Source organism: Phyllostomus hastatus, unplaced genomic scaffold, assembly GCF_019186645.2.
Source record: "Phyllostomus hastatus isolate PE091 unplaced genomic scaffold, TTU_PhHast_1.1 phas_scaffold_1674, whole genome shotgun sequence".
NCBI classification, from domain to species: Eukaryota; Metazoa; Chordata; class Mammalia; order Chiroptera; family Phyllostomidae; genus Phyllostomus; species Phyllostomus hastatus.
This window is the reverse complement of record NW_025334011.1, coordinates 30,901,485-30,973,573: the sequence shown is the minus strand read 5'-3', so window position 1 is coordinate 30,973,573 and position 72,089 is coordinate 30,901,485. Positions and strand designations below refer to the sequence as shown.

Genomic DNA, 72,089 nt, shown 5'->3' with positions numbered 1-72,089 from the left:
CCCAGTGTAAAGAAAGACATGAATTTGGCAAAGATGAACACAGTGTGCCTTGGGAGGGAGAGCAAGGGAGCATTCTAAACTGATCTTATTGATGGGGTATGAAGATGGCGACAGAGTAGGTGGAAGTTACACTCACCCCCTCCCAGGACCAAACTGGAATTACCACTAAAATATAGAACAATCAATCTGAATAACCAACTGAAGACCAGCTGAACAGAGATGTTGTAACCAAAGATTTACAGAAGAATTCACATCAAGACTGGTAGGAAGGACAGAGATGCAAAAATGGTTGGCTCCAACTTCACAGGTGGCAGCTGAGAATCTGGAGGGATATCTCAGCTGCAAATGTTATTTCCAAGGAGCATGGGGTCTCAACCCCATGCCAGAGCTGGATAGGTGCCCATATAACAACTGGCTGTGAAAATCACCAGGGATTCGCTGTCAGGAGAGACAAGAATCAATTAGAGACACAGTTGCCCTCTTAAAGGGCCAGTGCACAAAATGTCATTTAAAGCCACTCGCCCTTGACTCTGGCAGAGGAAGGGTAGAGTGCACTAGAGTCTTGTGAGGAGAGATTGGGATTTGTAGCCCTGGGGATAGAGCTGAAGGGACAGTAGCCAAATCCTTGTCCTGAATTCCTCTCCCACACCACAGATACCATCTTTCTTGGGTGGAGCACTCCCCTCCTTACAGCATCAGCCTGGAGGAATGCAATAGCCCTACCTGTAGCTCACAGCCTGAAAAGAAGTCAGCTGCCTGGGCTGGGGTATAGAGGTTGGGCAGAATCAGGGGGAGTCTGTAACTGAGTTGTGTGGCTCTGGGGTGGGGGCCATTCTATGCACTTTTCTGTGAGCCTGGGGATCCTCTAGTCCCCCTCCCCAACACCTGGTGGCCCCACCTTGCTGAGTTTGGGCTCCCCAGGTCTGGGCAGAATCTGGGACAGGCTGAATTGTGTGGTTCTGGGAAGGGGGCCTCTCCCCACACTGTTCCCAAGCCTCACAGGCACCTACCTGTCGTGAAAGATCCATTAGCCCCACACTCTCAACTCCTGGCAGCCCTTTCCTGCTGAGCTCAGGGTCCAAGTAGAATCTAGGACAGACTAAGTTGTGTGGCTCTAGGATGGGGCCATTTTTCCCTTGCATACGTGACTGAAGAATCATTCCTTTACCCAGCCAAATCTTGGTCTGTTTTGGCCTGGTAAACTGTGCTGGCCTCACCCTGATGACTCCCTGACAACCCCATACCACCACAAAGGTCTGCCGTCACCCAGTGGGTGGAAGATGGACTTGATATACTCTGGGGCTTTTGTTGAGTGGCCGAAGATCCACTACTTACACCAAGTTTGAACCTGTATTAATCTGGTGAATATCATTCACCCCTATCTGGTAACTCACTGAGAACCTATCTTGTGCAAATTGAGTACTGCCAGAAGCTATTTCAGTGACTGAGATTAACAGGCAGCTGGCAGGCAGAGGTAGGTGGAGGTGGATCTCAGAGTGCTTTGGGCCTTTGGCCAACTTGCTCCTGGGCTTAGTGCTGATGGAAGTTGTCCTTGGTACATAGCTTGGTTCTTCCCCCACACATCCAGGCCTGAAAGAGGAAGCTACAAAATGTGGATCGCTTTGCTGCTCAGAGACAGACACAGGTGGCATCTGATAATAACCTACACCAGAGTCCCTCCCGAGAGGCCCCAGAACCAACACACCAGTTGCCGGCATCAGACAATATCAGTGAAGGATCCAATTAGCTTCACAAGCAGCATATCCAGAAAAAGATCTTGGCAGGCGTCAGACACTGCTGAAACAAATTCTGCTTCATGTGGCAAGCTGCATAGCAGCTTGTATACTGTGGTCAGGATCAATCCTCAAATCCAGCTTCAAGGTCGCCCCCATGCACAAACAGACCAATAACAATCAAGACTCAATCACAACAAAAGAGCTCACATAACCCACACAAGAGACATTCCTGGAGCACCTACCTCAGCTGATCAAGGAGACTATGCCACTGGATCCATAGGACACCTGCCAAGACTGGGAGACATAGCAGATCTACAAAATACATGGAAACAAGCACAAAGAGGCAGCCAAAATGGGGAGATAAAGAAACATTCCCCAAATGAAAGAACAGGAGAAATCTCCAGAAAAAAAATTGCTAAATGAAATAGAGTCAAGCAATTTAACAGACATAAAGTTCAAAAAAATGGTTATAAGTATGCATCAGGAACTTAGTGAGAACTTCAGCAGCATGAAAAGAGACATAGAAACCATAAAAAAGAATAAGTCAAAAGTGAAGAATACACTAGAAGGAATAAAGGTAGGTTAGATGAAGCAGAGGATCTAAACAGTGATTTGGAAGACAAGGTAGCAGAAAACACCCAATCAGAGAAGCAAAAAGAAAAAAGAATTTAAAAAAATAAGGATGATTTAAGGAACCTTTGGGAAAACATGAAGCATAACATCTGTATCATTGGGTTTTGGGAACCATCATGCCTGGTTTCAGAAGCTATAACCCTGCCAACAGATGAAAAGGCCCCATGGCTAGGAGACCTTGGGACCATAAGCCACTATGGAGACAAAACTTATCTTCCTAGCAGAGGATCAGCCTCTGCCTCCTTTAGTTCACCCCGTTTGGCCCCTGGAGAATGGCTGGATAGATAACAATGGGTAAGATTCTTCAAGGAAGTAACAACCTAAGACAGGCCCAGTCTCAAAGGGGCCATAGGGAAGGTCTTAGAGGGTTATGGAGGAGGGACAAAAGACCCTCACCCCTTTGCTTTATCATAGCCTGAATCCTCATTCTATTTGTAAAAAGTCTCCTAATCTCTTAGTTGCCTTGCTTCCCCCACCACATTCAGGCCTGAAACAGTGCCAAAGGGGAGTGCGGCTCTGTGCTGGAACCAGCAGTTCCCAGAGTGGGTGGGGGACAGTGGGGGGAGGTGATCAGGCCTGAGAAAAGAAAGCATTAAATCCTGTGAAACCTGGTGTGCTAAGAATGTCCTCAATTTAAATGTTAAGGGTCCAAGCACAAAATAAGTTTGTTTCCCCAGGTTTTATGGCCAACTGGTGTCACCCTGTCTACCAGACCCTGACTCAAAAGGATCCCCATGATCCCAGATATGTTATCTGTGAATCATATCTCCTTTCTTTGATATGCATCTCTATGCAAGATAAACTCGATAAAAGCCCTTTGAGAGAGGAGCTTGAGACCTTTCTCCTTTGAGAGATTGGTCAGCCTTTTCTCCCCAAGCAGATCATGTCTTGGTAGACTTATTCTCATCCATAGCAGCTGAGAGAGCTCTGCTGGATGAAGCCCCCCCACAATAGGGGTACCAGAAAGAGAAGAAAGAAAGGGCTTGAAAACTTATTTGAAGAAATTATGACCGAAAACTTCCCTAACCTGGTGAACAAAAGAGACACACAAGTCCAGGAAGCACAGAAAGTCCCAAATACAATGAATGCAAAGAGACCCACTCCAAGATACATCATAATTAAAATGCCAAAGGTTAAAGATAAAGAATATTAAAAACAGCCAGAGAAAAAAGTAGTTACCTACAGGGGAGCTCCCCTAAGACTGTCAGTTGATTTCTCAAAAGAAACTTTTCAAGCTAGAAGGGACTGACAAGAAATATTCAAAGTCATTAAAAGCAGGGACCTACAGCCAAGATTGCTCTACCCAGCAAAGCTATCATTTAGAATCGAAGGGCAGATAAAGAGTTTCCCAAATAAGAAAAATCTAAAGGAGTTCATCATCACCAAACTATTATATGAAATGTTAAAGGGACTTACATAAGAAAAACTAGAAGATCAAAACTATCAACAATAAAATGGCAATAAATACATATCTATCAACAATTGAATCTGTAAAACAAACTACAGTGATCCCTTACCTATTGTGAGAGTTACATTCCAGAGACCCCTGCGATAGGTGAAAATCTGCAAAGTAGCGGTGTTATATTTATTTTATTATTAATATATATTTTAAGGCTTTATAAACCCTTCCCACACTCCTATAAACCTTTTCCACTCTCTTATTAACCTTTCCCATACTCTTATAAACACTTCATATGCTCTTAAACACTTTCTACACTCTTAAACCTACATAATTTTAACAACATATAAAATTCTATATGGGTACTCACCAGTGAAGTATACTACAACTTGAATGATGAAGATCATGAATTATGTAGCTGTGTAGTACTGATGGCGATGAAGGTGATGACGATGAGATGAATGTACTGCACAGCCAAGAAGAGCATTACAGCTCTTCTGAAGGCACCACTTCATCAGGCGCTTCATCAGGTGGTGCAGCATCTTCACCCTGGGCTGTAACTTCTAATTCTGCTAAAGGAGTGGGCATAACTGATCTCTTCATCTGAGTGATGAACATAGTTATGGGGAGTTGCTGGTGCTGCTTTTTATCTGCAGAGGCAGCTTCTCCATGCAGAGAAACGCTCTTGAGTCCAAAGCATCTCTGAAATTTGTCAAACCAGCCCTTGGGGGCACTGAATGGGGTAGGTCTGGTTGTAGAAGCACTCAGTGGTCCTGCTTCTGCATTGTCATCCTCGTCTTCATCTTTATGACCATTGTGAATGTCCGTGCTTTCCGCAAAACTATCATAAAGTTTCTTGGCCTTCATCTGGATGGTGTTGGTATCCAGCGAGATATTCTTCTTCCTGCAGTCATTTATCCACAGGGCCAATGCAGACTCCATCCTCACAATGGCCTTCTTGCGGGAAGTGACCACCCTCTTTGCAGTCTTGTTAAAAGTCATTGTTGCCATAGACCTAATGTAGTGAACAGTAGATTCATTGATCCCATAACGGTGGCCTACAGCCGCATAGCTTTTGCCTTCCTTTAACATGTCAAGAAGTTCCACCTTTTCTTTGATGGTAAGCATATTCCTCTGGCGCTTGGGTTCATTGCTAGAAGCCTTAGAAGGTGCAGAACATTTGGGTGGCATAGTAAGGCTTGAAATAAATTCAAACTTTTACAAAAATTTCACAAAAACACAACACTGCAGAGCAACACTATGCGCAGCGATCAGACGTCGATGTGAAGTGGACAAGGAGAGATGCTGAATGTATGGGCACAGTGTGGGAGAGCAAACATACCAATCCTAAGGTCACTGAGCCAATCACTGCCCAGGATACAGAACACAGTGCTGGGGTTGGTCGCCCTCCATTCCATCAGCCAATAGTGTGCCGTGTACAATCTCACGTTGGCAAACTTACACAAGCAGTCGTGTCGTACTGCACTTCCATTGTGTACAGTATGGTAGTCATCTGCTGATGAAATACATACTGTATTTTATTTTATTTTGATTTAATATTCTTTTAATATGTTTGAAAACATTTTTATATTTTTTATATTGTTTTAAATTTTTAGGCAAAAATAATTAAAATTATAAATATTATATAAATACCTATATACCGCAAAATCCTGTGATATAGCAAAAACTCCGCGATACGGAATTATATATATATATATATATATATATATATATATATATATATATATATATATATTTTAAAAACCCGTGATACAGTGAAGCCGCAATAAGTGAACTGCAACATAGCAAGGGACGACTGTAAGCAAACAAGAACAGAGAGAATCATGGATACATAGAGTATTTGAATGGTTGCCAGATGGGAGTGGGGTATGGAAGAATGGGTGAAGAGGTGAGGGGATTAAGAAATACAAATGGTAATTACAGAATAGCCATGGGGATGTAAAGTACAGTATAGGAAATAGAGTAACCAAAGAACTGATATGCATGACCCATGGACGTGAACATTGGTGTGGGGATTGCCTGAGGGAGTGGACGGTGCTGGGTGAAGGGGAGCAAAGGGGGGAAATTGGGACAATTGTAATAGTATAATCAACAAAATATAATAAAAAATTTTTTAAAAGAGAATATACCTAGTATGATTTCAGTCCTTTGAAATTTATTGAGATTTGTTATATGATCAGTAGTGTTTTATCTTGATGAAAGTTTTGATTCACTTGTAAAAAAATAATTTCTACAGCTGATGGGTCCTTACAAACCTATGTTGAGTACAATGTTTCATAAATGTAAGTGAGCCTCTAAAAGAATTTGAAGAACTACGACTCTCCTCACTTATTTTAAGTTGATAATTACAGCTTTGTTATAAGTTTAAATAATTACAAATAATCTTAGGCATGTTTGAGGCACTAATGTTTTTAAGTTGCTATATTTTTCTTTTAAGTGTCTCCATGGAATCCAAATGTAGTAGTGATTTTATAGTGACCTTTATTCATTTTTTTAAAAAATACACAAACAGGCTCTTCTTTAATGGTTGGAAATTTGACTTTTTCTCTTTCGTTTAACTTTTACTTGTAATCAACTGGAATGAAATACCGAGTGCCAAGGCCTTAGGGCCTTTCCATTCCAGTTCCTCACAAGATATTTTTCTAATGGAACATATTTTTAAGCTTGTAAGTCTTTCATTTATCACCCTGTCATAATTTTTCTGCCAGCTTATATTTTTTCTGAAACAATAATCCCTAATGTTAAATTTTTTCCTTCTACATTGATGTGTCACTACAACTAATATCAGTGCATAACTGGGCAAACAACATAATTACCTATTAAATGATAACAAGCCATTATAGATGTTAAGTAGTCATTAAACATCTCTTCATGAAATGAGCAGTTTTTTGCAAATTAGTTTATATATGTGAATAACATTATTGTGAGAGACAAGATTTTGCAACAATATTCTTATTTTTCATATCTATAAATAGATGAGGTGATGATGCTTTTTCTCATAAATAAATGAAGCAAAAAAATTTTATTACAGCAGTGCCACACAGTTCTTTGAAAGTTTTCTGAGTTATGTGACAAAAGACATACAACAATCTATCATCAGATATTATTTGTAAGGACCTATCATCCAGCAGGTCTATTAGATCTTCTTCCAATTTTGATGAAAGCTAAGAATTGAAAACCAACAGAGTTGGAAAAGGATTTGTTACCTATCATAAAAGTTATTTGCTTTCCCAGCTTCTGAAAAATAGAATAAGAAGAATTTTATCAAGACTTCTAAAATTATTTATTAATGTACATTTGGTAATAAAATATTTTAACAAAAAATTTCATCAGAAGATGCCTTACATGTGTTTTTTATCAAATGCTGGGGCTGCATATTTTGCTCATTGCTTTAGGAGGAAGCTGCCATTGAGCCAGATTGCAAGACACATCATATGGTCCCATCCTACCATCAAAGCGATCCACCAGGCTCTCTGTCATTAGAAGTCTGACTTTAGTTTTCAGATGAAATAACATGCTAATACATTTCCTGGGACAACCCTCTCAGTTGTGAATTCTGATTCTAAGATAAATATGATTCTTAGTCTAAGATAAAAATGAGTTTGTCTCAGAATACAAATATAATTTTATTTTCTTTATCACTTATCACAATCATAATAGTAGAAAATAGTTTCTATAGCTGATTGACTTGTCTAAACACTGATTTCTTAAGTGACATTTATTAATCTCAATATTATGCTATGAAATATGTAGTTCAGAGAATACCTTCTTATGTTCTTACTTTTGCCTTTGGTGGAAATTCTTGCCCAGAATACATTTTTTTTAATTACTGACTTTTCATAAAAAATGAGTTTGTCTCTGTGATGAAATCAAACCCATTGCCTACAGCTTTTCTCTTTGGTATTCTCTTTACCTTATTCTCACCAGATTTTCCTCAGAAGCACGCATCCATGGAGTTTTTCACTCCCTGGGTCATTGAATCACAGTAAGGTTCAGAAAGGTTGTGGAAGAAGGTGCTGGATTTTTTTGTTAAACTCCCTGTGCCCCCCCGCATTGAGAAGGACCTCAGGCAAGCCCATCTGGAGTTCTCTGGTCTCAAGGTAGAAAGAGAGGAGAGATCCAAGGCAGACAGATGTAGAGATAAGGGGCATGAAGAGAAACCAGCAAAGGAGATTAAGAAAGAGCTGCTGGTGGTTTAGAACATTCAAAAGAAGATGAGCTCTGACAGATATGGCTCAGTTAGTTGAGCATCCAACTGCAAAGCAAAGGGTCACAGGTTCGATTTCTGGTCAGGCATGTGTCAGATTGCGGGTTTGGTCCCCAGTTAGAGCACCTATGAGAAGCAACCAATAGGTGTTTCTCTCACACAGATAGATGTTTGTCTCACACATCGTTGTTTCTGTCTCTCTCTCCCCGCTCCCTTCTCTCTAAAAATAAATAAAATCTTTTTTAAAAAAGGAGGTGAGTTGATGGCAGAAGGAGGCACATACACGTGGGCCCTCATGCTCAGTGGAATCTCTAAGGGTTTGGAAAGCCCTTCTTTTGTAGAATTCTAAAGTGGCTTTGCTGAGGCTTTGCATAGTCCTGGCAGCTGCCACCCCCTTCTTTGCCAACAGGGACAAGATTTGTCCAGTTCTCTGTCAGCTGTAGGCTTCCCAGAGTCCTGGACTCCATGTGCATCATCTCAATTAGTCCACCAATCAAGTACAGTCATACCTCAGGACTCGCTGGCTTCAGAACTCATCAAACCCTGTACTCGCTGAATTTTGATGAGAAAAAAACAGTCTCAGCACTCAGCACTTGCTCGGGACTCATTGCCCTTGCTAGAACTTGTACGAGGCATGATGCCCACACAAAAAAATGCTTCATCACTTGTTTGGTATTCATCAGTTTTGGCACTCATCATGAGTTCTGGAACAAATTAAGGATAAGTATCCAAGTACACTGTAAATCCCCTTTCTAAAAGTTGACTTACAAACTTTAGGGATGAGAGGAAGCCTGCTGGAGGGGAGGAGATCCTGGGAAAAGATTCTTAGTTTTCAAAGAGACATAAGGAAAGGATTCTGAGTCCTCAAAAAGACACACACACACACACACACACACACACACACACACATACACACACACACTCAGAAGAATTATTTTCTGCCTCTGGATGTTGCTGTGTGAGGATGTAGTATTGAGGCCACTGCAGCCATTTTGTGATCAGGAGGAGAGTGAGTAACATGATGAAGATGGAATAGGAAACAGGTGGAAACAACCTAAGTCTTTGATGACACTGATCATAGTGTGCCTCTCTTGTGGGTTTCCAGTTATATGAGGTAATCCATTTTGTTTATTAGTTAAATCTCCAGAATTGATTTTTTTCTGTTACTTGCCATCAAACGCATCTTGAGTGACTTGCCCCTGAATATTGAATAAATTCCAAATTACCTTGCATGGCATAAAAAGATTTTCATTATCTGTCCCCGTTTGCGTCTCCAGCCTCATCTCCCTCTGTCTTCCCTGCTGTGTTTTCCCATATCACACCCTGTCATGCCACGTGGATTCTCCCTTTCTTCACATTCTCTTCCTGGTGAACAACCTTGTCCTTCTTGCCCACCTGGCAATGTCTTTCTAATTCTTCAAGATTATTCTCAAGCACTTCTCTCTCTTCACCACCTGTTTCCTATCTCTCCTCATAGGAGAGACCTTCTCTTCCTTGTGTCCCCTCCCCCTTTTCTCTCATTTACCTTCAATTTCCTTGTGTTTTTCTTTCATTTTAGGACCTTCTTCACCCCATGCATTTAGATTTTCACATGATTTCCCTCCCTCCACACTCCTTTCTTGAGTAGACTCTGAGCTTCTTGAGAGCAAAGAGCACTTCTTATTCAGTTCTGTTGCTCCCAGGGGTCACGGCCGTGCCTGGTCATGGTCACCCAATAAATATTGTACTTGTTGAAGGAAATTTATGTGGAGAACTTGAATGAAAGGAGGAGAAGCAGGAACAGTGAGCAGGTGAATCTGTGGGAATGAGACCCAGAGTGCTGGTGTATGTTGTTAGTGTGTGTGGACATGCACGCATGTCGACCGGTGTCTGGGTTTCTCTGTTGAGGAAATTTATGACAGGGTGTCTGTGTGAACAGGATGGGTGTTAACAAGTGGGGACTGTGGGCATTGTAGGCGGGGTGAAGTCTTCTGTGCAGGAATGTAGGAAAGGGAGTTTGGGTGATTGGGGGAGCCTATGAGACTGGAGCAAAATTCTGAGACCTGGATGAAAAATATGAAAGAAACATATGAAAAAATCTGAAGTTTTCAGATTACTCAAAATTTTGGTCAGCCTAAGATTTTTTTTCTAAAACTGTCTTTGCCATCAATTAAGTCCTAGTTTCCAACGTTCTAATTATTTTCATTGCCACTTACCCTGCCCAAGTTTTTCTTCATCCCTTTCAAGTAACCTGAAGTTAATGAGAAAAGTGTCTTAATGAGAAAAGAACAGACATCACCTATTATATGTATACCCCGGGTGTTGGTTTGCTTCTTTTTAATTATTAGGAGTGAATGAGAACAATCTGAGGGCCTCCAGACCACTGGATAATGGAAGAAATATGGGTGTTTTTTGCTTCTGACATTTTTGTTTTGAAGGAAGATGCCTGATTCTATCAGAGCAACAAGGGAAAAATACAAAATTATAGGCCCATGGGTCACCCTAACTGAGGCTGGTCTGAGGCATCCTTCTGCCTTGCGAGGTTCTAGCAATATGCTAGGCATAGTTGTTACTGGTCTGGGAGTGGTTTTCTTTCTTTTTATTGGTAACATAGGGCTCATTTTAAAGATCTTCTTTACCAAGTGAAGTCTGAATAGGCTTGTCAACAAATGATAAGAACAGAAAAGAAATAAACCCAACACTCTTATTTAACCCTTAAGGCCACCTCCATGAGACTCCATCTTATAAATGAAGAAACTGAGGTGGAGAGATGTTAAGTGACCTGCACAATGAGCAAATAATGGAGCTGAGATTTCACCTCCAGCCTGTATTCTTAAGGGAGTCCCTGAGGAGAGCTGGGAACAGTTTTGTTTTTGTTTCTTTGGCTCTGTCCTTGTTCTTGAGAATGCCCACAGAACAGGAAAGGCAGGTTTAAGACCAAGAGGAGATTGTTTAAGGAATGCGGTGAGGAGAAGCTGTCTCCCCAGAGCCCCTGGAGGCAGTGTTGCATTGTATGCAGGAAGGGGGGCTGCCTTGAGCAGCTGTGGAGTTAATGCAGGGGCCCACCCAAAGGTGGGCGGGCTCCTTCTGGGTGCCCCTTTCTAATTCTTTCGAAGTGGGGAGTAGCCTTTTTCATCAGATTGCCAAAGTTGAGCGTATACTTCTTAACCTCTTAGAAAGTTTGGATGTGTTTCCTTTATCAAAGATTTTAAAAATTTTCGTCTTTTAATTTTGGTAAAATATGCATAACATAAAAGTTACCATCTTAACCATTTTTAAGTTTACAGTTCAGTGGCATTAAGTACCTTCACATTGTGCAATCATTACCCACAATCCATCTCCAGAACACTTCATCTTCTCAAATGCTGTACCCATTACACACAGAGGGGTTACCCCCTCCCCTTGCTTCCTGAAAACCTTGGCACCCACCATTCTGCTTTCTGTCCCTATAAATGTGAATACTTTGGGGACCTCATATAGGTGGAATCATACATGTCCTTTTACAACTGGCATATTAGCATTATATCCTCACAGTTTATCTGTGCTGTTGCAGGAGCTGGTATTTTCTTCCTTGTTAAGGCTAAGTAATATTCCATTGTATGTAGAAATCACATTTTGTCTGTCTACTCATCCCTTGATGAACTCTGGGGTTGCTTTCACCTTTCCACCACTGTGAGTAAGGCTGCTATGGACATAGTGTACAGATATCTCTTCGGGATTCTGTTTTCAATTCTTTTAGGTAACTACCGAGAAGTAGGATTGCATCAGTTTATTTTTAATAGAGATTTGTTGCCTAATGTAGACTGCCCTGTACTGTTTGATCAGCTCTGTTCCCTGCCCTTGCCTCACCTAACACACACTTGCTATCCTCTGACCTTTATCCCCCACACCCTGACATGCACACTTGATTAGGGCTAGTTGCTACTGCTAGCATTATTTAAAAGAAAAACTTCTAATGTTAAAAAATAATAATCAGATCAGCCCTGGCTGTATAGCTCAGTTGGTTAGAGTGTCATCCCAATACCCCAAGGTTGTGGATTCAATCCTTGGTCAGGGCATATACAATAGCCAACCAATGAATGAATAAATAAATTGGATAACAAATCGGTGTCTCTCTCTCTTCACCCCTCCCTTTCTCTCTCTCAAAAAAAATTCAATAAAGAAAGAAAAAACAGGGGGATGGTAGGGGATGGAGGGATTGAGCAAAAAGGAAAAAGAACCCATGGACATGGACAACAGTTGGTGATTGTGGAGGGGAGGTGGGTATAAGGGGACTAAATGGTAATATGAAAAAAAATTAATAAACCAAGGAAATTTCATTTGGTCTTACTTTGGTAAGGTTTTTTTTTTAGTATGCAGTTTTATGAGATGGATTTTTTATCCATTGAAATATTATTCTTTCCGTTTTAACATTAATAAGGTAAAATATAAAAATAAAGAAAAGAGTGCAAGCACTTTGAGCTTTAATAATAATAGTCAGATCAGGGCAGGACACCTGATCTAAAACGACCCACTGAGCCCTTCCCTAGGAATCTAGAATCTAAGCCAATGGGGTTCCACAGTCTGACTGCTCTGTGGGAAAGGGGGATATGAATTCAGAATGATTGGCAGAAGCCAACCCCCACCATTATTTGGGAGTCAGGGGAAGCTGAGCTGTGGGGAGAGAGAATGGAGCAGCTGCACAGAGAGGAGCAGGCTTCGGAGCTGGAGTCCCAGCTTCCCTGCAGCCCTGTGTCCCAGGCTAGCTGGCCTGCAGCCTGACTCTCTTAGATGTCATGGACTGGCCAGGATCCTTGTGGCAAAAATCCCATCGTGCTCAAGCTGGTTCCTATACCCAGGACCCTAGCCAGTGCACAGGTGCACTCAGCTCAAACAGGCAGGCCCACCTTAAACCAACTTTTTACTTAATGCCTTGTCTCTAGTAGACAGTATTACAATCTACTAGCTTCATTAGGACCAAAACATACGAACAAACAAACAAAATTTTAAAACTCTTTGCTTAGCCTAATGAGCCACATTGTGTTTTTACTAACAAGGGTGATTTGCAAGAACTTTTCAAAATTGATTTTTAAATACAGTAATATGTATGTATTACATATGTATATTCTTTATGGGAATGAAAAGATCATAGATGTTTTAAGGTAAAGTATTGTTGCCAACAAGTATTGTTGGGGGTGGGGCGTTATTCTCCTTTCCTTTCCTGATTAGAGATCAGTAAATTGTTGATGCGTGTTTCAGCCCCAGAGCCTAGGTCTGAGTTTCTTGTGATCAGAAAGAATGCTCTAGGCATCTGTATTTGCTTCACACCCAGCATATGCATAGCAGATAAAATGTCCTCAGTGTTGATAACTGGATGAAGGAATGAATGAATGAATGAAGTCAGAAGGCTGGACTACATGATCCATAGGACCCTCTCCAGCTCTTATGTTCTGTGTATTCTATGATTCTGTAACCTGTCCATTTGGTGACAGTTGTTTATCAGCAGACTGCTAGACATAGTTTCTGTATATGTAGTAGAATCCCTTTATAACGCTGGTTTCCATAAAAAATACCAATGACTCTATTACAGATTACTGTTAATGTCTGCCATTGTTACAGTTCAAGAAATGTAAGTTGAATTGTAGTAGAGCAGTCTAGGGTCTTGAGCCCAAGGTCTGACAAATTGCAGTAATCTTAAAAACCAGCTCTTTCTGGATCCATGGGCAAGAAGCCAAAGGAATACTGCACAGTGCTCCACAGGTGCTGTTCACACTGGCGTTCCTTATACACATTTTATTTTCCATTATTCCATAATCCAATTTCCTTAGACCCTGTCAGTGATCTTGTCCTCCCCAGTTTCCAGCTGGAACTGAGCTTAAGCTGGGTGTCCTTATAGGAGAAACCAACAAAAAGTCAGTGAAACAAGGATTAGAAATACTTGTAGTTGGCAGAATGACAAGAAAGGAACTCTATTTCTTTCTTAATAAACTAGAATTTCAAAAAAGACTGTTTCCTTGCTGCCCTCATCTCGTACAGAAGGACAATGCTCTGTTACAATAAATCCTTCCAGCTCTTGCTCATTCAAGATCCAAACAAAAAGTATCAAAAATTTCCCTGTACCTTGAAAGAGGTTAGGTTTCTTCCAGCTGCCCTACCTAATAAGAACTAGCAGGTGTTACTCTTGTCTTCATTCTTTAGGAAGACTTGGACACTTCCGTCTATTTTTACAGTGAGGGTTGTAGCGTGGAGAAGTCATGGAAAAATCCTGTGTCAGGGTATGAGTATCCACCCTCATTTTTACTCCATGATGTACTTCTTATGCCCTTCGCTAAATGTGCCGTGTTATACCTTGTTCTGTATTTGAAAAGAAGTCTCTCATGACATGAAATAAGTAGATTGTGTGTTTTCCAGAAGAGGGATACAAAATTCAACACACCCTGAGTTTCAAAACCTTCATTTCTGCTTGGGTAAAGAGCTAGTTGAATGAAAGAAACAGATCTAACACACTTAAATTATACAGCAATCACATTTATTTGGTTGTAAACCTAACTTTATTTTTTCCTTAAAATGGTAATATTTCACTTTTACTGATTTTATATTCATCAAAGCAATACCGCTGCACAGCAAAATTACCCGCATGCAATTAAGTACCTGATACATGCATTTTGATTTTGTTAACAAGTGATAGGAAAGATTATATCATCTCATTAAAAAATATTTTCCTTAGACACCTTGTTTAATTTTGATTTCCTTTAAAAGAGTCATAGCAAAGGGTTGTTTCAAAGGTTGGTTCTTTCTCCTTTTACAAGCCGTGCTCGCAATCTCCAAACATCCTGGAAATAATGCCAAACAAAATGAGTTTATGGAACTCTTCAATTTGTCTCTTCAATATAGAGAAAGTAAATTTCTAGCATCTACAATAGTTAAATAGAGGGGAAAAAGCCTCCACAGTAAAGTTGTATCAGTTAGAAAATAAACCATATTCTGAGACTCCAATTAATTCACTGGCCAGCACCTAATGTCATGTTAAACTATCTAAGACACGCAGCCCCAGACCGTCAGCCCTGCTGTACTGGGTACTCTGGTTGACTGCAGGTACCCTAACGGGCCGAGCAGTGGGCTTGGTCACAGCACAGTGCACCTCCACCTTTCTGTCTTCCTTTTGGTTATCTGCCCGACTCATTCTGAGTGATCTACTCCTGATTAGATCCTAATCATGAAAATGATGCTATAGGTTAATGTTTGTTTGTTCTTTTTTTAAATTTTTAAAAAAATTTTAATTGTTGTTCATGTACAGTTTTCTGTTTTTTACTACCATCCCAGCCCTCCTCACCTCCCTCCCATTTCCACCCCCCTAGTTTTTGTCCATGTGTCCTTTATACTTGTTCCTGTAAACCCCTGCCCTTTTCCCCTGAAATTCCCTCCCCTCTCCCCTCTGGTCACTGTCAGCCTGTTCTCTATTTCAGTGTCTTTGGTTATATTTTGCTTGTTTGTTTGTTTTGTGGTTTAGGTTCCTGTTAAAGGTGAGATCATATGGTATTTGTCTTTCACTGACTGGCTTATTTCACTTAGCATAATGCTTTCCAGCTCCATCCATGCTGTTGCAAAGGGTAGGAGCTCCTTCTTTCTTTCTGCTGCATAGAATTCCATTGTGTAAATATACCATAGTTTTTTGATCCATTCATTTACTGATGGGCACATAATTCAGACTTTATAATTTATTTCTTATTCCGTGTTGTTGTTGTTTTTGAAGCAACCAGCAAGATATGGTGGGAAGAACGATTTTGGAATTGGACCTGACTCTGAAGTCTAGCTCTGTCACATAACAGGCCAACCTCTTGGACTCTATTTTCTCATTAAGAGGGTGGAGCCACAGCCCTGGCCGAGTGGCTCAGTGGGTTGGAGCATCGTCCTGTACACCAGTCAGGGAGTGGATGGAAGGCAACCAATTGATGTTTCTCTCTCACATCAATGTTTCTCTCTCTCCCTTCCTCTCTCTCTCCAAAATCAATAAACATATCCTTAGGTGAAGACTGAAAAAAAAAGAAGCATGTAGCTATAATGACTACTCCACTGGATTTTGGTGAAGAAATAGGTAGGGGAATATGAACGTGCTTTTGTTTGTACCTTACAAAGAGCTATAGAGCAGAAGTTTGTATTGTTATTCTAACTAAAGCTGATAAACTATAACTAAGAGAATAATTAAAATAAATACAGGAGGTAATTCACTTAGTACAATATTGACAAACCTCAAACTTAACGTGTAGTTTTTTTTCTGTCATGGTGTTGAATGGAAGCCCCAGTTGCCAAACTATGTTGCCTTTGTAAGGCATTTAAGTACTGGACAAAGGGAGAGGACAGTACTTCCTAGGATCTGCAAATGTGAAATCAGAGCATTTTCAGACATGGGGTACATTCACAGATTCTAAGGGGAGAAAGAGGTAAAGGGTGAAGTAAGATTCTTGAGATGGGAAGGTATTCAGAAAATCATTCCCAACACTGGTAGCCTGTCACTGGTGTGCAGTGCTCTTCGCAGTACTGGAGGGCCCCGTTATTGCTGCATGCAGTCTGTGTGGGGCTCATGTCACCCCCACAGGAAATGCATGCATTTGTGATTATCAAATGTAAATTTTAAAAATAGGACCGGCTCCTTGTTCAGGTGCTAAAATGTACATCATTTACAAAACAAATATGTTTATGTGTTTGCCCTGATAATTTTTTTATTGATCCTCAACAGTATTGAATGTTCACTAATTAAAAACAAATAATTTACAAGTGATGTGTAAGAATTAGGAAAGCATATAAAATATTGTCTCACACCTCTTATTGACAGACATTAGTGATCTTCAATCTCCGCTACATGCAAGATGCACCTCTCATCAAATTCAGGTGCAAAGTGACTCAAAGTTGCCTGAGAATTGCTTCCTGAGAGTCTAATTGGAATCCCAAGGTATAAATATTCTATTCTGTACAAATAAAGGGGGAGTACAATTGATAGTCCAAACCTTTAAATTTCTTCATGTGCATTTAGAAGGTAGCCTTTTGTCCTTCATTTCCTGTCCTTTAAAACTGTTTTCTATTTTCTTCCCTACCTGTCCTTCCTAGAACGAGGTAGGCTGTGTATCCTGAGACAGCCCAAAGACACAGGAAGCCAGCGCATTCTCAACCCCCCACACCAGGGAAGCGAGTAGAAACTGAAATCCATGGTCATGCCTAGTGGGTCTCAGCCACATTTCTGCAATGAACTCTCAACCCAAGCACTTTATACTTTCAAATTAAATCATATATGAGAATAATTAAGCATCTGAAGAAAAAAAACCACAGATCTTCACCTTGTCATTTCATACACGTACCTGCAAAGAGGCATCTTCAATTCCATACCATTTTTTTGCAAGTGCCACAATTTCCTTCTCAATGTTTTCTTGACTAGTGCCCTTCACGTCGATGTAGTGGCTGTCACCACTGGCAAAATGGCAGGAAATTGCCTGGGCAAAGTGAACCAATTAATATTAGGGGGAAAAATCCCATTAACACCAGCAACCAAGCAAGGTTTCATTTAGAAAGTCAGTTATTTCACTCAGCTTCTGATTCCTAGATTGAAAGCTGTTCCAACAAGTCTTAAATCAGTCTCTTTGTGGCTCAGTGGCTTCCTCTCCCCTTCCCCGACTTCCAGCTAAAAGCTACTCGAGAAATTACAAGAGGTTTTTCACTAGCTGTGATATTTATTTTCAAAAAAGGTATATATGGGGCAGAGTACATAATTACATAAGTAAGAGGTCTTTAATTTTTTAACATTTGATTTTTCTAAGGAACGGAGAGCCCCAAGTGCTAAAAAGAGATGTATTCCAGGCCTTAGTCACAGAAGTTACTCAATCAAATTTGTTATTTCAATGGCCAGAGATTATGAAAAAAATTTTTTTTGAAGGAAAATAATACATACATACATACATACTCCTCTTGAAACAAAAGAACATTTAAAGTCTGGGGGCGTTCCCACCCGATTCCCATCTTGTTTCCTTATGAAGGCAAGGCAGAAGTTACTTGGCTCTTCCCATTGTTGAAAAAGTTATAAATAAATCTACTGCAAAGCAGTAGTTAAAACTACCTTCCCAGTCACAGGTTAGTTACTGAAGGTGAGCATACCTGTCAGAAAGATGTCTTTCTTTGCCCAAACCATCACATTTTTAGGCAGTGGGGCCACAGACTCCATTTCCCACGTGAGCCCAGTGCCAGGCTGAGCTGCGTGGAGCCCGAGGCAAAAGGGGGAAATGTGAATCCTTCATATATGCACTTATATGTTTTTTTAATGATTAATGTTTTTCCAAACATGAAAGTAGTTCAAAAATATTGAAAAATTCAAAAGTCAGTATATTAAAATTCTCCTTATTTGTATCATGGTGCCTATACCCTCCTTTGCACAATGCTGAGGGTTGTGCTGGTGAAGAGCTTGACCTTGTTTTTATTTAAAACGTTGGCATGGTGCTTATCACAAATTGTTTTGCAGTAATTTTGATTTTTAAAAATATTATTGTGAAGAATATTATTCAAGTCGATTTTTGAGTTTTTTTTAGTCATCCCCCCCAAACCTTAAATTTTGCCCCTGAAGAGAGCACCTTCTCACCTCACCCCCATCCTGGCCCTGTTGAGCCTGGTGGAAACGTGAATGAAGGAGAGATGCAATCTGGTAACTCAACCTTGGCCCCAGGGAGACAGAAGACATTGCTGTACCAAATGAACAGCCTCACTCAGTCCCAAAGAAACCCTCAGTATTTAGTATTGACAGTCATGTTATCATGGGAAAAACTTAAGTCCATAGTACTACCAGATGTGCTGAATTTTAGGTAAACAAGAAATCTGGGAATATATGAGAAACTTGTCAATTTTTAATGTGAGCAATAAAATCATATCATTTAAAATACTCTAAGACTGAAGAGTGGAAAACATGGCTGTCTGCTATACCTGATTTCTGGGCAGCCAATTCAGAACATTTCTTTCAGATCAATAATATTTTTCTTAATAGTGATGATATAAACTATCCTTTTACATGGTTCCTATGAGCTACAGGCATTCCAAATTTTATTATTTTAGTTTGTCACCCATGGTTTTTGCCTCCGAAGCACAGGCTATCAGCTACCGAGGAAACTCTTACTCTGAAGGAAATCATGAATGATCAGGGCTCGATATCAACAGAGTTGGGATCCTGAGGCCACCTGGCTTCTTACTGATATGAGAAAAAAGGCCTGAGGTAGGCAAGTATATTTCCTAGTAAGTAAACTGGACTAGTGTCTAGTTTAAAGTGACAAATCTTAAATTTCAATACATTTTGACATTTTTGTGTTTAACCATTTATCTTTGGAAATGTGGTGATGTTAACACATACCTTCCGGAATCCTTGAGTTTTGTTCCGACCAGATCCATGGATGAGCAAAGGATGAAAGAAAACAGTGTCTCCCCTCTCCATCACAAGGTGCACACGGGCATTGTTTTTGTCATAGTCCTGGACCCCATGGAACATGATGTTAACTCCCCCCTGGAATACATAAGAGAAGTAAAGTCTGTACTTGAGGAGGCCAGTAATTACAAACTTTATGGCTTACCAGGAAAAGCAAAGATCCTCTAAGTTCTTGCAAGAGAAGATAAATAAAGTTGATCCTTTAAATAATGTAAGTATACAAAATCTTCTCAAACATCTGGTTTTTAAAAAAGGCACAGTTGTTTTTTTTTTACCAAATGAAAACTGAATAATAAATGGAGCTCTAGATCAGCTTTGCACTTTTCATTTAACACATTACTCCTTTCCAGCCCAAATCTATAATCATTCTTTCCCAGCATGATACTCTCCTCACCTGGAATTTTGCATAAATCACTCTTCTATTACTCAGGAGTATCTCTGAGAAGCTATTGTCCCACACAAAGGGAAGAGAAAGTGCTTAATTTTTCTGAACTCAGAAACCATTCATGTCATGTCCAGAGTAAAAAAAGAAGGATAGTAAATTAAAACATTGTTTATAACTTTCCAAAGTTAGTTATTGTTTTAGGTAATGGTTACATGTTTATTAAAAACTACAGCGAAAAGTGATTTAAAGTTTACAAGCTTTTATGAGGGGGTCAGGGGGATGGGTGGTTCTAGAGTAGAGGCAGGGCAGCATCCTGCTCACCTTTCTAAGACTATCCCAAACTCCTTTTGAGGTTAACTGCTTCCCTACTGGACTGTGTTAGGAGTTTGACCCCGTGCACTTCTCTTCTGGCCATGGTGGATGTGTAACCCAAGCTGACCCAATCTGACCTCCTATTGCAGCCACTCAGATTCAAATCTGAGCAGAGGATGGAAGAAACCAGACATAGTCAGGGTTCAACCGCCCACGCCAGATGTCACACCCCAACTCTTCCCACCGAGCAAACGTCCAGAGCTAGTCAGCCTTCCACAGGTTCAGCATGACCCTGCAGCTTTCCAAAACACTCCCTTTTGTTTGCATCAAACCTTTCCTAAACTTTACCTTAACTGACAAATCTCATAATTTCAGATTTTATATCAGGATCCAGAGTCAAATTTTTAACTTAGCACTAATCATCAGCGCATGAATTCTGAGATAGAAGTCCTTAAAGCCATATTCTCGTTACTTCCTACAGAATCACAGTCACTCTTCCTGCCTTAAAAACAGGTGCTTTTTCCATTCTGACCATCATTACAGGGCTTCGAGATGTTATCGCCTTATACCTAAAACTCTAGTTTCCCGGCCCCTGGATTCCTACACCTCCAACATATACTGCGACACACCCCAAGATCATTGTTCTTGAAGAGCCGGTTTAATCTCATCACTCCGGAGCTTAAAAGTGTTTAACAGTCCTACAGCATCAACAGTTGAATCAGTAAACTGTGGAATGGCCATGCAATAGAATACCACTCTGTCCTCCCCAGAGCCTCTGCTGGTCTCTCCAGCTGGGAGGCGATGACTTCTCGCTCTTTTTTACTCCGAGAGTCATCAATCAGTGTGTAAGACCTATTGGGCACTTGTCATATGCACCTGGTTTTGTAGTGTTTATGTCTTACCTTTGCATTAGGCTCTCTAATCTCAGATCTTAAAGCACCTACCTAAGTTCCCCATGTTGACTGGCTTTCAGACCCTTGTTGAAAGTGCAAGAAAGAGTATTTTATCTTGACATCCTTGAATTGTCCCTGATCCTAATTCCAAATCCTAGACCAATGTTTTGCTATGAAAGGAAATGTTATATTGTTGGTAAAGCTCTTTATGTATACTGATGGGAAATCGACGCAAAAGATTCTGATCAAGACTCAGCTGCTGCACAGACCTACCTCCCACTGGGGATAATCGTGTGGCTTCAGGGTACCTTTGTGCGTGCCTGGGAGCACCACCAGGCAGCCATTGTTCCGGTCAATGTGCTCCATGGCCGTCCAAGCACAAACAATCGAATTGATGGGCCGGAAGGGGAAATAGTGCAGATCTTGGTGGAGGGGGTGGCGGGATGTCTTCTTGCCTGAAATGGAACCTGCTGTTAAAAGACACTCAAGCCTCAGAACTCTTCTCCTTTGCCTGAAAAAACAGAAAAATGACCTATCCCTGCAAAAACCAAACAAATGACATATTATTCTAGAAAATCAACCTCAAGAGATAAGCACCAAATTGGAATATGAAATCAACACAGGGCCTCCAGATTCTATACTTTTTTCTGGGTTTCTAGTAGCCAAGTACTCACAGTGTGTGTGTAAAAAATAGTGTTATTTTTTAGCAAGTCGTACATATGTCATGATGTCTATTGTGCTTTATTCCTTTCTAACTCTGTTTAGACATAGAGCCTAGTAGTAATAAAAATAAAATAAAAACTAAAAGTTTCATTAATTACACTGAAGAGAGTGGTCAACTTTGAGGTCCACTGATAGTCTGCTAAGTGGCTAGTGTAAAAAAATTAACTAATTAACTAACTAAATGAATAAAAAGGCCTCTGAGAGGTGTCCCCACCAAACTAAATAGAAGCATTCAGTGTATAATCACTGTGTAGAATCAGAGATACCATGATCCACATTCACATATTTCTCCAGTTTTGCTCCTGAATTTGATTTCCCAGGCCACCTGATCTGTCCAGGCAAGACATCCAGAGAGAGAGAGGGAGACTTGGTGATGTTAAACTACAGGCCCATCCATAAACCTCTCTTGGCCATTGGGAGGAAGAAAAAGTAGAAAAGATTAAAGGATCACTAATGGCCAATTTACTACTGCTGGTATAGCAGAATTTCTCAGCGTGGCCTTCTGCATGAGAGTCTCTGGGGATAGTTAATAAAATGGAGATTCCTGGGTTCTAGCTTTCAAATCAGTTTCTTGGGAAGTAAGGTTTTAGAAGTTATCTATCAGCAAGCACAAGAAATTTTACAAACAACTGTAGTATATGATTTATAAAAATAGTTTTTTGCTGTACTTGAACAATGATTAAAATAAAAAAATAGTTTTTTGTTTGTAATAATAATGTCTTCAGATCAGGAAGGCAGAATCCACACTATTATGGGTGAGAATGGTCAACAAAGCATAGAGGTGCTGAATAACAGGTGCATATGTGATATAAACAGTTGTTTATTGCCCTGCATTTTTAAGAATCTAGTCATCTGAAAAGCCAGCAATAACCCTAGAGTTAATAATCTGAAATCACTATTATACTTCAATGTTGTTGTGATGTAAGATATTTTGAGTTAAAGCACTGTAAAAAACAAAATTCAAATGAGTAAAATTAAAGATCTAATTGGCTTTATTATATAATTTATGAATCAGGCAGCATCCAATCTAGCAGATAGAAAGGAGTTTTGAGGAGCTGTACAAAATGAAAGGCTTTGGTAAGCAGAAGGTGGAAGGCCAAGGAAGCTACTAGCAAAGAGTGGACTGTTTCAGGCAAGGTCCCCTTCTGTTAGGGGCGGGCAGGGGCCTATCAGGCAGATTGCCTCCCTAGTCCTGACTAGGAAACTCCAGACTGACTGGCTAAGATTTTGCTCTTCAGGAAATGAAAGCTACAATCAGGTTAGGCAATTAGGCTAGTTTGCTGATGTGGGCTTAGCACAAGTGACTCCGCTTTGGGCCCATTGCCTCTTTTTTAATGATATTCATATTTCTTTATGAAAAGTTTAGCACTTATACACATGGCTGTAGTTAGAACATCAACCTTATATATTTTAAGTAAACATTTTTCCTTCTCCTTAACAAATGAGAGCCCTTTACCAGAATCTGGAGGTTTGTTTATCAGCATGGTATGCATGGCCACAATATTGGGTCCAGTGAAGCACTCCACATATTTCAGAATCTAAGGAAAGGGGGAAAAAGCGTATGAGAATTCAAACACACAGGCAAGTGGCATAAAGTAGTACAAGTGTCTTTTTGAAAACCAAGATAACAATAGTTTGAAAAAAAGCAGTTGGTATTCACCACATTGCACACAAAGCATGAAAAAGTTAGCACTTGGAAATTGCTGGAAATTTATAACACTCTAAATTGACAGGCTTTTTGGAGCCTGTTGGAAACCTAATCACTTTTTATACAAGAGAGATAGAAGTTCCTATGAGGGATCAACTGGGAAGGACAGGTATATCCTTCTGTCAGTCAAAGCTGACAATAGTTGCCCTAGTTGCCCAGTGAGAGGCCAGCTTCCTCTACTTTCATGGAGACTGTTAACAGGAAGGGACTGTGAAGAGGATGCAGCACACTTGTAGCTGCCATGAGGGGCCCAGAGGAAAGAAGAACAGCAGCCCATGGAGTTTATGTTATAGTCTGATGGGAAGAATGATGTTAAACAAATAATGACATGGGCGATTGTGATTTTGATACATGCTATAAGGAATAAGCTGCAATGAGAGCATGAGACAGGGAGGGCTGAATTAGTCATGGGCTCCAGCAGCCAGGGTGCTGCCCCCAGCACCTAACCCTCCTTGGGTGGGGCAAAAAGCAGAAAAGACTCAACACGGAATGCCTACTACCTGCCAGGAGCTTTATACAGAGGCCAATTAAGCCTCACAGTAATCCCTGGAAATTAATGTCCCCATTAATTAATAAGCCTTTTAAAATGAACATCCCACACAAATAAGATTGAAGCTATTAAGTTGACTGAGTTAGCAAAGCTGGTTACATGAAAAAGTTAATATTCAAATTCCAATTCTGCCTGATTCCAAAAAATGAAACACATTTTACTGCTTTCTCGCTATTTGGTCTCTTGTGTATAAGGAATATTGGTAATACATGTATGAGACACTTGAAATGTTACAAAAATCCTAGGGGTCAGTCCCAATATTTGTTTTTTTAATAAAGGCTGCCATTTGTTGTTTGCTTTTTCACTCAGGCCAATATTTTCTAACCTCAGTCAATGAAGAGCTGTCCTCACCATTTCTGCCATACTTTGCAGACTCTCCCACGATAGTTAGCTAATAATTTCTTTTTTTTAGTTTCTCTTTTTTTTTAAGATTTTATTTATTTATTTTTAGAGAGGGAAGGGAGGGAGAGAGAGAGAGAGAGAGAGAGAGAGAGAGAGAGAGAGAGAGAGAGAGAGAGAGAGAGAGAGAGGGAGGGAGAAACATCAGTCTGCGGTTGCTGGGGGTTCTGGCCTGCAACCCAGGAATGTACCCTGCCTGGGAATCGAACCTGGGACACTTTGGTTCCCAGCCCGCGCTCAATCCACTGAGCTATGCCAGCCAGGGCTCAGCTAATAATTTCTTTAACTCCTTTTACATGGTCTCATTCTGATTAATAACATTCTTGAAATCATGGGTTAGATGTGCTGGTTATTTTTCAACACACATTCAAATAGATAGCTATGAAACATTGCATACCTCCTAAAAATCATTACATGAACTACCAGATACATGGTTTGCACTTTAGAGACACAGAAAACCTGAAAATCCTGGTAATGCTTCCTTTACCACAAGTTGTCTCTAATCTTGAGCTTTTCATCCTTGACCTACCACACAGCTTCCATGTCCATAATGCAACTTAAGGTTGAGGTACATGGATGGTCCAGAAAGGTCACTTCCCCTCAGGTCACCAAAGCAAGGGGCTGAGCATCACAAATTCTCTAACAGTGTTTTGGTTATAATTTCTAATAAGTACTATATGTAATGTCTCCTTTAAAACCAATCTAAATGAATGCTTCATGAACAGTGGTACAATGCATGTGTGCAATGGAATAATGTGCAGCAGTTTTAAAAGTGTGAGTAGATCCATAGGTACCTAAAGAATAGTAATTTTTAAAAACTAGTTTAAATTTAAAAACAAACTCATGGCTCTGCTGACCAGATTCATAAAACAAACAAAAAAAATTAAATGTATTTGCAGTGAATAGCCTCAATATTCTCACCCCTTTGTTACGCCTATACTGAGTATAAGAAAGACTCTCTCTTTAACACAGAATTCCTGCCCTTCTCAACCAAAGATAATTAGCAAACTCAGAGTGGGGTTTCTTGAACTGGACACTACTGACATTTGAGACTGAATAATCATTTTTTGGGGGGAGGGAGCTATTCTGTGCATTATAGGATCCCTAGGCCCCATTAGCAACATCCCTGGCTTCTACACTTTAGGAGCCAGTAACACACCATCCCTCCTTGTCCATGTATGCCAAGCAAGCATATCTCAAGACACTGCAAATACCATCTCCCACTGAGAACCACTGCTCTAGGCCACAGCAGAAACATGCTAGGTAAAGTAAAAAGGACAGACTTCAGAGGCAAGCATGCAAATGGGCTATTAGCTTAGAGGCAAAAAATGCAAGGTCTTGAACCTCAGGGAGAGTGCAGTATCTGAACAGTTCCTCATCTTCTTGGAAATCTTGGACCTTGGTAACCACTTTTTCACTTAAGGCATATTCTGATTTCGCAATGGTCACATCTTTCATTATGTTTAATCCAAGTGGTTTTACCTCCTGTTTGCAGATTCTTTCAAACTCATTCCTAGAAAATTAAATTGGCAAATGATGTCACTACTGCTGTCTCCAAGCACTTGCCTGGCCCCATTCTGGGAAAGATTTACAGATTTTGGGAAGGGGGATCTCTGCACTATGATGATCTCCAGCCCCAGGTTGATAATTCTGATGGAAAGGAGGAGAACATGGCCAACTCAGAAGTCCCTGCCTTCTAACTATGAGCAGACCATTTGGGGAAATGTATGTGATTTGGTTATATCTAAAGAATAATAGCAAATATTCCTGTAGCACTTACCCTCTGCCAGGCCTTGTTCAAAATCTTCTCTCAATATGTTTACCTTATTTAGCCCTAATGACAACTCTAGGACATAAGTACCATTATTACCCCCACTTAACAGGTGTGGGAGCACACACACGTAAAGGTTAAGTAAATTGTCTCAGGACACACAATGTTAAGTGGTGGGGCTAAGATTAAAGCCAGCCAGTTGGGCTTTGGAGTCCAGGTTCCTGACCACTTTCTAAGGAACCAAATTGCTAAATAATCTCTGAACGTGCACAGCTTATCTTACTATATTCCCATCACAGACATGACATGTATTTCTGTAAAACAACAAATAGTTACTATACCTAAAGCGTTCAATATCAGCATCAGATACCAAATTTTTAATGACAAGAAACCCATTTTCTTCGTAAAACTTTCTCTGTTCTAGGCTTAGAACATTATTATCCAGAGTATACCTAAAGGAGAAAATAAATCTTAAATAAGTCCAATTTAAAAATCACATCCTAACAACATGTATTAAGAACCCAAGAAATGGTGATATTCCTCCACTCAGCATTTCTATTTCAAAAACTTTAAGGAAATAATCTGAAAGAAAAATTTAAAGCTTTAAATCCAAAGCATTAACTACTGGCTCCAAGAAATGGAAGAATAACTAACTATATCATCTCCACTCAATGGAATATGACTTAGGAATTAAAAATGAACAGCATATAATAAAAGGACAATGCTTATTATGATAAAATATGACAATTTATAAAACTAAGACACTATTTAAAAAAACTTCAAAGAAGTTCAAAAAAATTTTAACAGTGACTGCTTTTATGTAATGAAATTATGTATGAATTTTTTAAAAGTATTCTATTTCTCTGATTTTTTAAAAAAGATTTTATTATTTTATTTTATTTTTAGAGAGTGGGGATGAGAGGGAGAAAGAGGAGAGAAACATCAATGTTTAAGAGATACATAGATCAGTTGCCTCTCACATGCCGCCTACTGGGGACTTGGCCCAGGCATATGCCCTGACTGGGGGGAATCCCACCAATGACCTTTGGATTTACAGGCTGGCACTCAATCCACTAAGCCACACCAGCCAAGGCTATTTCTCTGATTTAATTTTTTGTGTGTGTAATGAATAAGTATGGTTTTGCAGATCAGCAACAAATTCAGTAGATTTTATATTTTTAATTGTCTAGTTCACACATTCTCCAAAGAAATCAAAGTAACAAAATCCAAATAAGTGTACAGCACACACACAAACTCAAATCACCCAGTCCATTCCTCTAGCTGGAATTGTGGCTGTGTATGAATAGTGCATAGAGCTCAAATGACTTTCTCTTCAAAGGTAATTTAAGATAAATCAAAGATGCCAGCTAATATATCCTATGACCATATGACAGGTAAATTATATGAGATATACCATGCCTGAATTTTAAAAACCAGAATGCACCTTTTCTGATACTTTTCCTCCTTTCTCAATTTTAAAATACAAATAGAAAATTAAAGTCAGAATCTTCAAAATTTTCCACAATTGTTCTAATTACAACAAGTCCTGGAAACGGAGGTCTTGCATAATAAATTCTTACCAGACAATGTAATATATTGTGTTTTATATCCTAGTTACCACTAGAAATAAACTTTACATACATTGTATGGTAAAAAATTAAAATTAGATCTACTTACTGGAATTGTTGAGGATGGAAACTGGTAAGAGGAAGAGCCCCTGAAGTAGGGTGAGCTACCTAGGATGTGAGTTAAGGGAAATAAAAATGTATAAATCAGCCTTTTCTAGAAACAACAGTCTGCCCAGGATTGGCTGACATAGGGAAGACTGGTCCTAATGGATATCAAGCAAGCTGGTTACACACAAAACCTATGACATTTATACACTGCTGCTTACATCACTTCATTTCATTGCCACAGGCACCTGAGGTGGTGGCTGGAAGCCCAAGAGCTTTGTTATGGGTCCTGCCACTCAGAGCAGGAACCAGGTTTGGAGGGCTCAGCAACTGATCCAAGGTCACCCCACAGAAGATGGCTGAACCAAGATTTGACCCACACTCTTTACTTCAGAGCTTCCATCTATTTTATTCCACATGACTATTCCTTCCATCAAGCTGCTGAACAAATAAAAATGGAAAGTTTCCATTTTAGAAGTAAGGAGAAACATGTGCTATTCAAAAGAGGTATTTAACTTAGTTGGAGTCCGGTCGGAAATATTAGAAACAGTTTGGCTGGTTATTTAAAAATAATCTATACAATAAATAATGATGCCAAGAAAAATATGATTTACACAGCTGAATATAAGTTTAAGTATCTTAAAGAACTAGTAGTTCTTTCTAATTTTCTTTTTTGTCCAGTAACCACAGATTATTGACTTAGCATCTATTTTTCTTCCTTTTCACTTTTCATCATACCTTTAGTTTAGAGTTATTTTCAGAATGTCATTACTCATAGACATGTTATTTTTAAGTAACATCTTTATGTAACTGAGAACAATGTTATAAACCACAAGAAAGGAGGGCCAGGAGTCAGAATTACTAACTACTGTCTGTTTTCCATGTGGCAGAGAAGTTAAAGACCTTTGTCAACTGTTCTCAGAAAAATGTGGTTGCCAGGTCAGTTCGAAAGTCAGCATTCCAGTGAAGAAGAGAAGAAGAGGAGGAGAAAAAAAGGAAGAGGAAGAAGGAGAAGGGAAAGGAGAAGAAGAAATACAGATGCAAACACTAAACTCTGACCTTGACACTATTATAACAAGAACCAGCAGGATCGGAATATCAAATTTTAAAAGTAGTTAACAGATTGGACGAGGAACCTTAATTCCAGTTCCAGTTATATCTAGTCCCGATATAGTGGTGATTCTCTCAATTGAGACTGTCAGAAATAGAAAGTGAACCCATTCCCGAATAACTTGATTCCCTAGGTCTGACGTGAGCTTGAAAATCTGCCTTTCTAACAACCTTCCACGTGATGTTGATGGTCCAGGGAACACACTTAAGACAACCATTACTTTAATTAAATAACCTTGGTCCAGAGTTTTAATCTCTCCTAGCGTCAATTTTCTCACCTGTAAAATGAGATTATGTAATCCCCTGGGTTCCTTTCATTAGCCTATGGACGGGACTTCAAATGTACAATGGTTCTGATATATTGCTTCTTGGAACTCAGCTGGGAGAGCAATAGTGAAAGTAAAAGAAACATCTAGTATAATCAAACATCTTATGAGATGGTAGGATCTTATATATAGGCAGACAGGCTAATCAGGTCGTTTAATGAGCAATTCCATTTTTGTAGGGAGCTTTCAAAAGTGGCCCTGAAGGAAAACACTTCATCTGAGCAGCAAGAACAATTCTACACAGCAATTTGATTGACGACATGTCATATGCTGTAGTGACATCTTTCTGGACCCTCACTACAGCGCACCTGTTGCCTCTGGATTAACTTGTGATGTCGAATCGAGAGGTGGACCCAGGGTACCAAGTCCTTTCCGGAAGACAGTGTAAACTTGTAGGGGTCGTAACCTTGGGTTCATCAGAGAAGAGCTAAAGGTCCAGGCCGGAGGGCGGGCTCTCTGCAAAGGACCAGCAGGACTCCCTGCTGAGGCCTTACTGCCCGCCAATCTGCCTTGGTTTCTCATGGGACAACTTCGCTGTGACGTTTCTAGGTTTCCAGGCAGGCGTGGAGGTCACGCACCGCCCAGTTCAAGAAACGACCAGGCCTCTGAGAGCAGGGCCCCTTGGTGACAAGCAGGGAAACCGGTGCGTAAAAGGGCTGGGTGCTGGAATGACGCCACATTGTCCACTGCCGCTAGTATCAGCGACTGGGGATGCGCCCTCCCCCTTGTCCACTCGCGCCAGGCAGCCCAAAGGGCTGTGACTCTGGCGGAGATCAGGGCGTAGAGGAAGGGGAAGAACGGGTGCGGGGGCCAAGGGATCGCCCAGGAGGCCACCACCCTTCCAGCCCGAGCCCCGCGCAGTCCAAAGGATACAACAGCCCCGACTGAGGGGCGGCCGAGGTGGCCGAGCATTATTCGCAGGCGAGAGGCAGCGCGAGACCCGTCCATGGTGACCACAGGAATACCAGACCGAGGGCCTCCTGCTCCACTTGACTTCTGTGGGTGGCCCCACGGTGGCCCCGCCCCTGGCCAGCCGGTTCTCCCACCCGCGAGCGGGCGTGGCCCAGAGTATCGCAGAGACGCCCATTCGCCTGGGGCGCAGGCGTGCCGGCTGGGCTGCTTCGCAGTGGCGACTGACTTCCCAGCCTTGGAGGGCTCAGTGACTGGGTTAAGGTAGCCCAGTAAGAAATTGAACCAGAACGTGACCCACAGTGTTAACAGCATAGTTTCAGATATTTTATTCCACATGACTGTTCCTTCCACAAAGCTGCTGAAAGAATGAAATTTAAATGTTCAGCTCGACAAATAACATATGCTCTTAAAAGAGGCATTTAATTTAGGGAGTCCAGTCTGAAATATTAAACGTAGTTTGACTGGCCCTTAAAAAAGAAGCGTATGAAATAAATGACTCACTGAAATGTCTGATCCACACAATCTAGTATAATTTTAAATTTCTTAAAGAACTAGATTTTTTGTTTAATTCCATGATTTGGAGATTAAGTACAAATACACCAGTGGAACCTTGATCACTAGCATCAAGGCCATGAACACCTACCTACGTGAGAGGAAACCTCTCCAAGTTTCCTCTCACATGCTTTATCATTATTTTTTTGTGTTTATGGTAAGAACACATGAAATCTATTCTCTTAGCAAGTTTTCTGTATACAGTGCAGCATTGTTAGCTATAAGCACTAGGCTGTATTATATACATCTCCAGAACTATTTATCTTGCATCACTGAAACTTTGTACCCTTGGACAAACACCCCCATTACCGGCTCTCACAGCCCCTGGCAACCACCATGCCACTCTCCACTTCAGTGAGTTTGACTCTCAGATTCCACATACATAAGTGTTACCGGTGTCGTATTTACCTTTTGGTGACAAGTTTTTCTCACTCAGCATAAAGCCCTCAAGATCTGTTCATGTTGTCCCAATTGCAGGATTTCCCTTTTTATTGAAGCTGAATAATATTCCATTGCGTGTGTATATACCACATCTTTTTTACCCATTCACCTGTAGACATTTAGGTTATTTCCATATTTGGCTATTGTAATAATGTAATGGATGTGGGAGTGCAGATGTCTCTTTGAGATCTTGATTTCAATTTCATTGGATAAATACCCAGAAGTGGGATCTTGGATCATACGGTGGTTCTCTTTTTAATTTTTTGAGGAATCTTCATACTGTTTTCCATAGTAGCTGTAAGAACTAGAAATTCTTTTCTGTAAGATGTTTTCCTTCAGTGTCTACAGATGATGGAGTCAGTTTCTCATTGTTTCTTTTTCCTCTCATTTTTTTCATTGCTTCTTTAGCTTAAAGAGTTACTTCCAGAATGTAATAAACATGTAATCATTTCTTAAATAATGACTTTATACAATGTGATGAAACTGCCATAGTCAAGGAGAGAAACAACCCAGGAGTATGAATTGTTAACTACTGCCCATTTTCTCCAAGGCAGAAAGGAGAGAGTCAGCATCAGGCAAGACCTGCCCTTTGGCCTTCACCCCTGGGTTCTTTATTCTTTTTCCTATCATTCCTCCTTACCCAGACTGCCAGATTCCTTTAGGTTAACAGAAATGCCATGGGCCTTCTGTCATTAGTTCTTAACATCAACTCCCCAAACTGATCATCCTATGGCTGAACCTGACCCTTAACTTGCCGACTGGATAAGGAAAATCACTTAGGTTTATCGTAGTTTAAAATGAAGTATCTGGCCTTTGGCAGGTACAGGAAATAGAATCTGCATCTTTCTGCTTCTGAGAAAAATCCTAAAGGTTCTAGGAATAGACCAATAGGTGTCTCTTTACTGCCCTCACCTGATGAAAAGTGGGGACTGCTAGAAGGAGAAAAATAAAGCTAAAACTGTACAATCAGTTCACACCTACGTGAATTATTTAAAGACGTGGAATTTTAGTCTCATGAGGCCTGAAAGTTTTGGCCTTCTGGACCTATGAGAAATACAGGTGAGATGAAGCTATCTACACCTGTAATTTTAATACTCCTCTAAAATACCCTCATTTTACAAATGTGTAAAAAATCTCTGCCCTCCCAACCATTAGGCATTTATACAAAGGATATGTTTCAGTTTATGATTATTAAAAGAGATGAAGGAAATTCTTGAATACTTCTAATTGTTATCTGCCTTTTTTAATTAGAGGGATGTTGAATCTAAGATTTTTCATTTAAAACTGCATGGGAATTAAAATGGTAATTTCTCTTTAGGTAAAGAGGTAATCTGATGGAGTTTGCTAATTTTTTTTTAAATAGTAATTTGGGTTATTTGGAAATTCCTCTAGTAGGCATCCTTAGTAATTATGTTAAAAGAAAAATATTTTTAGAACTATTGGAAACAAAACATTAATGTAACATTATCACAAGAATGATCATTTCTATCTCCTTCTGAGTTTGGTATTTATTCATTTCTCATTAAACTTGTAATTTTGAGTATTAGTTTAAATTTACCTCCTGCCAGCCCTGGCTGGCATAGCTCAGTGGATTGAGCGTGGGCTGGGAACCAAAGTGTCCCAGGTTCGATTCCCAGCCAGGGTACATTCCTGGGTTGCAGGCCATAACCCCCAGCAACCGCACATTGATCTCTCTCTCTCTCTCTCCCACTCCCTCCCTTCCCTCCCTAAAAATAAATAAATAAAATATTAAAAAAATAAATAAATAAATTTACCTCCTGCCTTTAAGTAATTTGTTTAATTTACCTAAATATTGAAAGCAACCTTGAAGACAAATGTTCAAACACAATTTTAAAAGTCATTTAAGAAATAGTTTCCCTCAAATGTATAAGAAGTAAAAAAAATAACTTTTTAAATAATAGCCATATTTGAGCAGCTAAAAAGGAGTATGACCTAAGGAAACCTCGGATGAAATTGTTCAAATCTTGTTCACACTTAAGAAAAGGTCATCATATACATGAGAACTTGTAATCAATTCCAGATTCAAAAATGCCATTCCCCACTCTCTTACATCCTGCTTCCCCCAAACGCCATTCATTCCTTCTTGAGGAAGAGATATGACTGTACGTTAGGTAATTGGTAGCAGGTTTTAAAGATCTTTTAATCTGGCTGGTGTAGCTCAGTGGATTGAGTGTGGGCTGCCAATCAAAGGGTTACCAGTTCAATTCCCAGTCAGGGCACATGCTTGGGTTGCAGGCCAGGTCCCCAGTAGGGGCCACGTGAGAGGCAACCACACACTGATATTTCTTTCCTTCTTTTTCTCCCTCCCTTCCCCTCTCCCTAAAAAAGTTAATTATTTTTAAAAAGCTCATTTAATTCATTCATGCACCAAAAGGAAGTAAGCCCTCTTGCCATCTTTCCGCAACCCTGTTCACTGTTCACTCAGAACTCCTAGGAGAGCCAGCCCTCCCCTTGTGCATTAACTCCCATCCCCTTCCTGGACTGCTCTAGAAACTTGTTCCAGCGAGTATTCTCTCTGTGTCTGTTGGTTATTCCCGTAAGCTCCCGCCCCCAATCAGCATACAATCATGCTGTTATTTCTCCTATCTTATAAAAACCACCTTTTGATTCCACATTTTCTAGTTATCATTCACACATTTCTCCTTCCTTTTGTGATAAAACTTGAATAAAATTGTATAAATCCACTGTCTCCATTTTTCTCCTCTCTTTTTCTTGGTGAGTCGATATTTATCTTCATCACTTCACTGAAATTTCTGTCATCCACTTCACCAGTGATCACCATGTTGAGCATCCAGTGGCCAATTCTCATTTTGAAAATTACTGGACTCAGTGAAACACTGAAGGGACTTCACTACCTGCTCCATATCAGCCTCATTTGATGGCTCTTCCTCATTCAGTAGGCCCCTAATTCAGTCCAATGATATCTCTTTCTACAAACGCTATTAATACTTTCCTCAGTAATTTCCTCCGGTCTCATGACTGTAAATTCCTTCTGTAAACTAATGATCCCCAAATCTATATCTACCCGGTACTATGCAATAAATTCCAGACTGTGGGCATCCAGCAGTCTGCTATACAATGTTACTAACAAACACCTCCAAACAGAGGTTCTGATCTTCCCCCTCTAAAGATCATGCTGTCCCCTAAAAAAAAGGTATGTCCACTTCCTAACTGCTGGAAAAGGGGAATGTGACCTTGTTTGGAAAAAGGGTCTTGGCAGAAATAATTAAGTTAAGGATCTCTAGAGGAGCTCATCCTGGGTTACCTGGGTGAGACCTGAGTGAAAACTCTTCCCATGTGACTTTGACACATCACTAACCCTACTCCCGTCCTGCTGAGGACCACCCATCTCTGGCATTTCGTAGTAAAGGAACAAGAAAAAATTATGGGCACACACACACACATGTGCTGCACTCACTGCCATTTCTTTAGATCTGAATTAGAATGTCAGAATCTGTCCCATTAAGATCATGGTCTCAAATGAAAGTAATTTAAGAAAAACAGTATATAAGGACACAGATATAATTAAGCTGCATGTTGTAGCTATAAGACAAACTTTCTATAAATCATTTCCAAGCAAAGAAATGTAAGCTTATTTTCTCCAAGCCCATATCTGATGTCGGCCATAATTAAAACAAGTGTGAAGAATTGAGATGATGTATAGTACAATGAGATTTTTAATCTCTCAGCCTGAACTAGAAACTGAAAGATAGATATGAATCTAAGAGAGGACAGATGGATAAAATTATCATTTATGGAATTGTCTGGATTGAGAAATGTCAAGAGGACTCAGGTAATTATCTAGCACAACATAGAGTTAACCAACAAATCTTAGACACTTCGTGAAGACCTAATTTGTGCAGGACTGTGTATAAAGACTAAGGAAAAATAGAAAGGGGTGTAGGCAACTGTTCATTGTAGCAGAGGGTTCACACCTAGTTGGAGAGAAAGGAAGTAAATACCTGGCAAGAGCTTAACAATCTGTACAAGGAATTTCTCCATAGGCAGTTTCTGTGGCCAGAGGAGAGAGAGAGAGGCAGAACCAGGGGCTCCGCTGGGGGAAGAAGCATTTCTGTTCCAAAGTAATATGCCTGAGAATGAAGGAAGATAGGAAACTACCCATCTCCCAGGAAAAATTTGTGCTTCTGTGGCCCTTCATATATATTTTATTTTGCCATCAATAATATTAATACATATTTAAATATATATAACAAATAAATATATTTAAATAATTTGATGTTTTGCGATCGATTATAATACAAATTTACTTATGCTCCTATTCCCCAGGAAAATACCATTGTTAAATTTTCATGTATTTTCTCCATTCATACATAGTTGGGATACACACACACACACATATTGTTTACAAAATTGATAACTTTTTTCACCCTGGTATTATAGCATAAGCATTTTGCCATCAGTAAATATTCTCCAAAAGTGTTATTTCCTGGGATGTAGAGTTGCAGATTATTGTTTTTTTCTCCCCAGCTTTATTGAGGTATAATTGACAAGATTATATATATACATAATATATTCTTTTTTTATTGTCGTTCAAGTACAGTTGCCTCCATTTTCCCACCTCCACTTTCTCCTGCCCCACCCACCCCACCTCCCACCCTCAATCCTTCCACCCTTTGGCTTTGTCCATGGCTCCTTTATACATGTCCCTGGATGACCTTCTTTCCCCCATTATCTCCCTCTTTCTCCCCCTTCCCCTCTGGTTACTGTCAGTTTCTTCTTTATTTCAATGTCTCGGGTTATATTTTGCTTACTTACTTGTTTTGTTAATTGGTTCCGCTTATAGGTGAGATCATATGGTATTTGTATTTTAGCACCTGGCTTATTACACTTAGCATAATGCTCTTCAGATCCATCCATGCTGTCACAAAGGGCTGGAGCTCCTTCTTTCTTTCTGCTGCATAGTATTCCATTGTGTAAATGTACCACAGTTTTTTGGAAATATTGAACTTCCAATACTATGTTGAATAGAAGTGGTGACACCCTTGTCTTGTTCCTGATCTTAGTGGGAAAGCTTTTAGTTTTGCCCACTGAGTATGATGTTGATTGTAGGTTTTCCATATGTGGTCTTTATTATGTTGAGTAATGCTCCCTCTGTTCCCACTTTACTGAGTGTTTTAACCATAAATGGGTGCTGTACCTTATCAAATGCTTTTTCTGCATCTGTTGATATGATCATGTGATTTTTGTCTTTCCTTTTATGTGATGTATTATGTTTATTGATTTGAGAATATTGTACCATTTTTGCATCCCTGGGATGAATCCCACTTGATCATGGTATATGGTCTTTTTACCATGGTATTGCTGGATACAGTTTGCCAATATTTTGTTGAGGATTTTAGCATCTATGTTCATCACTGATATTGTAGTTTTCTTTCTTTGTTGTGTTTTTGTCTAGTTTGGGGATTAGGATGATGCTGGCTTCATAAAAAGAGTTTGGGAGGCTTCCCTCCTCTTGGATTTTTTAGAGTAGTCTGAGAAGGATAGGAAGTTAGCTCTTCCTTAAATGTTTTGTAAAATTTTCCTGTGAAACTGTCCAGTCCAGGGCTTTTGTGTGACAGGAGCTTTTTGATTACTGCTTTGAGTTCATTAGCTGTTATTGGTCTGTTTAGGCTTTCTGCTTCTTCTTCATTTAGTTTTGGAAGATCATATTTTTCTAGAAATTTGTCCATTTCATCCAGGTTTTCAAATTTCTTGGCATGTAGTTGTTTGAAATAAATGTCTTACAATCCTTTGTATTTCTGTGGTATTAGTTGTAATTTCTCCTCTTTCATTTCTAATTTTATTTAGGTCCTCTCCCTTTAATTCTTGAGGAGTCTGCTTAAAGGCTTGTTGATTTTATCTTTTCAAAGAACCAGCTCCTGGATTTACTGATCCTTTGAATTGTTTTTTGAGTCTCTATGTTATTTAATTTTGCTCTGATCTTTTTTTCATTACTTTATTGTTGTTCAATTACAGTTGTCTACATTTTCTCCCCACCCCTCCCATAATTTTGCTCTGATCTTGATTACCTCCTTCCTTCAACTAGCTCTGGGCATTTTTTGTTGTCCCTCCAGTCCTTGTAGTGTTGGGTAAGGTTGTTTACTTGAAATGTTTCTGTCTTTTTTAGGTAGGCCTGCATTGCTATGAACTTCCCTCTCAGGACTGCCTTCACTGTGTCCCACAGGTTATGGACTATTGTATGTTCATTTTCATTTGTTTCCAGAAACTTTCTGATTTCTTCCTTGATCTCATTATTAACCCATTCACTGTTTAATAACATGCTATTCAGTCTCCATGAGTTTGAGTATTTTTGAATTTTTTCTTTGAGGTTGGTTTCTAGCTTCAAGCCCTTGTGGTCTGAGAAAATGCTTGATATGATTTCACTTGTCTTGAATTTGTTGAGGTTTGTTTTGTGTCCTTTCCTGTGGTCTATCTCTGGAAATGTCCCATATGCATTTGAAAAGAATGTGTATTTTGCTTCTTTGGGATGAAAGGTTCTATGTAAATCAGTTAAGTCCACTTGATATAATGTGTCATTCAGTGCCACAATATCCTTATTGATATTTTGTTGGAAGATCTATCCATTGTTGACAGTGGAGTGTTAAAATCCCCTACTATAATTGTGTTGCTGTTTATATCTTTTTTGAAGTCCTCCAAGATTTTTCTTTTTTCTTTTTTTTTTCTTTTAATCATTGTTCAAGTACAGTTTTCTCCCTTTGATTCCCAATCCAGCCCCTCTCCCAAACCTCCCAAAGATTTTTCTTATATATTTGGGTGTCTCTATGTCAGGTGCATACAAACTATATATATATTTAAAGTATACAAGGGAATAATTTGATATACATATACATTGCAAAATGATGATCACAATCAAGTTGACTAAGAAATCATTACCTCTCCTGTTATGTGTGTGTAGTGAGAATGCTTAAGATCTACTCTCTTAGCAAATTTCAGGTACATGTTATTAACTACAGCCACCATGCTGTACCTTAGATCTTCAGAATTTACTCATCTTTTACATGAAAGTTTATACCCTTTGACCAACATTTCTGCCCATTTCCCCCCAGCTCTTGTTAACTATCCCTCTACTCTCTAGAGTTACAATTTTTAAAAATTGTATTGTTTTTCAACCATTTAACAGTAATCATGAGCATTGATAAGAAAATGCTAGGCTATCCATTTTAAAGTCCTTGTCAATTAAATAGGTTTAAAGGAAAACACCCCATATTGGTGTTTTAACTTGCCTCTCTAGTGAGGTTGAACAAGTCTTTATATATACATATTTCTGGGAATTGTCCATTGATTTCTGTATAAGGGTAGGTTAAGCTATACTGTGGTAACAAGTAAATCCTAAAATCTTAATGGCTCAAGAAAATAAAAGTTTAATTCTTTTTAAAAATATATTTTATTGATTATGCTATTACAGTTGTCCCATTTCCCCCCTTTATTTTCCTTCACCCTGCACATCCTCTCCCATCCACATTTCCCCCCTTTAGTTCATGTCCATGTGTCATAAGTTCTTTAGCTTCTACATTTCCCATACTATTCTTCCCCTTCCCCTGTCTATTTCCTACATACCATCTATGCTACTTATTCTCTGTACCTTTTCCTCTTCTCTCCTCCTCCCACTTCCCTGTTGCTAACCCTCCATGTGAACTCCATTTCTGTGGTTCTCTTCCTGTCCTAGTTTTTTGCTTAGTTTGTTTTTGTTTTAGGTGTGGTTGTTAATAATTGTGAGTTTGCTGCCATTTTACCATACATATTTTTTATCTTCTTTTTCTTAGATAAATCCCTTTAACATTTCATAAAATAAGGGCTTGGTGATGATGAACCCCTTTAACTTGACCTTATCTGAGAAGCACTTTATCTGCCTTTCCATTCCAAATGAAAGCTTTGCTGGATAGAGCAATCTTGGATGTAGGTCCTTGCCTTTCATGACTTGGAATACTTCTTGCCAGCCCCTTCTTGCCTGCAGGGTCTCTTTTGAGAAATCAGCTGACAGTCTGATGGGAACTCTTTTGTAGGTTACTGCCTCCGTATCTCTTGCTGCTTCTAGGATTCTCTCCTTCATTTTTACCTTGGCTAATGTAATTATGATGTGCCTTGGTGTGTTCCTCCTTGGGTGCAACTTCTTTGGGATTCTCTGAGCTTCGTGGACTTCCTGGAAGTCTATTTCCTTTGCCAGAATGGGAAAGTTCTCCTTTATTATTTGTTCAAATAACTTTTCCACTTGTTGCTGTTCTTCTTCCTCTTCTGGTGCCCCTATAATTCAGATGTTGGAACATTTAAAGATGTCCTGGAGGTTCCTTAGCCTCTCCTCATTTTTTTGAATTTGTATTTCTTTATTCTTTTCTGTTTGGTTATTTTTTCCTTCTGGTCCACTCCATTGATCTGAGACCCAGTTTCCTTCCCATCACTTTTGGTTTCCTGTGTATTTTCCTTCACTTCACTTAGCGTAGCCTTCATTTGTTCATCTAATTTGCAACCAAATTCAACCAATTCTGTGAGCATCCTGATCACCAGTGTTTTGAACTCTGCATCTGATAGGTTGGCTATCTCTTGGTCGCTTAGTTGTATTTGCTGTGGAGCTTTGATTTGTTCTTCCATTTGGGCTATGTTTTTGTTGTCTTGTCACGCCTGTTAGGTAGTGAAGGGTGGAGCCTTAGGTGTTCTCCAGGATGGGGCATCCCAGTCGCTGGGTTGTGATGCTGTATGTGGGGGCAGGGCCCGAGATGGAACAATGGTGCTTGCTCTGCTCTCTGATGTATTTCAGTCCCTTCCGCCACTTCCCCCAAGCAAACTGCGCCCTTCTGGTGCTAATTCCCATGAGGGTGGGCTTGTACACATTCTAGGACCCCAGGGGTCTAATGAACTCTCCTGTGAAGCTGGGAGTCTCTCCCTGTGCCTCAACCTCCACAGGTATTTTCAATCAGTGCCCCAAGGCTCCACCTCCCGGCACTGGGACCCTGGGACTGTCTGGTCAACCAGCCACCCCAAGCGCAGTACCTTGCAATTGCTGCCTCGCTGGGCCTGCCCGCCGCCATCCCGGCCCAGGGCCCACTAGCTGTGACCGTGCACCCAGGGTCTGCCCACTACGGTCTTGTGTGCCCAGGATGCCTTACACACTTGGTCCCACTGCTCCTTGCACCGTGACCCCTCTCTGCCTGGCCACCCAACTCCACCCTTCCCACCAGTTCGTATAAATGTGTTTATTTTAACTCCTTGGTCGTCTGACTTCCATACAGTTCGATTTTCTGTCAGTTCTGGTTGTTATCTTGTTTCTAAATTGTTGCTGTCCTTATTTTGATTGTGCGAGGAGGCACGATGTGTCTACCTACGCCTCCATCTTGGACGGAAGTTAAAAGTTTAATTCTTAATCGTGGCACAGTTAACATGAGTTGGGTGACCCTCCTTCATGCAGTGATTCAGGGGTCCCCATGTTAGTTTTGTGATGTTGCCACCCTAAATCTGTGACCCTTGAAGACACCAGTGAAAGGAAGTGACAGTAATGGTGGTCCCAGGCAGCATTCAAGAGGCTGGCAGAAGAGCCTGGCCTGTGAGAACTGAGAATCTAGTTAAAGGGTAAAACAGTGAGACTCTGGAAGCTGGTGGCTCAGAGAGAAATACCATAAATCAAGAGAGAAAGATTCTTCATGTGTCATGGTTGGAATTCCCCTGCTGTTTTATGCTTCAGACATTTGGGGATTGGATGTCTCTGTACCACATTGCTCACAATCAGCAAGTGGATCTTTGCATTACAAGAAAAGCAAATTACACCAAAATCCACCTGGAGGCCCAGGGTTACTGTGTGCACAGGGCTTAGCAGCAGAGAGTTCTTCCTCTCTGCTGAGTTGACTTGCCAGGGCCACATAGGCAATTCTTCCTCACAGGTCCAAAAAGTGCTGTGTTTGAGCCTGCACTGGTTGCCTAGAACAGAAATGGACTCTGGCAGGCTGCCATGGAGGGCTATGTAAATAGGTACTTAAAAAAACCCCAAATCTCATGGCTAGGATATGGAAGCACAAGATTCAGGTTTTCCACATTTCAAGGGTTAGAGGCCAACAAACCATAGTGAATTGGAGACAATTGGAAGTACCTTCAATATCTATCTAAATTTCAATGACGACAGCCATATACTACTACACTGGAGGTAAAGTGAATGGGAGCATCTCTATCATAAAATGTGATGGGAAATTATGTCCAGGATATATTGAGCAAAAAGAAACAAGTTCCATGACAGTATATATAATAAGTGCCAACTTTTTAAAAAGCCCCATTTCTCATAGTGTTGCGCATCTCAATTTCTTTATACTCTGGAAATTCTCTTTCATCCTTTCCCTAAAACTATAATAAACATTGCCATGAAAACACTATGGCTAGATGCAAGGCAATCTGTTATTTTGAGAAAAGTACAGAGTCGATGTCCACCACCTGCCACTTGATAGTGTCACGATGTCTACAGTTTACTGAGGACTGGCTCTGCTTAAACAACACAGAATGTGTATATGTGTGCACACACACATTATTTATGGAGAGAAAGCAAGTGTGGTGTATCGGCAACTTGACATTTCTGGGAATGTCTATTTTTTCAACTTGTCTGGAAAATTTTTTGAGATGTGAAGTTAGAGAAAAGAAATAAATGCCCCTGGACTTTAAGCATCCCAAAACCTAACATAGCAGATATGCTAGACCAGTCTGACTAGTGAGTGTCACGTGGAGGATGACTGCCTAACTTTATCTTTTAAGATTGAGCAGTTTAACTGTTGTATTCTAATATTTGAGAAATTATTTATAGGTATGTTTTTCTACTTCCTTTGTATTATTTAACGTGCTACAAATAAATTCTAGCTTTTTATTTAAAAATAAAAACAAGAGGGTACAACTACTATAATTTCTTAATTTTTCAAAATGAACCAAAGCAGGATTATGTTCTAGACACCAATTTTATACCACTCTGCTTTAAGAACTAGGCAAATGTAGGGCATAGTAACTGAGAACAGCAACATAACACTGCATAAGTCTCCATGAACTTCTACATGTGTATGCTATGTTTTTTAAATACACAGTAGAAAATTCATTGGTCTTTCTGCAGTCAAATCACTAGTATAGCTGGCTTTCTATTTCCCTCCATGAAGCTTGGACGGGCTTCATTATATGTAGTCCTAAGCATAAGACTCCTTCCAAAGGCAACAGGACAGGAAGGACAATCAGAAAACTCTAAAACCATCACCAGTGTATTGAGCTGGATAGAACTGTAAAATATAGGAAGCCCTACAGAGACCAGATCCAAGACCTCTTTACCCAGTGTTACCCACTAACCCAAAACAATAAGCATTGACAGCAAACTTGGAGTGGAACAATTCTTGAACATATCTGCTAGACACCTATGAACAGTGGTTGATGAAGGCCTAGTCAATCTGCCCACTCCCGTTTGCATTTAAGACAGAGGCTTGACCAGAGGCAAGATATTCAAGTGCTCTACTAATAGGACTTCAAGGGGAACACTATGTATACTATTGTCTAACCACTAGGTTGTATACCCAGAAACAATGTAAAAGTTTCAAAACCACTGAGGTACACTATACTGACATTGTCCCATTGCCCTTAATATTATCATTAATATCAAATAACTTTATTACGTATTGGTGTGGTAAAAAATGTGTGTATAAGTTAATGATATTAAAATTAAAAAACTGCTATAAAAATAGCCCTTTATTGGTTTTCCCTGTGGAGCCTGACATGTTTAATAATTGCACAGTTCATGGGTATGCTTTTAATAAGAGAATTAAGTTATGTTGTCCATGTAGCCATGACCTAATGTAGAAACAAAGGGTGTGCTGGGTATGCAAATGAACTCAAGGTGACATGTATACACATATACACACGTGTGACAGTTAAGTATCTGAAACATCAACATCTATGCTTGCTTTATTCTAAAAATAAAGAATAGTTTAGTTATTTTGGTCTTTTTACTGAATACTTTTGAACTTTGAATTCAAACATAATTTTTAAAAGCAGTGTTAAATTCAGACTGAAAACTGCTGGCTCATTCATCTAAAATCGGAACAAGATACATTTATACATTATAAGGCATGTAGAACTTGGCACCTGCAGTATGCTTTTTAAAAATACTAAGCTGAAATTAAAAGTACACATTGCTTGTACAATATTTCAAGTTTATTTCCTGGGATTGATTGATAATAAATCCTTCACCACAGTCTATGCAAGTAACAAATTTAACTTTGATATCCCTGGACAAATAACTCCTGTTGCTGAAGGAACTGACCTCAGCCAGGGCCCAGTCTCTTCACTGATTCATTAATTCTGTGCATTCTAACAAACTACTTTTGGGTGGAACTGTCATAGACTTTAAAGAAAATAAATCATTATACCAAGAACAACATACCTCAATGGAAGTTTTTAAATGTTCTGAGAAAGGCAGTTTTACCACTTATTTTCTTAAAACTTTTTAATTTATTCCTTTATTTTTAGAGGGAGGGAGGAACAGCAATATGCGAGAGAAACATCAACTGGCTGCCACTAGCACGCCTCCAACTGAGGATCTGGCCCACAACCCAGGCAGGTGCCTAGACTGGGAACCGAACCAGTGACCTTATGGTTCACAGGCCAGCACCCGACCCATTAAGCCTCACCAGCCAGGGCTCAATGTAAAGTTTTAAACTGCTTCCAAGATGCCAACTAATTGTCTATTTATTCATGGCTCACTTAATTTTTAATTATTCTACAGATTTTGCTAAGAAAACAAATATTCAATGACAATCACCTGGTTCTTCAAGGAACTTTCAAGGGTTTTGTTTTGCTGGGCCCAGATGTCAGTAAAAAGAACGGTCAAGATGAAAAAGACAAATTCTTAGGAAAGTACATTGTAAGAACAAGTTCACATTCCTTCCCTGCTTTGCCTCTCCAGCACTTCGAACCATTCCTGGAGTCCTGTGGTTCTAACTTTAGTGCACAGAGCCACTTGGGTGCTTATTTCCCTAATCCTACAACACCTACTCCCCCTCCCCCACTCTGATTCCGTCAGTCTGGGGTGGGGCCCAAGACTGCCTTTGACAAGAACACTCATGTGATTCTAAGGCACTTGAGCAGGACCTGGAGGCTCTCCCTTAAAGATCAGGTCTTCCTCCTGGGATCAGATGAATGACACAGACCTCTAAGAACCCAACCCTTTCTCTTTACAAATGTAAATCTTCACAAAGGTGATTTCCTCAAGAGCATAATCCATTTACCTCACTTGCTCTCAGTAGGCCTGCCACCAAGGAAATCATCAGCCTTGAAGATGTGACCTACATTTAAAGTTGTTCAGATTTAGTCATCATGAGTATTTTTTTTTAAATAAAGTTCAACAGTATGTTCATTTCTGAGGTTTCCAACACATTTTATTTTGCAGACCAATGGTTTTTAACTTTTGAGGACCAACATCTGTATAAATCCCTATAGAATGTCCAATTAATTTCAGTTCTGTAGCAGCCTCTCAGGTACCACACACAATCCTTACGGCTTGAGTACCAGTGACACCAGTGACACCAGTGACACGTGCCAGACAGGCTGCCCTTGGGGTCCCAAAAGGGGTAGGGGAGTGTCCATAGTAAAGCCTCTTCCAGGGGCTTTCTCTCCTCAGTGGCCGTTTCCTTTGGCAAGAAGTTGATTGGTTCACATGGCTTTATTGCCTGTAAGCGGGAAGCATTCACAAGCTTGCAGTGATGTGGTGCTTTTTCTCTCATGCAGACACTTGAGGGGCCAGTGCACTTGTGCTTAATGACAGGAATCCCTCCAAATCACTTAGTAGTTTACAATATAAGGAGGCCTCTGCTTCTAAGTAACACAGATAAACACCGTTTTAGATTGCCTGTTTTTCCTAGAACTACAAAATTTAATTCAAGAAAATATAGGTCCCATGAAAGACTTAAAAGTTTTATAAAACTAAAATCTAGCTTTTCCCCAATAAATTGTACTTTAGCCAAAACCCTCCCAATGCTTCTAAAATAACACTAAAAGGGGCATCTGATTATACAAGAGCAATAAAAAAAATTAAATATTTATTTGAACAAGTTTGAGTTCAAGCTGCAATGTTGGCAATGAAGATTTTTAACATATCACAAAAAGCGTGCACAAAAATGTACTGGCACAAAGGACAAAATAATGCTCAGAATTAGGCTAAGTAGCTGCTGATTTTAAGAAAACAAAAGGCCTGAAATCACTATACAAAATATAAAATGTATTAAGCACTACCATCCACAGAACAGTATTTATTATTGATTCTATTTAAAAATTATTTGTGTAATTATATATTGAATTGTAAATGAGTATTATACATGAACCCCCTTTTAGAAGGCAATTCCTTGTTGCACTATAGAACATCTAATTACATTGCAAAAAGTATCCTGTTTTTGCTATTGGTAAACAGTTAATGATATTACTGTAATTAGGAAGGCTACAAAAAAAAAAAAAGAAAGAAAATTTTTTTTGTCTTCCAAATGCTTTCCATGCAGATTAAATTAAGCACTTGCCTTGTTTAACTGAATGCACTATTGGAAAACATCCTGGGTCAGAGATGCTCCTGAATTAGAAGACTAGGCTTTACAAATCAAAGACTCAAAGGAATCATGCAACCCTCTTCCTAATGAGATACCATTTGCCACTTACCAATTCCGTCTGTCCAGAATACCATTCGAGACACTTAGAAAAGATCAGACTGATGATAAATATACATGAAGTGAAAGACACAAACTGCGAGTTGACACTACAACTGGTAATGTCTGTGCTATGTCAAAGCACCTTTAAAAAGAGCCTATGCGGCAAGAGATAAGTGTCTAAAGATTCAAAATGAATCAACAGTATTGGATAACAATATAATTCTCAACTCAGAAGCTGCCTCAAGATTAGGTGCATCTTCAGTTAATGTAACAGGAAAAAAAAAGGCAATGGATTTTATTTTATTAATTGCATCCATTCACAAATTGACCTCAGGTCACCAATGTGTAGACACAATGAAATTTTTGTTGTTTATAGTCTTTAATTGAAATGATGATAAAGGAAATAAATCTATTTAAAAACAAAACCAAATAGCTATTTCGGTCTAGATTAAGAGGTGGCACCAGGTGTGGGATTCACATTTTGAGTAGCCACCTGTGGTGCAACTTCGATGATCCGGGGTTTGTCTATGATTCTGGCTGTACGGTTGCCCTTCTCTACGATCCCAATAATCCATGCTTGGTGACCTTCACCATATTTGGGGGACTTTATCTCTGCACAGAACCGAGCTGCTTGTTCACGGGGTAAACAGATTAGAAGGCCTCCTGGCAAAGAAAAAAAGATTACCATTAATTGTGATGTTGTGTGAGCAATTTCTCTATCACTATCTTTCTAAAACACTCCTGGCACAGTTCTATGCTCAATGGAGAACTACCTCAAGCTGCCCTTTCAACTAGGAAGCCTATTCCGTTCTGCCTTTATCTATTCCACAGATTAAACTGTAAGTAAGCAGTTTATTGGAAAATATGTGGTAGCTATTTTTTCCAATCTACAGTGAGAGAAATATTTAAAAACAAGAGAGGTTTCCCTTTTTAATTCTCTACATGGATTCTTTGTTTTACAAAAATGTTTCCTTTTTTTAATTTAAAAATTAAGATCATGAAAGACTACTTCTCAAAGTACCTAGGTTCTCTCATTTGCTCTATCATTATCTTCAGAAAAGTACAGAATCTATTTAAATAAATTTTCATTGCTGTTTCAGTAGCAAGGGCACAAAATTTTATTTGCAAATAGCAGTAACACAATCAGGAAAAAATCTACTCCCTCATCTTAAAGGGCCCATGCACAGACTTACTCAGACTCACTCCCTGTGAGCTCCAGTGTGGGGGCAGCAGACTGAAAAGCACCAGATATACAGGGAGGAAATGAATGGTCCAGCATCAGGGCGAGAGCTGGGGGACAGCTATCTCTCAGACAGAAGTGCTGGCAGAGGCCACTGTTCCTTTTCTGAGTCATTCCCCATCAAAGCCCACAGGTGGGCACCTTTTCTGAGACTCCATCAACCGTTCTCCACCCTGGTGATCCCCTGAGTCACTCAACTTTTAAGCCCACCTAAGCTGTTTCCAGTGGCTTTTCCATATGAATGGCTTGTCTTGGCACACCTTGGTCCATGCTTCAGATTTCCCTAAAATATCTCAAATAAGCAGTATCTGGCTTCAGCAAGCCCTGTACCTCTTGCTAGGTGGCACCAGGCTCGGCACTAGCAGCAGCTGGCCTCAGCCCATAGCTTGGCCTCAACTGGGTACCTATAAGTCCAGCACAAGTAGCAGCTATCTGCAGATTGCTATGTAGCTTATGCTGTGTGACCTCAGAAAGAACATAGGCCATGGCTGATCCTGCACATGCCAATAGTAATCAAGGCTCAACTACAACAGGAGGGTGTGCACAGCCCACATGAAGGGTGTACCTCGAGTACCCAGTTTGGGTAATGGGGAGGCTGTTACTGGACCCTACTGGACACCTACTACATTAGGCCATTCTACCAAGCACAGGAGATGTAGCAGCTCTACCTAATACACAGAGACAAAGACAGGGAGGCTGCCAAAATGAGAAGACAAAGAAGTATGGCGATAAGCAATCTATCAGATGCAGAGTTCAAAACCCTGGTTATAAGGATGCTCAGTGAACTTACTGAGGACCTCAACAGCATAAAAAAGATCCAGTCAGAAATAAAGTATATACTTGAAATAAAGAACAATTTACAGGGAAAGAACAGTAGAGTGGATGAAGCTAGGAATCAAGCCAGCAATCTGGAATATGAGGAAGCAAAAAATACCCAATCAGATCAGCAAGAAGAAAAAAGGATCCCCCCCAAATGAGGATAGTGTAAGGAGCATCTGGGACAACTTCAAGCATTCCAATATTTGTATCATGGGGGTGCCAGAGAGAGAAGAGAACTGGAAACCTATTTGAAAAAATAACAAAAAACTTTCTTAACTTGGTGAGGAAATAGACATGCAAGTCCAAGAAGCACAGAGAGTCCCAAACAAGATGAACTCAAGGAGGCCAAGGTTAAAGACAAAGAGAGAATCTTAAAAACAGCAAGAGAAAAGCAGTTACCTACAAGGGAGCTCCAAGAAGACTGTTAGCTGATTTCTCTACAGAAACTTTGCAGGCCAGAAGGGACTGGCAAGAAATATTCAAAGTGACAAAAAGCAAGGACCTACAAGCAAGATTAGTCTACCCAGCAAAGCTATCACTAGATAAGATACCATCACTTTGTATCAGATAAAAGAGCTTCCCAGGCAAGAAAAAGCTAAAGGAGTTCATCTCCACCAAACCAGTATTATATTAAATGTTAAAAGGGTCTTAAGAACAAGATAAAAATTATGAATAATAAAGTTGCAACAAATATATACCTATCAACAATCAACAAACATGCAAGCTGAACAGAAACAGAATCATAGATACAGAGAATGTTCTGATGGTTGCCAGTTGGGGGACGGGTGTGGAGGAATGGGTGAAAAAGGTGAAGGGATTAAGAAGTACAAAAAGGCAGTTACGGAATAACCATGGAGATGTAAAGTACAGCACAGGGAATACAGTAACCAAAGAACTCATCTATATCACATGCATGGCCCATACAGTGTGGGGACTGCCTGAGGGACTGGGGGCTACTGCATGTAGGGGGACAAAGGGGGAAAAATTGGGACAACTGTAAATGCATAATCAATAAAATATAATTAAAAACTGCTAGGTTTCCAATGAAAATTTAGTGACTTATTTTTCTCCCTTATCTTCCTCCCTCCCATTCTATCACCAAACAGGAAAAACACTGAACTTAACTAATACTGCTCCACCACACACAGGATGGCAGGAGGCTGGTTACCTACAGCACAATGGGGCTGAGAACATTTTTTTTTTTTTGCAAAAAGGCCAAGGTTATCAGCACTGACCTCACACCAAATGGGGTCATGCTTATGTATTTGGCTTCTTCCTTCTCATGGAACTTTCCATTAGCCCTATTAGTTTAATCCTCAGATTTGGGCCCAGGATCCTTATACCTGATGTCTCCGGGCAGGTCCCATGCATGAGGCCAAACATGTTTCCGCAGGCCTTGCTCACAGCAGCCATCTTGGCCAGGACAGGGAGGTTGTGAATGACAAAGGACACCTCATTCCTCTGTTGCTTGGCCAGGTTCTGCGCGTGACCCAGAATTCCAAAGCCCGTGATGTCAGTGGCAGCGTGGGCATTGAACGTGTGCATGAGTCCTGCAGCTAAGAGAGACCAGAAAAGGAATTTATTATCTGGTGTAATAATTGGAGACTTTCTGAGGGAAAAAAACCCCCACCTTTCCTCAAGTCAAAATCTTAAATATGCTCTGATCTCAAAATTCCTAATTGTCAGGGGGATAGTATTTTGAAATAATGAAAATGTAATTTTTAAAAAATCAACAAAACCCACAGTGAAATTTTCAAAGTGGTTTCTTTTAATTTCAACCACTTAGAACTATCAGCTGCTTCAATTAACAGTAACTTCCCAATAAACTAAAAAATCTGTTCACAGTGAAAATTAAACCTGTGTAAACCATCTTAAAATACAAAAACAGGGCTTTCAAAGACTGACAAAAATTTAAGGCAATCTTGCTGGAAGTAAAGGTTAATTTCTTAATTTTTAATTAAAAAATACTGTTTATTTTTGGATTAGTTTTAGGTTTACAGAAAATTGAGTGGAAAGTATAGGAAGTTTCCATACGCCCCATTTCTCCTATTTTAATATTTACCACAGTGTGGTACATTTGTTACGTGATACACCGATACTGATACATTATTAACTGAAGTTCACAGTTCACACCGGGGTTCACTCTTAATGTCTGTAGGTGTTGACAAATGTATTCATAACATGCATCCATCATCATATTATTATACAGGTATGTTTCACTGTCCTAAGAATCCTGTGTTCCTCCTGTTTATCTCTCCCCCTTAGGTAACCACTGATGTGGTTACTGTCTCTAGCTTTAGCTTTTCCAGAATTTGGAATTATGGTGTTTGGTCTTTTCAGACTGGCTTCTTTCACTTTGTAATATGCATTTAAGGTTCCTCCAGGTCTTTTCATGTCTCGACAATTCATTTCTGTTTAGCTGTCAATAATATTCCATTGTTTGGATGTACCATTTTATTTATCCACTCACTTGCTGAAGGGTGTCATTGCATGCAAGTTTTAACATTTATAAACAATGCTGTGAGAAACATCTTTGTGCAAATTTCTGAGTGGACAGACGTTTTCAATTCATTTGGGTTAATACCAAGGGAGCACAACTGCTAGATCATGTTAGTATATTTAGTTTTGTAACAAATCACCCAACTGTCTTCCAAAGTGACTGTACCATTTTGCATTCCCACCAGCATGAGAGTTTCTAACGCTCCACATCCCTCTCATCATTTAATGTTGTCAGTGTTTTCGTCTTAAACCATTCTAATAGGCATGTAGTTTTGAATAGCATCTTGTTTTAAATTGCCATTCCCTAATAACATACGATGTGGAGCACATTTCCCTATGATTATTTGTCATCTGTGTATCTTCTTTTGTGTCTTTTCAGACCTTCTGCACATTTTTAAATCGGGTTGCTTTCTCAATGCTGAGTTTGAAGAGTTCTTTGTATATTCAGAATACCAGTCCTTTGTCAGAATTGTTTTACAAAGACTTTTCTTCTAGTTTGTGGCTTGTCTTCTTATCCTATTGGTGTCTCTCATAGAATGTGTTTTTTGCATTAATGAAATCCAACTTGTCAGTTTTTTCTCTTATGGATAGTACTTTTGCTGTTTTATCTAAAAAACACCACCAAACCAAAGGTCACCTAAATCTTCTTCTCTATTATCTTTTAGGAGTTTGGCAGATTTGCATTTTACAGGTAGGTCTATAGTCCATTTTGAGTTAATTTTTATGAAAGGTGTAAGGCCTGTGTCTATAATGTTTTTTCTCCTATGGATGTCCAGTTGTTTTAGTACCATTTGTTGAAAAAATTATCCTTTCTCCATTGAACTGCTTTTGCTCTTTTATCAAGGATCAACTAACTATACTTACATGGGTCTATTTCTGGACTTTCTAGACTGTTCCATTGATTTTTCCATTCTTTCACCAATATCATACTGTTTTGATAACTGCAATTTTAACAGCCACTGATGTTTATTACTGAGGTTTACTAAATCAAGGGGGTTAGCATAAAAAAATAGCCAATTTGTAATTCAATCATTTTTCTGCACTTATTAGATGTGACTCTTCTACAAAGACCTTTTTAAAAAAGTTATTTGGTTTCCCTCAAAATAAAGCCTGTACAAGAACAGTAAAATATGTGGTTGATTTCCTTTACTTATCTGCAGAACAAGCTGGCACCCTAGCAACTTCCAAAGGTAACCTACACATTTTAATCATTATGATGTCATTGATTTTAGATACCTGATATACTTCAACTCTTTTTTTTAATGCTCACATTGTCTTGCCCCCTTAAATTTGACTGGTGAGAGCCTCTTCAAGTTATGTGAAGTGACATTATCCTATCAGTTGCTGATAGCTCCATTACTTTCAAAGCATGGGAATGGCCCAGACTTATTATGTTCAGTATTTCCTGTCCCACAGTTGGCACCAGCCATTTCCCCAAGGAGTCTTGGCATTTTTTAGTGGAAAATGGTAATTTTCAGATCAGAATCTTGGCACTAGGAGTTCGTTACTAATGGGTTATCACTGCTTCTAGACCTTTGTGAAAGGCTTAGAAATAAGCATTTTTTGAGAGGGAAAAAATGCTAAGCTTATACTAATAATTCCAAATTCAAGATTAGATTTCTTAGCTTTTTCATAATTCTTCCCCATGTGGTTTTGCCATTAAGTTGGTATATATTAGACACATTTTTTAAAAAATGGAGTTAGCAAAAGGTCTTCTTTAAGAAGACAAAAAATATGAATGAAACGGCAATAAATACATATCTATCAAAAACTGAATCTAAAAAACAAAATAAACAAACAAGCAGAATAGAAACAGAATCATAGAGAATGTTTTTGATGATTGCCAGATCACAGTGGGGTGGAAGGCTGGGGTCAGGTGATGGGCAAAAAAAGTGAAGGGATTAAGAAGTACAAATTGGTGCAATAGTTACAGAGCAGCCATGGAGGTGTAAATTACAGCATAGGGAATAGAGAAGCTGAAGAACACATGTGTATGAACCATGAACATGAACAACAGTAGGGGGATGGCCTGAGGGAGTGGGGTGGGGGCTGGGTGGAAGGGGTCAAAGGGGGAAAAATCAGGACAACTGTAATAGCATAAATAAAGTATAATAAAAATGTGGTTTGGATTTGTAAGATGTGCTCTTTATTAAATTTTTTAAACCATAAAAAATGACATAAAACATTCTAAAGTCAAATTTATAAAATAATGAGTGTTCAGAGTGAATCTGCTTTCTCCTTAGTCCCTCTGATATGTAACAATTTTTATTAAAGATCTGTTGCCACTGCTTCTTTTTGAAAGTATAATACACATTACTTCATATTCATAAGAATACACAAAATGTAGCAAACTGTATACAAGATTCTGACCCTTCCTATTTTTCATTTAATCATATCATAGAGATAGCTCCCCAGTGATACAGATTTCTCTTCCCTTTTTATAGTCATGTATGTGCATACAGACAAGAATTCAGTCACCTACGGATGGACATTGGATTGTTTCCTTCTTTTATAATTATAAATAGTGCTTCGATGAATAGCCTTGTACACATCATTTCATATTCTGGCCACTGTACCTTTGAGATGATTCACAGAAGTGGGACTGCTATGTCAAATAAATTTTTGCTAGATATGACCAAATACTCCTCCACAAGCATTCTGTCATACTGTATTCCTACCAACAATGTGTAAAAAAATAAGGATGGGGAATCATAAACACTCAAATATAAGCAAAATAATAATCCAAATTTATAAAAACAGGTCCATTACCAATCCCTTTCTATTGTCAAACTACTTAATTTGAAGGATAAAAAGAAAAAAGACTCCTCAAACAGTTTAAGTGTCACAGGAACAGAAACACAAATGAGAAGCCTTGATTTTAAGTGATGAGACACCAGGAGACCAAAGAAATAATTACTATTCACCTGTGGAATATGGCCAAAAACTATTCCTGGAGTGTAGGGAAAAAATATAGAAAAATTGGATCTCAAAATCAATTTTTCAAAGCTAAGTGAAAGGTAAAGTAATTATCGTGTATCTCTCTGGTAGAACATCTAGCCATTAAAAATTATGTATACTAGAATTATATAATACGGAAAAAAGAATTTAGTAAAGTTAAATGAATAAAAGCAGATTGCAAATACATACAAAATGTATGATAACCACAGGTTTAAAACATCCACAATAAAACAACAGTAAATCACAAACAACCACACAGAAAAAAATCCTGGAAGAATAGATAAAAATATTAATAAAAGCTGTTTTTGGGTGCTGGGACTATGGACAATGCTTTTCCCCTCTTTTTTTCATTTTCTAAAAACTTGTCCATAATGAGTATGATTTTTTTACAACAGAAAAAATAAAGACAATAAACAGAAATAGAAAATATATTGAAGAATTTTTTAAATGTAGCATCATTATAAACTGTTGTATAACCACTTTGGGAAACAATCAGCACTATCTAGAAAAGACAAGGCACACTGGCCAGTGTGGTTCAGTTGGTTGAAGTGTTGTCCTGTAAACCAAAAGGTCATGGGTTCAATTCCCAGTCAGGGCACACAGAAGAGGCACCTAATTGATGTTTTCCTTTCACTTCGATGTTTCTCTCCTTCCCTTTCCCCTCTCTCTAAAATCAGTAAGTATGTTCTCATGTGAGGATTTTTTTAATTTTAGAAAATAAATTTAAAAAAGAGGAAAGCTGAGGCAGTAGAGACCTATTAGACATGTACACCTGAAGCCTTGACCAAGGAAGTTCTCAGCAGCAACCCAAATGCCCAACAAGAGTAGCCCAGATAAGTAAGTCATGGAGTAGAAAATTATACAGTGGAGAAAATTAATGAAATACAAGTATACACACCAGGGATGATGCTCAGAAACATTAAACAGTGAACAAAACAGCAAGAAAAACGTATACAGGTAGAATTCATTAAAAAAAAAAACAACAACTAATTTATTTCTTAAGAATACAAATCTATGGGATAAAAATTTTAAAAGCGTGAGAATAAACATTAGATGCAGAACAACGGTTACCCCTAAGCAGGAATCTAGCACCAGGGTGTGGGAGAAGCACCTCTGGCTTCCAAGGCCACTGTTTCTCATAGGAGACGGTGGGCACGTGGGTGTCGTACCGCTGTTCCTTAGGCCCTGCACATATTTATTCCTAGAGAAGCACCTGTGTGGGTTGCTCTACGCAGACAATCTGGAAGCAACCCAGCATTTGGAATGTATACTCCAAGAGGGCGGGGACTTTTGTCTCCTTTGTTCGCTGCAGTGTTCCTAGCACTTGGAAGAGTGCAGGGCACACTACAGTTCTCTTTAAACATAAACTGAAGGAGTAAACTTTGTATACTACGTGCTAGTCATTCTTTTTGGTACTTCACTGATGTTTTTCTTTTTAATAATCCTGTGAATAGGATCTTGTTTTCCCCCTTTGGCTGAAAGGAAATATATATAATAAATTCATGCATTTTCTGTCCTCAAACCCAAGTCTGTCTATAACCAGGGACCAACAGAGGAGAGTCTGCAGTTATTGGCTAAATCTGGCCCATGGCCTATTCTTCCAGCTAAGAGTGGTCTTCTTTTACATGTTCAAAGAGTTGTGAATAAAAAAATTCAAAGCAATTGAGACTGTATGTGGCCTGCAAAGCCTAAAGTAGTCCCCATCCTGACCCTGTTGTGAAAACTTGCCGACCCAGCAGCAGGCAGCCTCCCGCCCCAATACCTGTTCTGTTGAGCCTTGCCATATTCATCATTGCCTCCTGGTATGCCAACTCCACATCTTCTTGGGTGACCACTAGTTTAATTTTATTCCATTTTTCAGGCTAATACAGGAACATAGATGAGGGAGAAAAGAAGGAAAAAATGTGATTAATCCTTACTTCTAACCTCTGAAAGAAAAAGCCTATTTTTCTTTAGTCATCCTAAGGGGAATGTCATTTTTCAAATTTTGTACAAAATTGTTTTCTTGTTTCCCCCTGTAACTATTATTTTAGGTGTTATTAGAAATACCATAGTGGCATTTTTTATGTTTTCAAGCCACACTTCTGTAGTCAAACACTGCAATTTACTAGCTATAAAAGCTAATGCCCAGGTAATGAAAGGTATGCCAACACTGGGGCAGCTTCCCCTCTGTGGTAGGGTGTAAATCACATATGAATAGTTTTAAACGTCTTTTGGTTCATCTCCCCATCTTCCCGATTAAGCTGATGGCTTTATTTTCATATAATTATACTATTACTAACTACCTGAATTCTGGATCGAGGCATCTTATGGACAAATGAATGTGAAAGCAACTCGATTGTATGTGTGCTGAGGATAGCCGTGGTGACCAACCACAAAGGGTATCATAAAAGTAAGAAGAAAAAGGTGTTTCCCTTTTTCTTTAGTCGATCTTCAAAGAAGATAGCACCATGATTATGGGTTCTTGACATACTGTCATCACGGTCCATTAATGATTATCATCCACGCATTCACTTACTTTTTAACGACACCCAGTAATCTACCACTCAGTGCAGTACCTTAGGTCTATATAAGACCTATTCCTCCTTATTTCATTTTTCCCATCTCACCCGAGAGGTAACAACTGTTCTGATACTTGTTTTATACTTGTCATTACTCCCCTGCCTTTCAAAAAAATAGTGTCCTCATACATATAGATGCCTAAACAACATGCTCTTTGGTTCCTTCTGACTTTTATGAAAAGGGTAATGTACTCTTACAGAGTCTTTGAAACTTGCTTTTTTCAATTCTGAACATTAAAAAATGATATAAAAGCAAAAGAGGTGTTGAGCTGGGGGTGGGGTGGGGAGGAGAGAAGGATCCCAAACCCCTCATCTTTGATGCCCCTTTACCTCATCTGCTTGCAACTCCCTTGCAACTTCCTCAGATATGAGTAGTTGTATTGTGAAACAACTCTGTGCATTACTGCCCAGCAATAACCTTCCAGGCAGATTTACAGAGGACTATACTTGGTGGGAAATCTCTCTACCATCACTGGGTGAGAAGGAAAGAATAACTAGACTGTGGCAGCCTCAGAGATTTTTTCTCCTCTGCTATATCAACTGAACATATTTGGTTATGAATAACATAAAGTTATTCTTCTTTTTCAACTGTTTATCAGGATTGGTAGTTTCAGATGACAGTTGTCGAAATTAAAAGCATCAAAATATGTGAGATACACCACAAACTGTATTAATTTTTGAGTTGTTATGACAATGGGAAAAATCTTAAATGAAGTATGATTATAGCTCGGTGGAAAAGTGACTCAGGATAAATATCTATCTATTCCAGATGCTCTCTCTACAAGATAATTATTCATCAAAATGTCCTAAGTTACTAATTAGTTTGAAAAGAGAAAACAACCAAACAAAAACAACCAAAAACCTCATTACCAAAATAATTTAAATTGTCAGTAACCCTGGTCTTATTTATATCCCAAGCACTAAACTTTCCATACATTCTCTTCCGTATTATTTTTTTTCTTTTTGTTAAATTTATTGGGGTGACACTGGTTAACAAAATTACACAGCTTTCAAGTACATAATTCTATAACACATCATCTGTCCTCTGTATTACTTTTTAGTGATGTTTAAGATATGAAAGATAAAGCTATCTCAGCACCAAATAAACCAAGCTCACTGCCTTGCAAATTCTCTATACGAGCTTCTTTGAAGCCCCAAGCTGGGGTTTACCTCCTTTAAGTATTTAGTACCTAGAACTCTGATTTAATAGAAGAGTAAGGACAATTTGTAGTATTTCTATAAGGGCGTGACTGATACTAAACTCCCTGGTAGTGAAGCTAAAGAAGCTCATTTTTAGAAGACAACCTGATGACATTTAGAAGATCTAGACCTGAAACATATTAAAACATGTCCAAGGGGGAGGGTTTCCTATATGGGCAAGAGGTGACACTTACTTCAGGAGCAGATGTATCTTTTAGTAAAGTAAAAAAGCACATTCCCTGCACTAGCATACTGAAGAGATTAGTTGACCTGAATGAAAATGAATGCCCTTTTCTCCAAATGCCACAATCCTGTAAACTTTTGTTCAGTCCCTCCTCCCCCACTGCAGGCAGGGTCACTCACAATATCCAGCCACTGGTGCACTGCCACCGCCACTTGAGTCCCTAGGGGCTTGGTCAGAACGAGCACGTCCCCAGGTACAGCATTATCTGGCCTGAAAAAAAGAACAAGGGAAGGGCATGGGTCAAATTAACCAAGGAGGTAAATTCATCCACAGTTTAATAGGAGAAAGAAAAGTCTGGTAAAAACATTGCCTTTGCAAACACATTTAAGCCACCACCACCTCCATGTGTTAGAGCCTTGCAACTTGCTACTGAGGCTACTACTGTAACAAAAACACTAAAAGAGAATACAAGAGTCTACCAACTACCTACCAGATCCAGCCCCCCAATAAAATGTATAAAGCAGCAAATCACTTAGACTTCAAAGGCAAAGGCCTGATCAGGCCTTGATTTGGCCATGCTCGTGTCTAATTTTCAATATAGACCCAACCATGCTCTGAGGCAGCAAGACTTCTGAAACAAAGACTGATTCTTAGGCTATGCGATTGGCTCAAATCTGTGGGTCTAATGTTTTGGTGATTTCAGATTCAAGTTTCAAACTCAGACCAACCAAGGGACCAGTAAGTTTCCTACTTGGCACTCAGATTACTGACGACTGGTAGGAGTGGTTGCCTTTAGGAAGAAAAACTGGAGATGCAGATGAGTGAGAGACTACACTGTAGAGCATTTTATACCTTTCAAATCTGAGCCATGTCAACAGTGCCTATCAGTATCTAGTCATAAAACCAGAGAAACAAACAGAATTTGTACTTCCTTCAGAAAATAGAGCATGGTGGCTTTTCTTCACAATGCATGAAACATGGGAAGTGGCAACCTGTGCCAATAGAAAAACTTCTCCAAAGATCTAGGAATGGCTAAAAAATAAACCCACATTAAATGATGCTCGGTATCATTAGTGATCAGGCAAATGCAAATCAAACCAGTTAGATATCACTTCAACCCACTCACATGGCTATTCACAAAAACATAAAATAAAGTAAAATAAAAATAGTAACAAATGCTGGAGAGGATGTGAGACACTGGAATCCTCCTACATTGCTGTTGGGAACCAGTTTGAGGGTTACTCAAGTTAAAGTTGCCACATGACCCTGTAATTCTCAGGCATATATACCCAAGAGAATCAAAACAATATGTCCACATAAAAACTTGTATATGCATGTTCATAACAGCATCATTCATAATAACACAAAAATCTATCACCTGTGACTAAACTGTGGTATGTCCACACAATGGAACATTATCAGCCATAAAAAGGAATGAAGTACTGATACATGCTACAACATGGATGAACCTTGAGAGCATTATACTAAGTAAAAGAAGCCAGACACAAAACACCACATATTGTATGATTCCATCCATATGAATGTCTAGAATAGACAAATCCAGAGACAGAAAGCAGATTAGTGGTTTCCAGAGGATGGAGGAAGGAGGGAATTAGGAATGACTGCTTAATGGATAAAGGGCTTCTTTTTTTTTGCAGGGGTGGGGGTGGGGGGGTGATTGGAATATTCTGGAATTGGATAATAATGATGGCTGTACAACCTTGTGAATATAAAAAAATGAATTATATACTTTAAAATGCTGGATTTTATATTGTGTAAAATGTTGTTATATGAATTATACTTCAATAAAAATATTAAAAATTTAAAAAACAAGAACAAAGTACTGATAGATCTTGCAAAAGGGATGAACCTTAAAAATATTATGCTAACATTATATAAAGTGAAAGAAGCCAGGATAGGGCATGACAGTCAAGGGGGACATGGTTCCTTGTTGGGCTGATGAAAACATTCTAAAACTGACTCTGGGGATGGATGCAAAACTCTGTGATTACTAAAGGACCATTGAACTATATACTTTAAATAGGTGGATTTTATAGTATGCAAATTCTATCTCGATGAATCTATCTTAAGAAAAGAAAGAGAACCAGGCCAGGTGACATGGAACAAAACCAACTTACATGATAAATTCATTGGGCTGGCAGACAGTTGTAGCCACTCCTCCCAAAACAATCCAGGGGTTTAACACTGTTTGGCCGCCCGTTACAGACGTTCCTGCCTCCTCTGCTGCATCTTTAAAACCCTGTATAATTAGGGGCATCACTTTATCCCTTTCCTAGGGTTTAAAAGGACACAAATTAAAAGTCATATAATTCAGTACAAAACCAAGAAAAGAGAGTCTACACTTGTAGTTACAAAGAGAATTGTAAAACCCTAAAGAAGTCCTGAAAGTTTACAGACTGGACAGGGAGTAGTAAGAAAGAAGGACGGAATAGTTTACATTGTAGCCATTTCATCAAAAGCTGGAAGATATTCTAGATTACAATGGGAATGAAGCCCAGACAACAGAGAAGGAAAAAATGGAATGTGACTGGGTACACAGGGCTCTCCAAAACCTGAGCCAGCTCTTTAAACGGTCCGTAAGAACTCCAAGACTCATTTAATATGCACCCTCCGCCCTCCCCAGACAACTGTGTGCAAGTGATGGCCCAACTACACATCTGTGCAGGAGAAAAGGGCCTAATGAAAACTTTTGTTTCTATGAGGCAGGGGAAACTTCTTTTAGGGGACAAACACCAGTACCTTTCAAAAATAATCTAAATGGGAATTCATCTCTGGGTCGGAGAACAGGTAGAGATAGCAAGGTTACAGACATTGCCAGGTAAGCACAGGAACACACGTGACACCCCAGCCCCATCACTGCCTACATCAGTGACCAATCAGCAACCAAAGAGGAGGGTGCCTGTCCCCGGGGGGTGCCGCACACCATGGGTCTATAAGGTTGGTCCAGTCCACAGGCCTGGTGTGGAAGTGGCCTAGACTTTAAAACAAACATAAATGTCTTGGCTTTGGTCTACCCAGAAGAAAGGCAAGCAGGCAGTGGTAATGAAATGTGAATAGGCCAGACTATTTTAATTCACTAATAGCTGCCAAAAAATAGAGAACATGATGAAATACGGAAGTCATGCAGCCTGGGCGCCTTACTTTACAGATGGGAAAAGAAAGGTGACCAGTCCAGTGAAGTGACCAAGACAACAGACAATAAGCAGCTGGTCCATCTCCTACTTACCCTGTCAGTCATTTTATTACTGATCCCCAGGAGCATCAGCATATTGTCACATTCTGTGACCCCCATTGCATAGAGGTCACTGAGGACATTGGCACATGCTATTCTGCCCTGGAAGAGAACACAGACATGAGAGAGGACAAGAGGGGGACTTTCCATATGTGGAAACAAAGAGTGAGTCTACAGAGTAACTCCCAAGAGAACCCAGGGACTTTCCAGGGATGGCAGCTGCTGGGATGGGGTGTTGTTTCTGTGATTTGCAGACTGGTTACCTTTCCTTAATCACAGAATCGCTAGGCCATTCACTCTTTCTAAGTCATCTTTCTTCTGAAATAAGGATAAAAAACTCCCAAACACTAGAATTTTCAGAGGTTTTTTTTTTTTTTTTTGCTTGTTTAGGTTTTTTTCAATAATTTTCTGGCAGACTGGCAGTTACCTTAACAGCCTTCTGCGACTCAGTTTCAACAGTAACGAGGCAACAAGTGGTTTGCAACTTGGGTGCCAAGTGCTGGTTAGGGTAGTAGCAACCTACTGCCCCTTTTGTTTTGGCTTCTCTCATATGCTTTTAAGAAATGCTAGAAAAAGGATGAATTCCTGTTCTAGCTACCTCTGCCACCTGCTCAGGTGGGACACCTAGGGTGTGGCTAACCTCAGTCTCTCAGGAATACTGCTCTAGAGGAGAAAACAGATGGATGTGTGGAGAGAAAACAGGTTTCTATTAACCTGTGTGCTTGTCACTGGCACCTGAGAGGTGAACACCCCACCCTCACCCCCATTTGGCTGCCTCATGGCCCAAGTCCCTATGTGTGCAGCTTGATCCCAGAGCCCTTGGCACACAGGAAGGACCTCTGGTATTTCCTAAGGATAGGATGTTCCCAATCTCCTCATTGGTTCTTCTCGGCTGGTGGGATGGCAAGGTAAAGCCGAGTAGATCAAAGGGTTGCTGATTGCAACTATGCAATGAACATTTGGGAAATATATCCAAGCCAGGCATGATCAGTAGCTAGGAACTTTAATCCAGCAGTTCAGACACATCTTCTACACAGTGAGTCTATAACACAGTTGGGGATTAAAGGAGTGGCCAGAATCAGAATAAATGGTCAAGAAGTTAAATTGTGGTGAGCTGTATTCTGGAAGGAAACATCTAGTATCAGACTTATTACAGGGTATCATAATATCTCTGGCCTGAAACACAGGAGTCAGGAGTTTACAAATATCAAACAAAGAAAATAACTACAAACACACCAGTCGACAGACACTGTTAGTAGACAGCAGGTGTTCTGGCACAAAAGCAGCAGAGGGACTTCTGCCTAACTGCTCATGTGCAGTACCAAGCATGAGAAGGAAATAGATCGCATGACTGCAATTGCAGGAGTCAGGTCAGTGGTGAGATGAGGATGATTTGGATATAACAAAAACAAGAAAACACATGCACATATAAAAGCGCAACCACAACCCAGAACCAAACAAATGGCAGCTCCAGATGTGAAAACATATTAGGTCAAACTTACCATCATGTAAGGGTCATCAACGATAGGATAAATGTAATCTGTGGTTTGCACCAAGGAAAGACCACCATGCCTCAAAGGAATGACACAAGTATCCATTCCAATCCCTGCAAAGATGGAAGTCATCATCATCCACAAATCAACAGGAAAGGCCATTTCATCTTATGCCATCAGTGTTCTGCACAGGAGTGTTCTCCTTGAGATACTTATAGAACAATGCATGCTGCCAGGACAGCAATGTGTTTCCTATCAAGAAGCATAACTGAAATAAATGTAAAACATAACTAGCTGGAGATAGAAAATGGGAGTAAAATTTGTTAGTCACAAAGACTCAAGCTTAGCACGGTATAATTTTAGCTCCTCAGGATGCCTTGAATAGATACTTCCCTATGTATACTGTATCATGGGACTGGCACCATATAGAATTCCTTTAAAGATAAGAATAGCATAAATGGAACTTGGGGTGTCTTATTTATAGTTTATTTGAATTTATCTTCAGACATTATTCTGTTTTCCCAACAGAAAATTTGTAAAATATTTTACACACATAAAATGTTATTATTTCCACATTTTAGTCCATAAGGAAAATAACAAATTAGGAAAAAAGAAGAGGGCAAAGACAGAACAGGAATTCATCATTTCCAACCAAGCAAGTACACAAATACTGTGGTATCTAAAAGCATTGTTTCTTAAGAGAACACCTTAAAATTCCATGTTATTCCCCTTGTAAAAACATGTCACTTTTACTTACTTATAATATGAAGGGGGAAAATGTGCTAAATAAGCCTGTTGCAAATATTTCAATTTATTAGAATTGTTGTTAAACATTTAGAAAAATACAGTCATACCTGGATACTTGCTGGCTTAAGAACTCATCAAACCCTGTACTAGTTGCATATTGACAAGAAAAAATGTTTCAGCACTCGTCACTTGCTCAGGACATTACACTCATACAGTTGTATGAGTCACAAGCCAACCAGAAAGAGAAAATGCTTCATCGTTCATGGTTTCCACACTCCTTATGAGTTCCGGAACGAATTAACATTGAGTAGCACCAAGGTACCACTGTTTAGACAACTAATAGGCTAATTAGGCATACTTCTCTTTTCCTGAAATTAGTTTAGAAACCATCAAAACCAACTTCTAAAATTATACTTCTTTAAAAATCACCTGTAATGCAGGTAACTTAACAAATTCCAACTGGCCTTCCCACCAAGTAGGCTGAGTAGAGTGCTTTCCTATGCCTGTCTTAAAAGGATGTCACCTGCCCTCTGACTTCACCTGTACAAGTCCATCGGCCACAGGCAGAGAAAAAGGCAGGATGAGGTACAAAAAGAAGCAAGGGGGATGCTACCTTCTCAATTCAGAATTCCAAAGGAAACGAAGATAAATCATACCAAATCACATGAAACAAAGACTTATGTACCTTTCATATTTTGCATAAGTAAAATGCTGAGGCACAACTATTTCAGCACCACAGATGGGACAGACCCAATAGATGCTGGGGCATGGGGCACCTTATTTTCCCAGGTCTTGGTCTATTATTACTAATGCAAAAAATAAAATCAAGTTTAATAAAAAGTCACGGATTCTGTGAAGACAGGCTGATTTCTTTTTACTATACCAGATGGCAACTCTTGGTGGGAGATCCAGTTAGGGAACAGAGAGTTTAGTTTCAGAATGGCAACTCTTGCAAATCTGTGACAATGGAATCCACTTTACCAGTGATCAGTTTCATGTGTATTAGCTGAGTGAACATGCAGACTCTCAGAAATTTCACTTAACAATTGTTCTTTAGCATTTAAATTGAAATAGAACAAGAACCACATTTAACTCATATTGATTCTCCCTAAATTGATCATTCTAACTGGTCATTCTGAGTGTATGACTATTCACTTTGGAAATGAGATACAGTTTTTGTTTTGTTTGTTTTCATATAAACTAAAGGACTGCAGAAAGACACACTAAAAAAAATCACCGAATGTTAGGTTTAAATGTTTCTAATTTGGGTATTCTTAAACTTGAATTACATATATTTGTAAAGCATTTAATTTTTACTTATACCTACTATCAGAGCATTTTAACTGATGACTCTTGAGCACGTTCCTAGGGCTGAAAAGCAGCTCACATTATCCTTATTTCCTCTTTCACAAGCCACTGGCTACACGTGGTGCATGTGAAATGTTTATTCCTGATAGAGATGCACGGTGAGTGTAAAATACACACCAGATTTTACATACTAGTATCAAAATACCCAAACCTCATGTTTTATATGAATGTTGAAATAATATTTTCTACTGTTAAATGAAACATAATTAACTTTACCTAATTTTTTTTTAAATGTGACTACTAGAAAATTTAAAATTACACATACGGCTTACATTTCTTTTGGACAGCATTGGTCCATAGCGACTGGTTTACAAATCATCTATCGAATTTCATGGAAGTAAGAGAGTGTGAGCCTGAAATGAGCCACGGGCCTGGAAAAACTAGCGTATCAAGATGAGAGAGGGACAATTCAGGTAGAGGGCAAGTGGGCACAAAGGGAGATGTCAGAGAGTGAAGGAAGCCTCAAGTACCAATCTGAGCAATGGGGAATTCTAGAAGGTTTACAGGAAGACTGAAACCATCCATCAAGAAAACCCAAATCATCACACCATCACCACTGCCAGGAACTATGAACACTTGACAGCTCTGAAGTACCAGGCAACAGATGTACCAAGTTCTTAGATACACTTACTTTAACATTTTTTTTTAGTTAGAATACATTTAATATCTGTACATTTAACAACTGTTATGGTTCATCCCTCAATTAACAGCATCTTAGAATCCAGGAAATATGACACTTTTTTAGAAAAAAAATTAAAAACACATAAGCACATCTGTGTGTATAAACTTACAGACATTCTTACACATACATGTGTATTTATACACACAGTGCATATACATACGATAGTTTCTGGTATCGCAATTTACAGAGTATTATTATACCAGTGCATAAATCAGGAAACTGAGGCTCTGGAGGGTTAAGAATGTGCACAGTAGCATTAGTGACATGTAAGTGACTGTCAGGATACGACTCTAGATCTGATTCCAAAGTCAAGTCATACCATCAAGACATAACACTTCTGTACATAGTTTTAATACCATGCTTTCTTCAGTGTCTATTTGCTTGTAATCTGGGGTCTGTGGCTACCTCTAGTGAATACCATGAAGGCAAATGCCATGGATGTGCATTTTTCTGGAAAAGAGAGACAACTTTCATTTACTTCTCAAAACCATGTGTGACCAGAATCCATTGCCTTTATGTTTATATCTGCTTTTCCCTGCCTCTTCCCTTGCTGTTGACATCTGTCCCCTTTTGCCACTGCTAACGATTAGAGGTGATGCAGCTCCTCTCCCCACTCTGAATACGCTTGGACTTGGAAACCAGATGACTGAAGGCAGAGGAACTGGAAGACATGGATTCCAGGTCTTGGCCCTGGCCAAGTGTCATGGTGCTGCTAGAAGGAGCAAATGATCCTACCCATTACCAAAGCGCTTAACAGTGCATGGCATGCCCAAGTACTCAAAAAGGTCAACCGGGGGAAGTTCTAAAGAGGTATTCATAAGGTTTTTATTGCATTGTTTTGCCCCATTCAGTAGCTTGTTTTTCTTGACAAAGCTACTGAAGAGCTTTTTCAGTATACAGATGCTTCTTAACGTTCCTAAGTCAAAAATACATTTAATACATCTAACCTACCAGACATCATAGCTTAGCCCAGCCTACTTTAAATGTGCTCAGAACACTTATATTAGCTATACTTGGGAAAATCATCTAACACAATGAATATACCACCAACAGAGTATCAGTTGTATCCCTGGTGATTTCCTGGCTGACTGGGACTGCAGCTCACTACCCAGCATCACGAGAGAGCATCAACCTGCATATCACTAGCCCAGGAGAAAACTGGAATTCAAAATTCCAGGTACAGTTTTTACTGAATGCATACTGCTTTTATACCATCATCAAGTCAAAAAATCATGAATTGAACCATCATAAACTGGGAACCATCTGTGTTTTTATTTGTTGACATGCTGATATCCAACCCAACTCATTCATGTGGTATTTCTCCACACTCACACATCAGCTAGGTGAGGCCACTTCAGATTGAGTTCCTGGGAGTCCTAAGGCCCCTAGAGTGTGGACTGTGAGTCTTCCTCTCTCCCAATCAAAGCAACTCTGCTTTTATCTGCCTTATGTATCAGGGAAGAAAGGAGTACCCTGGGTTCAAAACCAAGGTTGTATTCACAATAAAATAATGGGCGAAAATAAATAAGAATCTTACGAAAGAAAGCTGATCAAGTCACACATGGTAACTACAAAACATCCAAATTCCTAGAATACCCACCAAACAATCAAATCACAAAATGATCAGTCTTGCATCACATACTGTCAAACCACACAATAAAAGCTAACAAGATCCCAAAAGCCTAGAATTTCTTTCTGAGCTTTATGTTTGGGAAAAGGCAAACCACCAGGAATTCATCAGGAATTCAGTAAAGAAAAAAGCATGGCTCTCAATTCCAGATGACATATGGGGGCAACCACCATTTCAGTCCAGTCTTCTCCCCTTCTGTGCCTGGTATATTCTTCTTCCTCCCCAAAGGAACTTTTCAAACAATGCATATTTGGGAGAAACACCCAAGTCTCACCACTCCCAACCTGATCACTGCTCTCAGTGTACTGCACACTGGTGCATAAGCACCACCTTTCCTAAGGTGATAGAGGGAATGCAAGCATTTTAAGGAAATGTTTAGGATAAGGGCATAAAGGAGTTTCTGCTTAATCCTTAGCTAACAAGAAAAATCGATATAATTAAAAATGGTTTTACCATAATATAACTGTCTCAATCTTGTACTTAATAGTTTATAAATGGTTACAGCACATTTCTTGATGCTTCTCAAGCACTTCCTCCTCCAGACAAATTACAATAATGTAGTAAGCTACCATTGCTTTGTTCTTCGAATCTTTCTTAGAAAAATTTTGTTTAAAGGCAACATGGTTTTTAACTCTTTGACTACACTGCAGCCAAGATATTTTACGCAGGGAAATGTAAGAGAAACAATGGTTCACATACCAAGCCTTGGCATAACTGCTCCCAGAAACTGTTCATCTTCTTGGAAGTGGTTCTCTTGTAAGGATTCCAACAATTTCTGCAGGACATCTTGGGGAACTTTGCAGCCAGTACCCTTCAGTTCTGTGAATCTGGTTAGCCGGAAGCTCTTGTCCAATTCATAACTTTCTGGGTTAAAGGACTCCCGTGTAGACATGGTTCTTGGGTGTACACACCTCACAGCTGGGCTCCTCCCCTTTCTCTCCTAGTCTGCTGGTTTCTTTATAGATCAACCTGAGTATCACCAAAACACAAACACCATCAAAAGATTTCTCACTAGTGCCCTGAGTGGTATGGCTCAGTGGATTGGGCATTATCCCACAAACCAAAAGGTTGCCAGTTCAATTCCCCATCAGGGCACATGCCTGGGTTGTGGGGAGTGTGAGGGGCAATGAATTGATATTTCTCTCCTTCTCTTCCCCTTTAAAAATAAATAAAACCTTAAAAAAAGAAAAAGATTTCTCACTAGTACGTACGAAAAAGCAAGTGAATACATGAAAGTAAAAAGTAAATGTGAAGAGGACTGAAATCAGTGACTCTACTGGGAAATGACGATTTGGGGCCATTACAGTTCAGTCAGTGATACATAAGCCAAATATGTCATTTTAAAGTGACTGTACCATCATAGGCATCCTCTAGGTAAGATCCAATGTTTGTGTTGTTGTAAATGTGGCTCTGAGGGGTAGCCAGACCTCCTCTGAAGAAGGAACTATGGGCCAGCTGGTTTACATGACACAGTGCCATCTTGAAAAGTAAATCACAAAGGTTCTTCTAGTGTGAAGCGTTATGAAAAAATGTTTAGTCACTTCATCTGTCAACTCAGAAGCATTGTGATTTAGAAATTAGATGCTTGTTAAAGTGGCTTTTCTGGATATCTTTGCTCTCACATAGAAAAATAAAACACCCATGGGATACTCTGCAGGAAAAAGATGTTGAAAAGGCATTTGGTGAAATTCTTCATGATGTTAAATTCAATTTTAGAAAAACGTTTTTACTGAGCCAGAAGTACACAACACAACCCAAAACTAATAGGTCGTCTCACTAAAGTACACAACTTGAAAACTGGAATTGCTGTTTAATAGTCAAGTACATTTTCTTCACGATAGCGGTGTCAAGTTCTCTGTGTTACTGCAGTGCTAGTTCCTAGAAAGCACACATCTGCTCAGCAAACTAGTACACACACATCACTGACAAAATATGCTACTATTCATTTGTTTCATCACAGAACTAAAATGATAAATTAAGCTGTACTAAATCACTAGCTTTATAGTACTTGGTAGCAATGGAACAAGTACTTCCGAGTTCCAAACCTTTGGGGCTAAACCAAAAACTCACCATGTGCTCCCAGGGTTTACAAACCTCCACACTGTATTCTATTGGACATAGAATTACGGACACCCCAAGTTTGAGGGTCAGTTTCCCTTATAAAATGTATGCTCAAGAACATAATTCCCAATTATAGAGTTTTCGATCCTTGCGCAGGACATCACTCAAGTAAATCTCACAGAGCCAGAGTCTGGGCCGTAATCCAAGCCGTCTTTACGAAAACATGTTGGGGTGAGCAATGATTTCTGTGTGAAAGCTGCAACAGTGCAACATTCCAAGAAAACAACCTGTCCAAAAGGACGGCAGCGAAAGAGCAAAGCAAGTGACCGCTATGGGAATTTTTGAAGCCATTTGAGAATTAGTAAAGTCCTATAGGACGTTGACTTGGAGGAGTTTGGAACAAAAGCAAAAGTCCTTTCCTCTCAAAGTCTCATTTAACTCAGCCTCACTCCTACCAGGAAACAAACAAACGAAAACACCTCACTAGGCATCAAGTTATTTTCCTACTCTAATCCCTATCCAAAAAAAAAAAAAAAAGGCAGGAGGGGAACCTGTGGGACTAACTTCCTTTTAAACATCACTTATATCTTCACAAGTTTTTAAAGGGAATAATAAAGTTCAAAACACCTCAAACCAAGAAGGCACTCAAGAGTTTTAAAATTCCAAATGGAACAAGGGACACGAATCACACATTCACAGGCTAACATTAGAGTCAAATTCTTACATTTTGGGAGGGAAATGAGGAAGGGGGTCTGTTTGGGAGAAAGAGCAATTAATGTGGGGAAGAGGGGGCGAAGGAATGTGCATAATAAGGGCTGTCAGCTCCAACCCAAAAGCCGCCAGTTTACACCTTTAAAACAATGACATGAATATTTAAAGATAACGGTTAACCCTTTCCTTTCCCAGTCACGTTTAATTTTCTTTCAAAGAGACGGCAAAGAGTGCCGCACGGCTGGGGGAGCACAGTAAGTGGCGGTGGGAGAGGGTGCAGCCCCGGCTCGATACCTACCTACCCAAATCCCCTAAGCCCAGGACATCAACAATGGAGGGGACACGGCGACGTGGGCGCAGCGACCAGGCGCTCGCCATGAAGCACACGTCGAAGTCACCAGAGCATGGGGCACGGAACTGCGGGACACCTTAAAGCTTTGGCTGCCGCCTTTAAAGGCCAATCGGGCCTGGGCTCTTTGTGTAGCGCGGGGGGCTGGCCGCGGCCTGGGGAGGCAGCGCGGCGCCACAGGACGGGCCATGCCCGCCCGATCGCCCGCTCGTCCTCCCAAGCAGCGGCGGCGGGAACCGCGCGCGGCCCAGTGGCCGCAGCGGGGCGAGCGCCGCAGGACCCCGGCTCGCTGGTCGGCCCGGGGGTCGGAGGGCGCACGCAGCAGACGGGGCCGGGGGGGGGGGGCGGATGGCGGGAAGGCGCTGGGCCAAAGGGACCGGCCTGGGTTCTCCCCGGCACGCGCCCGCCGGCCGCCGCCGCCGCCACACAAAAATGTCGGCGGGCGAAAAAATTAACCCCTACGTCTCCGCCGCCGCCCTCCCCCTCCACTCCTCCCCCGCCCTCTCTCCCTCCCTCCTTCCCCGGCCCCGCGCGGCGGCGGCGGCGGCGGCGCGGGCGGTGCTTCTTTTTTAAAGCGGCCCCACCAAGCCCTGGCTCGGCCCCTCTGCAGGCAGTGCTGGTGCGCGCCGGCCGTGCGCAACTCCCGGCAGCCCGGGCGGCCGGGAGGGGGATCCGCACGGCCGCCCGGGGCCTGCGGACGAATATTCCCCTTTAAGCCTGGTGTCGCACCCCCCCTCCCCAAGCCGGGCGCTTACCGGTTCGCTTTGCGCCCTCCGCCTCCTCCCGAAAACGGGCCGCCGCCGCTCCCACAATGCACCGGGCGCGCCGGGCTCCCTTAAGCGTCGCCTGAATAAAAATGCCGCTCCCGGCGGCGCGGAGGGCGGGAGGGCCCGGGCCACGCTGGGCGCCGCGGGGGCTTGGCCCAGCTCCGCGGGCCCCCGCCGGGAAGGAGCCGCCACGCTCCGCCGTTCGCCGCGCCAAGGGGCCTTTAAGGGCCGTCTACCTCCCTTTAAGAGGCGGTGGGCGTCGGCCCGAGCTGCACGGTGGCTGCGTGCGGCCCGGGAAGGGGGCGGGGGCGCTGTGCAGGCCCGAGCGCGGCAATGATTGGTCTCGGGGGAGGGGTGGGGGGTTGCAAAGCCTAGGAGCGGTGGCATCGGTTCCCTGATGCAAAAAGGATTGATTTCAAAAGTTGCGAGTTGCATTGGCAGCAACCTCTGGCGCCCAGGCCACCTAATTTTCCTCGACCTGCTGGAAAGGCCAGGAATGTTTTCCAAAATCTGTCCGGTCTCAGCGGCGTTACCCTGTGGTACGCTGTACCTGCTCCCCGCGCGCACACGCTGTGTCGTGCTGGAAGACAACGACCCTGGAAACAATTTTTTAAAAAGAGTGGAAGCGGAGGGAAAGGCGTCTTTGCGAAGACGAAGGGCTTAAAATCATAAACGGCGCTTTTGACGAATAACGACTTAGTCGACTCTCCCTTCTATTGTTTAGTCTGGCTCAGGAGCCCTTAGTGAATGTGCAAGCGTCCTGCAAAGTTTCTTGCAGGTTTGATGTGCTTGGTAGAAGTCAGAGCTTATGGTTCCTCTGCAGTTACGTTATTTACTCCACACATCCAAGTGAACATGACAACCTATTTACATGTTTGAATTGACAACGATAGGTGCGCTTCATTCATCTTGTGAAGTTACCTGTTTTTTTTCAGGTTTTCACCTTTCTAATGCATTGCTGACTCAAACGAAGAACAATGGTTTCAGATCTTTAGGGGCTTCCCTTAGGAATGTGGGGGACCAAACTTCTAGCGTGGTTCAGCATTTTCTGAAAGTATTTTGGGGCAGGAATGTTTTGACTAACAGAAAGGTGTTTTATGTTGCAAGTCAGGTTTTGCGGGTTATGCATATGCCCTTTTCATTCTTAAAATTTCTGTTTGAACAATCGCCCAGGGTTTTCATCTAGGCAAGGATACAGAAGTAATGCAACCTGGAAGACCAGCTGATGCAGGTTCCTCTCTTTTGTGTCCTTTCTCTGTACCCCTACAGTATGTTAGCAAAAAAAAACATGGGTAGCCTGGGTTCTTTGATGTGATTTGTTGGGTTTCTGTACCAATGACACATAACCCTGTGGCTAACAAACCTGGATTTGCCTCTGAATCTCCCATGATGTCTCAATCCCCAGGAAACACTCCAAATAACTAGAATCAAGGCAGGAGAAAACATCATTTTCTTCCCCTGATCCTCTTCCTTTTAAAATTGGTTTTGTAAGATATTGTGGGCTTTGGGTTTTGTTTGGTTTTTAGCAAAAATGTCACAACTAGAAAAAAGAGTTTTGGGACTAGGGAAGGTGATGCAACAGAGGTGATTAGGGCCTTACGAGAAGATGCGTGTATCATGCTGAGTAGTTCGGTTTTTGTGTCACAGTCAGCAGAGTTTCAGATTTGTCCTTTTACAAGTTTAGTTTGTAAAAAGGCTGTCCCACATCTGGAAGGATGCCGTTGACCA

At 40.1% G+C, this 72,089-nt stretch overlaps 2 protein-coding genes across 4 annotated transcripts; both read right to left on the bottom strand.

Annotated features, from left to right (window-relative positions):
* Positions 1 to 14,466: 14,466 nt before the first annotated feature.
* Positions 14,467 to 30,274, bottom strand: PHYH (phytanoyl-CoA 2-hydroxylase). Its single transcript, XM_045858113.1, has 9 exons — positions 30,130 to 30,274; positions 27,825 to 27,883; positions 26,489 to 26,599; positions 25,721 to 25,889; positions 23,176 to 23,257; positions 21,270 to 21,451; positions 19,335 to 19,484; positions 17,308 to 17,439; positions 14,467 to 14,787 (listed from the first exon to the last, which is right to left on the bottom strand). The coding sequence occupies exons 1-9, from the start codon at positions 30,202 to 30,204 to the stop codon at positions 14,734 to 14,736; spliced, it is 1,014 nt and encodes a 337-aa protein (XP_045714069.1). The 5' UTR covers positions 30,205 to 30,274; the 3' UTR covers positions 14,467 to 14,733.
* A 14,271-nt stretch (positions 30,275 to 44,545) lies between these two features.
* SEPHS1 (selenophosphate synthetase 1) lies at positions 44,546 to 70,641 on the bottom strand. Of its 3 annotated transcripts, XM_045858035.1 has the most exons (10): positions 70,350 to 70,641; positions 67,173 to 67,442; positions 62,056 to 62,159; positions 60,548 to 60,655; positions 59,439 to 59,593; positions 57,480 to 57,570; positions 55,118 to 55,217; positions 49,242 to 49,454; positions 46,333 to 46,502; positions 44,546 to 45,018 (listed from the first exon to the last, which is right to left on the bottom strand). In XM_045858035.1, the coding sequence occupies exons 2-10, from the start codon at positions 67,363 to 67,365 to the stop codon at positions 44,986 to 44,988; spliced, it is 1,167 nt and encodes a 388-aa protein (XP_045713991.1). In that variant the 5' UTR covers positions 67,366 to 67,442; positions 70,350 to 70,641; the 3' UTR covers positions 44,546 to 44,985. The 3 variants fall into 3 exon arrangements, with proteins under 3 accessions (XP_045713991.1, XP_045713988.1, XP_045713990.1); XM_045858032.1 differs by lacking the exon at positions 44,546 to 45,018 and having other exon boundaries at positions 45,212 to 46,502; positions 70,350 to 70,639; XM_045858034.1 differs by lacking the exons at positions 44,546 to 45,018; positions 70,350 to 70,641 and adding an exon at positions 69,544 to 69,810 and having other exon boundaries at positions 45,212 to 46,502.
* Positions 70,642 to 72,089: the final 1,448 nt, after the last annotated feature.

Excerpts from the sequence above, each read along its gene's own strand:
- PHYH (XM_045858113.1), bottom strand. The coding sequence starts at position 30,204 with ATGGACGGGTCTCGCGCTGCCTCTCGCCTGCGAATAATGCTCGGCCAC. Across the intron at positions 26,600-27,824 it reads TTCCATCCTCAACAATTCCA|GTATACTCTGGATAATAATG; the intron begins GTAAGTAGATCT and ends TTTCTCCTTTAG. Across the intron at positions 23,258-25,720 it reads GATACTGCACTCTCCCTGAG|ATTCTGAAATATGTGGAGTG; the intron begins GTTCAAGACCTT and ends CCCTTTCCTTAG.
- SEPHS1 (XM_045858032.1), bottom strand. The coding sequence starts at position 67,365 with ATGTCTACACGGGAGTCCTTTAACCCAGAAAGTTATGAATTGGACAAG. Across the intron at positions 60,656-62,055 it reads TTGATGACCCTTACATGATG|GGCAGAATAGCATGTGCCAA; the intron begins GTAAGTTTGACC and ends GTTCTCTTCCAG. Across the intron at positions 57,571-59,438 it reads CAGCCCAATGAATTTATCAT|GCCAGATAATGCTGTACCTG; the intron begins GTAAGTTGGTTT and ends TCTTTTTTTCAG.